General features: G+C 44.9%; 2 protein-coding genes, 1 long non-coding RNA gene and 1 other non-coding gene across 5 annotated transcripts; 1 reads left to right on the top strand and 3 right to left on the bottom strand.

The window, feature by feature from the left end:
• Positions 1–2,820: 2,820 nt before the first annotated feature.
• Positions 2,821–12,488, bottom strand: LOC125413811 (uncharacterized). The gene is made up of 3 exons (XR_015739053.1): positions 11,496–12,488; positions 7,975–8,134; positions 2,821–7,128 (listed from the first exon to the last, which is right to left on the bottom strand). It is a non-coding gene; the product is annotated as an uncharacterized LOC125413811 (long non-coding RNA).
• Positions 12,489–42,162: 29,674 nt separating this feature from the next.
• On the bottom strand, positions 42,163–58,814 carry Snx5 (sorting nexin 5). Its single transcript, XM_085696815.2, has 14 exons — positions 58,702–58,814; positions 58,383–58,465; positions 51,598–51,702; positions 50,896–51,006; positions 49,342–49,463; positions 48,678–48,801; positions 47,952–48,047; positions 46,346–46,451; positions 46,189–46,264; positions 45,375–45,414; positions 45,196–45,282; positions 44,267–44,426; positions 43,631–43,716; positions 42,163–42,859 (listed from the first exon to the last, which is right to left on the bottom strand). Exons 2-14 carry the CDS (start codon positions 58,431–58,433, stop codon positions 42,809–42,811), a joined length of 1,215 nt encoding a protein of 404 aa, XP_085552941.1. The 5' UTR covers positions 58,434–58,465; positions 58,702–58,814; the 3' UTR covers positions 42,163–42,808.
• LOC125413906 (small nucleolar RNA SNORD17) lies at positions 54,513–54,752 on the bottom strand. Its single transcript, XR_007236085.3, has one exon. It is a non-coding gene; the product is annotated as a small nucleolar RNA SNORD17 (small nucleolar RNA).
• A 43-nt stretch (positions 58,815–58,857) lies between the features above and the next one.
• On the top strand, positions 58,858–69,278 carry Mgme1 (mitochondrial genome maintenance exonuclease 1). 2 transcript variants are annotated; one of them, XM_048455487.3, is made up of 5 exons: positions 58,858–59,070; positions 59,970–60,524; positions 65,693–65,909; positions 67,940–68,072; positions 68,416–69,278. In XM_048455487.3, exons 2-5 carry the CDS (start codon positions 60,020–60,022, stop codon positions 68,575–68,577), a joined length of 1,017 nt encoding a protein of 338 aa, XP_048311444.3. In that variant the 5' UTR covers positions 58,858–59,070; positions 59,970–60,019; the 3' UTR covers positions 68,578–69,278. The 2 variants fall into 2 exon arrangements, with proteins under 2 accessions (XP_048311444.3, XP_048311445.3); XM_048455488.3 differs by having other exon boundaries at positions 59,965–60,524.
• Positions 69,279–70,997: the final 1,719 nt, after the last annotated feature.

The following is a 70,997-nucleotide window of genomic DNA, read 5'->3' as shown; positions in this document are numbered from 1 at the left end:
TCTCTGACTCTTCAAGAAATAAAAAAATTCAAAAATGACAACAGCAGGGCATGAAGCCCAGCGGGGAGCACCTCTGAGCATGGCGCCCTGTGTGACTCCGCAGACAATGGGCCTGGCAGCTGGTCCCTGCCTACCAAGACCTGACTGAATCAAGTATAGAGGATTTCCACCAGAAACATAGCTAGGAGTGGAGCCAGGAAAATCAGTCAAGGAGGGGTGAATCCTGGCCTTGGGAGGCCGGGTCCTGAGTGAGGTGCAGCCCCGTCCTGCTCCCAGGAATCTCACCAGAGAAGATACAGTAAGTATTCGTGGTTTTGCATTGGAAACCTTGGCTCTAGAGATGTTTAAAGCCCAGAAGACTCTGAGGGTCATGGTTGCTCCACAGCTTTAGTTAGCAAAAGTGCAAATCAGAAGAGACTCACTCAAGCCGGGCCAGTGGATCTGAAGCTGGTGTCTATTTGCTGCATGGAATATCCCGGCTAGTGGAAAGGGATCTTTCCCCAGACATACATACATACATACATACATACATACATACATACATACATACGTGCGTGCACGCGCATGCGCATACGTGCGCACGTTCACACACGCACACACCCGCATGTGCATTGCCCCACCCACATCTCGGCTGGGACCATCGTAACACCTCCAGCACGCCACCCAGAAGCTGGCTGGTCCACAGGAACCTGCCCCTAGGCCTCCCGCCCCCATGCCTCCTGGATGCTGGGCGCCACAAAGAGTGTCTGTGTTATTGTCCAGCAGACGCTGAGCCTGCAGACAGCCTACCCCTCCTGGAGGCCACAGGGCACAAAGGCTGCTCTGTGTGGCCGGCCTGATGAGCCCACTGCCTCCCTTCCTCCACCAGGCACAAGGATAAAGTCATCGGAGTTTCCCAGGAGGCTACCCAGGCAGCTGAGGAGACAGGGAGAGGCCTAGCTTAAGGGTCCAAAAATGGTCCTACAGGACTCCAGTGGGCTAGCGAGCTGTGGCCTTCCCACAGTGGCTGAGCAGTTTGCCGGTCTCTCTGGAGTCTCTTGGTCCTGTCGAGTAGTTCCATCACACTCTCCCCTAATAATCAATCTTCCCACACTCGGTACGGGTACCACGATCTGCAGAAATAGCCCACAGTGCCCCTTAAGTCCATTTTCCCGCCTCTCCTAGATACCTGCAGCTCGGTTCCATTGGTCTTTATTTCCCAGCACTAGAACCGAACCTTGAACCCACAGCTTTACAAATACTGAGCTGGCACCCTACCACGGGGCGATATCCCCAGCTCTCTTTTTAGTTTTTATTTTGAGGTAGAGTCTCTCTCTGAGTTGCCCTGGCAGGACTTGAACCTTCTATTCTCCTGCCTCAACCTCTTTCGTGGTTGGGATGACTCCATCTGCTTTTGAACTCTGGAGAGACTGGGACCCACTTGAGTCAGAGCTCCCCACCCCTCCTCACCCTTGCATTGCCCTCCATCTCCCCAACCCCTCTGCTGCCAGGAATGTTCCTTCGACACATTTTACTGCATGCCTTCTGTGTGCTAGGCACAGTTTTGTCAATGCAGTTCTACAATGCTTGGCATCCATGTTAAACAGTACCCAAGGGCATCTGTCTCCATAGCAATGGCTCCTGGGTTGGGTCATGAGTTGATGCAAGTTGCATGGCCTTATGAGCACAGTGGGTGCCCAATGTGCGGCTCTCAGTTGGGAAGACGGTTTCTCCATTAGGTACCCGGGTGCAGCTATTGCTAGCCCTCCCCAGCCCTGGGCTCTCTGCTGAGCTCAGCTGTGCTTTGGTGGACAGGCAACAAAGGAGCTCAGCTCCCATGTGCACGCGATCGGCTTTGCGCCACAAGACCCCTCAGTCCACACTCGGAACCACCCAAAGTGACCAGAATTCAAGGGAGACTGGAGAAAACCTCTCTGATGAAGGTCTGGATCCAAGAGGTAAATACTGTAGACTCCCCTTCCCTCTTTCCTCAGCTGGACTGTTCCGAGGTATCCACCCTGGCTCCTTGGGTGATCCCAGCAGTGTGAAGGAGTCCCATTGTCCACACCGGTAGCCAGCATTGATGTACTCACCACTGACTTCTCTTGCTCCTTCCATTCCCTTCCTTGCATGTGGGAGTCAAGAAAGTGCTAGCCCCAGGGTCTGCTTTGGACCAGAACATTATTCCATATCCCCTGCCTGGCCCAGCTCTCTTCCCTGAGTTCCTTCAGCAGGGTGTCATGTGCCTGGTAAATGCTGGCCCCAGTGACTTGGGCACTGGAACCTTTTCGAGTTAGCCCTGTCAGTTTTTCTCTCTAGATGTTCTCACCTTGTAGGGAAAGAGAAGGAAGCGGAATCTGTACAAGGCAAAGAGTGAGAAACAGGCCAGGGAAGAGGAAGGCATGGCTGATAGATACTATGTCATCAATTCCAAAAGATGGAGCCAAAGAGTGCTCCTTCCGGTCAGCTCTAAGGTTTGACTCTGGACACTTGCTGGCTTTTCCAGAAAGCTCCCACCCACCCACCCCATTCCCACCATCTTGGACCCAAGTGGGGATTTGATGTGGGATTCCCCTCTGTATGCTGTGAATATCATTGGTTAATAAAGGAACTGTTTTGGGCCTATAGCAGAGCTATAAGGGAGCAAAGCTAGTGGGGGGTTGGGGGAGACACGACTAAACAGAATGCTGGGAGAAAGGAGGCAGAGTAAAGGGGAAGCCATGCAGCCCTGCCAGAGACAGATGAAACTTTAGTGGGTAAGCCACAGCCACATAACCATACACAGATTAACAGAAATTGGTTAAATTAATATGTAAGAGTTAGCCAATAAGAAGCTAGAGCTAATGGGCCAAGCAGTGATTTAATTAATACAGTTTCTGTGTGATTATTTTGGGGTTAAGCGGCCAGGAACCAACAAGCAGCCCCCTCCTTACAACAGGGATTTGCAATTAACTTAGATTCAATCTATAGGAGACAATGGTAAAAGACGAGGTGAAGACACACACACCATTTCTCCCTCCCTCACCACAGGTCTGGTGAAGGCTCCATGCAGTGATCTCTGTGGGATGCCTTTCTGACCAGACCCTGGCAACTCATCCTGCAGCCCTTCAGGAAGAGGGCCTCAACCCACTCAGGGGAGAGCAGCCCCTCCATGAAGACAGGCTTTGCAGTGATGCAAGCTGAGTTCTCACTTGCCTCCTGACATGGTCCACACTGATGGCAGCCTGATAGATCCCCAGAAAGGACCCTTGCGCATCACCTCACGCCAGCCAAATCAATATTTGGCCCAGATGACCTCATCTCAGCTCAGTTTTCACATCTGGAAAATGAGGGTGATGGCAGGTTGGGCTGAGCATCCTGCGACCTTCTTCACACCAACCCAGAAGAGAGAGGGGTTGTCAACAGGCTCCGGACAAGAACAAGGGCTAGAGGGGTGACATTGCTGGTTCTTTCGCCCCACGTCTGCCCCCCCATCCACTCTCCACTACACCTCTCTCACAGCCTTAGCTTGGCTCACCCCAGTTGATGAGTTTCTATATACTAAGATAGAGATCATTCGCTTGCCACAAAATTCGGCTTCTGTTTACCCTGCAGCCAGCTTTTGTTGTCTTCTGTCCCTATAAGAGAACACCTGAGCCTGGGTAATTTATTCCCAACAGACATTTAACTCATGATTCCAAAGGGTAGGTAGCCCAAGCATGTGATGTCTAGCAAGAATCTTTAAAACTTCTGCATCAACCCATGGCAGAGGGTGAGAAGGGAAATGATGTGGGAGGCCCCTCTGTGCACTGTGATTACCATTAATGAATGAAGAAACTGCCTTGGCCTGTTGATAGGACAGAACTTAGGTAGGCGGGGAGGACTAGACTGAATGCTGGGAGAAAGAAGGACAGAGTCAGAGAGACCCCCATGGATCTGCCACCAGAGATAGACGTGCTGAAACTCTGCTGGTAGGCCATGACCTCGTGGCGATATACAGATTAATGGAAATGGGTTAAGTTAAGATGTAAGAGTTAGCCAATAAGAAGCTAGAGCTAAGGGGCTAAGCAGTAATTTAAAGAATACAGTTGCTGTGTGTTTATTTTGGGGCTATGCTGCCGGGAACTTACTAGAGGCCTCTCCTTCAACAGGGAAAGAAAGGTCAAAAACAAATCGGGGTTGAAGCCAGTTTTACTGTCAATGCAAAATACCTACCCCCAGGACAACTAGTTAAGCCCTGAGGGCAGAGATCTTGACTTGCTACACAGATACTTTGAAACTTAAGTTCCAAATGTGGGAATTTAGCAGACACTTTCAAGCTCTCCTCATCTCTATGAGCAGGTGATGTCCTTCTATTCTGGGCAACCCAGTATCCCACTGGATGCCCTACCTGTATTGGTTTTGTTGACTTGTCCCTAACTCAGGACGTCTCCTCAGTAACTTTCACTGGAATCTGAAGCATAAGTTATCTCCCTGGCGCCTTCTCCCAGGCTCCCTTAGGAAGCAGGAACATTGCAGTCCTACACATTTGACCTAGTATTTTATTGGTGGTGGTTGGTGGTGGTGGTGTTGTTTGAGACATGGTCTCACTGTGTAACCTTGGCCAACCTGGACTCACTATGTACATCAGGCTGACCTCAAACTCACAGCAATGCTCCTGCCTCTGAGATGTGCACCAACACACCTGCCAATCTGGCAATCTGAAGTTCACAGCAGTACATAAAATAACAGATTGTTTATCTCCCTCCCCATACTCCTCACCTTCCTCTTCCCTTCCCCCTCTCAGAATAAGTCTGAGTTTATTCTGAGCAGTCTGCGATATTCCCCTTGGGGGATGAAGCCATCCTCAGTTAGTTGGTTCTTGCACTGAAGGAAGGCACAAAGCCAGTCTGCCCCCAGCCTCAAAGGCCAGCTCTGGGCTTTCAAGGTCAAACAGCACCAATTCCAGTGTAGCTTCAAGTTTTCCTTGCGCCTTCAAAAGAAGAAAAGAACACTACAGAGTGAAAAGACGCTGTGCAAATAAGACTTTAGATGTTGACTGGACCCGTGACCCTAGAAAGGCAAACAGCACACTCGCCTGGGCAGTCTGAGAAGAGTTTAACAAAGACTATATGCAAAGATGCAGATCAGTTTAGGAGACAGACAGTCCAGGGTGCCACTCACCCCAGGGCCAGCAACATCAGGGGGCCACTCCCATCGGTGAAGTGGCAACTGCTGGTACTCAAAGAAGGTGGCAGCACAGAAAGGGCCCCAGCCAGAAATTGTGGCCTTAGGCAAGAGATGGACCCAACAAACAGGGACTCAGAAAGGAAGGGATTAGGGAGAAGGAGACATTCTGACTCTCTCCCTGTCCCCTAAGTACTATCAAAAAGGACCAGCTAGAACAACATCTTAGGGACCCACTGGTACAGACTTTAGAATCCCTCATCCCAAGACACTAAACTGAGTAGACGGGGAACCAGGCAAAGCCCAGAGGGGAGTAAATGGGACGTCTCTGACAGATGCTCTGAGAGTCTAGATTCCAATTAGAAATTGCCGGGTTAATGGAACTGGGGAGTAGCAGTTTGCCCAAGTATATGATTGCTATTCTTTTACAAATATTGTCAACTATTTTCCTTTCAAAGTCAAAGTTCTCCCTGCAACTGAAATTTGATTTTAATTATGGGATTTTTCCACATACTCATTGCTGTTCCTGACCTCAGACATTCAAGTAAATAAAGGCATGGAGCAAACTGAGGTTCGGTATCCCCATCCCGAAACCTACAATGTCCTTGCTGATTCTACGAAGGACAGAAGAAGGCAGGCAGCTCCCCAAAATGATTGCTGGGAGAGGAAACACCCACAGAAATGCCAGCCAGCCCTTGCACAAAGCCCTCACCCAAAGACTACCTTACAAAGGTCACACCCGACGTAAGTGGCTAAGCTCAGTCAGAATAGCTGCCTGTGCCTAGCTGGACAGCTGTCATCACAAACAGTCCAGGTGGCCTCGCAGGGGAAACTAGTCCTATAGTTCCAGATCAACAGAGGTCTCCCCACAAAGGCCCTTTCTCCACATTCCCACCAGGAATTCCCAAATCTACAGAACAGTAAAGGAGAAGAACTGGGCTGGCGTCTTCTGGCTAAGGTCCTAAGAAAGGGACTTCTTGCCCTGTGTTCTGGTTCTTAGACACAGCCGGCATTGCAGAATCATATCTTAACATATGAGAACAATAAAGCCAGTCCCTGGGGCTGGGGGCTCAGCTCAAGCCCAAGAACAAAATCAGTCCCCATCCTCCCAGCTGACAAATGTCTGCATTCACACAAAGTGCTTGAGATATGATGTCACCCAGTACTCTGCTGGACTTGAGGTGTCGAGGCAGGAGCTGTGGAAATAGACAAAGCCGTCACAAGCCACGCTTAAACCTTTCCCTAACATTTCCCGCCACTGCCAGCACCTAGGTGGGGGCCTTTCTCTTGGAAGGCAGATCGGGAAAGGACAAACTGAATGAAGGTCAGAAGCCAGATTTTTAACAACTGACCTTTTCAGACAGATCCTAGAGACATTCCTCTCTTGGCACAGTGTTGGAAACCTCAGAGAGGGAGGGAATGCCAGGATGGTAGTGAGCATCTTTGTCTCCTCTGAGCACCTCCTGGGCCCTCTTGAAACACCTATTGTGTTTCTGCACACTGGTGACTGCAGACTGGTTCCTTTACGTCATAATTCCTCAATGGAGGCCATTGTCTCCTGCCACAGGCTCCACAGTTCTTGTCTTGCTCTGTGACAGTGTAACAGGATCCAGCCGTGCCCAGAGGAGGCCTTGGCTCCCTGGCAGCCTAGGCAGAGGCTGATGGGCAGGATGAAGGAAAGGCTCTCCACCCTGGAACCGGAGCCAGAACCTGAGTGACCCGACTGAAGCAGATCTCACCTCTGCAGCCAGCCTGTTCATCCTGGTCTTCCAGTCACATGACACCCCTTTCCACTGCTCTGAGACGGCTAGCCTTTACCAGAACACCCCATCTCCTGGTAGCTGGACCCCCAGAAGTCCCCTCCCATGTTGAGCACTCATCTGCATAATCTGTTGTGAGATGGTAGCATGTGACCTGGCCATAAAAGACACAGCGGCTCCTGCCTCACTCTCTTGGGCCATTCCCTTGAGAGAGCTGGCAACCATTCTGTCGAGAGGTCTGGGACTAAAAATGGAGAGGGTGAGATCAATGTACTGGGACCAAGATCAGTGTGTCCAACCGAGGCCCCAGCGGAGACTCTCTGCCTCTGCTAACAACTGCTGGCATTCCCTGCCTTGGGGCCACCTCTCTCCAAGGGTGGTGCCTTCAAATCTCTGCTTCATGGGCACGTCATTTTCTCCTGTGTGAGGTGTGTTTCAGGTTTCCGAGATTCTCTCCCACAAGGACACATAATTGGCATCTGAGGCCTATCTTGGAAGTCTAGAATAATCAATCCTTTTGACTCACAATCCTCACAACACATCTCCAGAGACTTTTTTTATTTCAGTACCAGAGATTGAGCCTAGGGTCCCACACATGGTAGGCAAGGACTCCATCGCTGAGCTATTCGCACACCATTCCTTTTCTTTTCCTTTTGAGACAGGGTCTTACTAAGTTGCCCGGGCTAGCCTTAACAACACACATGTAGAAGTCAGGAGACAATGTCAGGGAGACAGTTCTCTCCGGCAACCATGTGGCTTCCAATGATCAAACTGAGGCCAACAGTGTTGGCAAAGGCAAGCACTGCCAGGCCACCTTGCCAAGCCCACCAGAGTTGTCGCTAATTATCCCAAACACGCTAAAGTAGGGCTGCTCTGAGCTTCCCAAGTCCCTGTCAAGACTGCTGACGCTATACTTTGGGATCACTTGAGACCTATCAGTCTGAACTTAAAGATGGGATCTGGATAAATCAGTCTTCCTCAAGGTTTGCATTACTTTCAGTTCACGGGTCTTCTAGAAATGACCAGACTTCCTTGTCTTCAGTAGAGGCAAAATAGAGTTTACAATGAGGAGTTCTCAAAGCATACTGACTAGGTTTGTGTCCTGGCTCTGAGGTCCACAAAGATATCCTGCCCATATGTTCTGCAGTGTGGTATCTGGGTATACTGTGGTATCTGTATCTTCAGTACAGGGCCAGCTTGCTCCATCGCTGTGGACCGGCGGTGAGGCAGAGTTCCACGGAGTCAAGAGCCTGCTCAGAGAGGCCAATCAAACAGCACAGAGAGACAGAGGGGGTAAAGGGTAAGATACACACCTAAGGACCCGGCCCCACTGGCCTATTCCTCCAACTAGGCCCCACATCTTGATGTTTTTTTTTCTACCACTGTCTGTGAACAAGAGCTTGTGGGGGCATCTCATATTCAAACTGTAGCATGATTCATTTCTCCCCCTCTCCTGTATCGAGAGAGCCTGAAAGTACTTTTTACCAGCGTGGGATAGAGGTGACCCCATGCCATTTCAGAAAAATCTTTTAGCATACTCCTGGCCTGCCTGTTGCCCTTGAGCTCCTGGTTGTTCTGGACATCAGCACAGCGGAGCCTGCAGGCGCCTCTGTAAGATGCCATCCAGCCAAACCCAGTCAACCTACAGAGTAATAAAGCCACCTGTAGCCGCCAGACTGTGGCAATTCATTATACAGCGACAGATCCCAGAAGAGCCACCTAGGAGTTCCAGAACCTGAAGCAAGCAGCAAGCCTTAACGAGTTCCCAGCAGAAAAGACCACGATGAAGACTTGATACTAAATTTGGGTGAATTTGGGTCGTGAGCCCGGAAGTAAACAGGAAGGGGTGGAGTTGTGAGAGACAAGAGAAGGCACCAATGGGAAAAAAGGCTTCATGTTTAGGATACCACTAGGGACCCTGGGGAACGTTCAGGACACATCTCAATACTGTCTCAGTAAAATCTGGTAGTCACTCTGGAAAATGATAATAGAAATTGCTGAAAATTTTTGAAGATAATACTATATATAATCAACAATCACACTTCTATGTTGCCATGGTTTGAATACATCTCCTTCAAATTTGAGGTCAGGCCAATGTGATAGATAGGTGGCTAGAGGAGGTGAGGGACCTGAAGCCTTCCCGGTGGGTGGGATTGAGGAACTCCTAAACCACTCAAGCGGCAACATTTAGCTAGCTTGGCCTTCTGCCTGCCTCAGTATGAGGACACAGCATCCTTCCTCCCAGAGGACACTGAGAAAGCCCTTGCCAGGCACCAAATTGTGAGTCTTAATCTCGGATTTCCCAGCTGCCAGATTATGGGGAAAAAAATTCTATTATTTAATATTACCCAGTCCAGGAGCTGGGGAGATAGCTCAACGGTTAAGCGCACTTGCTGCTCTTGCAGAGGACCCAGGTTCAGTTCCCAGCACCCACATGACAATTCATAAATGCCTGTAACTCTAGGTCCAGGGAATCCAGTGTCCTCTGGAGACCTCCACAAGTACCGAGCACTCATTTGTTACACATTCATACGTGCAGAAAAAGCACCCATGGGGGCTGGAGAGATGGCTCAGAGGTTAAGAGCATTGCCTGTTCTTCCAGAGGTCCTGAGTTCAATTCCCAGCAACCACATGGTGGCTCACAACCATCTCATAATGGGGTCTGGTGCCCTCTTCTGGCCTGCAGGCATACACACAGACAGAATATTGTATACGTAATAAATAAATATTTTAAAAAAAAAGAAAAAGCACCCATATACATAAATAAAGATATAAAGAAATTTGAGGGCTGGAGAGATGGCTCAGCGGTTAAAAGCACTGATTGCTCTTCCAGAGGACCCGGGTTCAATTCCCAGCACCCACATGGCAGCTCACAACTGTCTGAAAATCCAGTTCCAGGGGATCTGACACCTTCATACCAATGCACATTAAATAAAGCTAAATAAATAAATAATAATAATAATAATGAAAAAAGAAATTTGGGGGATTTTTGTCTTTGGTTTTTTTATTTTTTTATTTGTTTGTTTTTGACAGGGTCTCACTGTGTACCTCTGGCTAGCCTGGAACTTGCTCTGTAGACTAGACTGGCCTTGAACTCACAGAGATCTGCCTGCCGCTGTCTCCTGAGTGCTGGGATTAAAGGTATGCACCACCTCATCAGATATAATTTTTTAATTAAAAAAAAAACTTTAAAAAAATTCCCTAGTCCAAAGTTTTATGTTGTAGCTGCCCAAAGAAACTAAGAAACAGGACCAGACTGCAAATAACTCTTGAAAAAAGACTTGCACGTTCATGTTTACTACAGCCTTAGCCCCAGCAGCCGACAGGTAAGAAGAAGCCAAATATCCACCCACAGATGAACAGTAAAGGTGGTCAATATGAAAGCACTGGAAGATTTTTTAGCCGTGAACAGAGTGAAATTCAAGCAGGCACAGCAGCACACACCTACAGTCCCAGCACACGGGGCGGGGGGGGGGGGGGGCGGGGGAGCCTGAGTTCAAAGCCAGGCTCAGTGACACAGTGAGTTCCGAGCCAGACTGGGTTACATAGTAAAAGCCTCCCTGGAAACAAAAAGAAGAAAAGGGAAATCCAGATATATTCTATAACGGGGAGGGGACTTCAGGACATTATGCTAAATGTCAGTCGCAGAAGAACAAAACTGCCTGACGCCATTTATACAAAGTTTCTAGAACCGTCAAATTCATAAAGACAGAAAATAGGATGTGGTCACCAGGGCTTGGGCGAGAAGGAAACGAGGACTTGTTCCACAGGGTGCAGAGTTTCAGTTTTGCAAGGTGACACGTTCTAGAAATCTATCACTCACATGTGGTACCTACAGTTAACAGTGGCACGTACACTCAGCAGCGTAAAGGCCATAAACTCACTGTTTTCTGCCTTTGTTTGTCTGGTGTTGGGGTTCGAACTCAGGTCCTCACGTGTGCTAGCCAAGCGCTCTGCCACTAAGCTGCATCCTCAGCCTTGAAGTTCTATGTTTTGCCACAGTTAAAAAATAAAATAGTTGGGGCTAGAGAGATGGTTCAGTGGTTATGACCACTGATTGCTCTTCCAGAGGTCCTGGGTTCAATTCCCAGCATCCACATGGCAGCTCACAACCGTCTGTAACTCCAGTTCCAGGAGCTCTGACACCTTCACACCAATGCGCATAAAATAAATTTAAATAAAATTTAAAAATAATAAATAAATGAAATGAAATGTCTTGGCCAGGCATGGTAGTGCACACAGGCAGGAGGATTTCTGTGAGTTGGAAGGCAGCCTTCTCTACATAGTTCCAGAACAGTCAGAGATAGATAGTGAGACCTTGTTGAAAAAGCCAAAATAATAATTACTACTACTACTAATAATAGTCTTATTAAGTAGCATACATATGCATCGTCTTCCATCCCTCACTGTCTTAGAGGCCCACACTATAAAGACCCAGTGAACACACACACACACATACAAACATATACAAAAGCGTGTGTTCACGAACACACGCACGCATGCCCCACAGAGATACAAAAAGCCATGGGTACATAGAGACGGAGTCAGATGTCACTTCTGGGTGGCTGAGGACACGGGCAAGGCACACACTATATCTGCCATCTCTTTTACCTTGTATTCTGTTTCCTCATCGGTCTGCCAGAGATGAGGCTAATCCTCTATTGGAAGATTTGCCGGGGCAGTTTTGAAGACACCTTGCAGGTGTGTTCAGTTAAATCTGCTGTGAGGATGCTGGAAGGAGGCGCCATTTCCCACCCTATCAGGCCCTGTTCCACAGAACTGTCTCCCAGTGCCCTACCCTAGGGTGAACTGGACCCCACAAGCCTCGCAGACCTGCTCTGGGTACCCTGGGTACCCTCTCATAGTTGCGACAGTTGCCGTACTCAGCCCTCCAGGCCCAAGGATGTCCCCAGGCCTGTCCCTAGGGCTGCACAGACTTTCAGGACAGCAACTGGACAAGACCTGCTCCCGGGCCCCTCCTGTACGCTCCAGCTTTGCCTTCAAGGAGGGTTCTTCTTAGCCTGCCTGCATGCCACTCCCATGGAACCAGAAGGACGCGCTGGGTCTGCAGTTCTCTCTCCTCTCCTTTGTATCTTTAAAAATCAGTAAACTCCTCTCTCGGCTCCAAACATACAGGAGCAGCCTGAGAGTTCCACAGATAGGGCAAGAGAAGCTCTGAGTTCTCCGAGGTGTCCAGCCACTTGTCCCTCCCAGCTTACAGACGCGGTCCTGCGGGAAGCACAAGCTTCCCTCAGGGCCGGCCTCCGCTGGCCTGACGTCACTGCTCTCCAGAGAAGACGTGGCTTTTCCTCATTGTTCCCCACATCAAGAGCAGTTTGGAAAGGCTTTTCTGGACGCTGGGAAGGCACGAGCCTGCAAGATTAACAGGCCTCCAGCTGCTATTTTTTTCTTTATTCCTTTTCTATTTTCCACAGTGCGTACCTTTTGTTTTTTGTTTGTTTTTTTTTTTTTTTAAGCGTCAGAGAAACAAATGAGAGGTTTTTCAAATAAGCAATTTAAAAGCTTGCTTTGTTGCCTTCAGCACTTTCCCGGCCTCTGCTCATCCTGGGCTCAAGCATTTGCTGTTATTCTCTCGGCAGCTCTCTCTAATCCTTCCCTTCAGCCTCCTCCCCTGTCCCTGAAAACTCTGAGCTAATTGCAGTGGTTAATGGGAACTAAACCATTAGTTTAGCTCCTTAGAAGCTTCTAGATTTTTTCATCGTACCTGGAATATTTATCATCAGATTTTATTCTCCCAGGCCAAGAAACTGATATCCTGCTGACAGGAGAAGGGGACATTATTTTCCAAGAATTGTCAAAAGGCATACAACCTGAGGCCAATCACAAAGAGATGTCAGTCAGACCCTACCTAAGGGACGTGATGCAAGATCGCTGCCTGCGTTTGTCGTTAATGTCGATGGCGTGGAAGGAGGGCTAGAAACAGAACAACGGATGTAGTAGAGAACTGGGGTGTTGTTTTTGCTGTAGAGGATATCACTGGAACGGTTGGTGACATTTAATCACAATTAGATAATTCTGTCAACTCCCGTCAATTGCCTGACCCAGGAAACGGCCCTGTGGCTATGGCTAGAACGACATTTTCTCTTTAGGAATCACACTGACCCTCTGGGGTGGGGTTCAAGGGCATCATCTTGTCTGTAATTTAGAAAAAGTATAGGCCAGGTGGTGGTGGCACATGCCTTTCATCCCAGTACAGAGAGGCAGAGGCAGACAGATCTCTATGAGTTCAAAGCCAACCTGGTCTATTGGGTGAGTTCCAGGACAGCCAGGGCTACACAGAGAAACCCTGTCTCGAAATACCAAAAAAGAAAGAAAGAAAGAAAGAAAGAAAGAAAGAAAGAAAGAAAGAAAGAAAAAGAGAAAAGGAAAGAAAGAATATACATACACAAACAGATACACACGAGTAGAAATAAAACAACAAGATAAATATGGTAAAAACAAAATCTTACAATCTGGGAACTCTGGGACAATTTCTGTTCTCTTCCTGTGTTTTTCTGTCTCTTTGATTTTGAACCTTGTGTTAATGAAGATAACACAAAGACTGAATCCTAATTGGCCCCTGACTAACCTGTTTGCTTTCTTCACCCTGAACAGGCAAGCTGAGTGATACTTAGCTCTTCAAAATAAGCTGTTATTTTGTTTGAGGCAGGGTCTTACTATGTAGCCCAGGCTGGCCTCACACTAGCTATTCTCCTGAGTCAGCTCTCCCAATGCTGAGAGCATCGATTGTGTTACCATGTCAGACTATTCCCAGTTTACAAATGAGGGAACTGAGGTTTGCTTTTTAAGGTCACAGCCGTTATCCCGTGGCCCCCAAATCATCACTGTCCCACAGTGACTCACTCTGACATGGGTGAGGAGACTTTCTGTCTGCTGCTGTTTTAAGCTTCTTCTGGTTATCCTTCGCTGAAATGATGGACGGAAGGAGGAGATCGAGGCTAGGCTCCCTGATACAGCAAGCATTGGCTGCACACACATAGATGCTCAAATTACACACACTCGAAATGTAAACCTCAGTCCCCAGTAGCACTAGACACATTTCAGCTCAACAGCCTTGTGTAGTCAAAATCTGCTGGTTTTGAAGATAACTGAGCATTTCTGCCATTGCCAAATGTCATGCTGTACCTGCTGTTCTGAGAATCTTTCAGCAGTTTACTGCCCACACCAGCTTTCTCTTTACACTTCCAACGTCTACCAGGCTGGCCTCGAACTCACAGAGATCCTCCTGACTCTGCCCGAGTGCTGGGATAAAAGGCCTGCAGCACATCCACACCCAACTTCCTGGGTAACTTGGAGTTCACAACAGTGTCTCTGTCAAGCACAAATTCATTTTTTCTGGAGTCAAAGGGAGACACCTACAGGGAGTATTTGGAACTGTAACCATAGACACCGACCTTTGGACCTCATTCTGGAAATCCACGCCAGGAAAAGATGAAGATGAAGTACCAGGAAGATAAAGTTGGACAAAAAAGTGCATCCACCCCAAGCCTGAACACTCCAGTGGCGTAGCCCACAGGGTTAGCACAAGGAGGGCCACCTGGGAAATCCATTGCAAACACCAACTATATCCATGAAGAAATGTCTAGTGTAAGCAACTGACTCATTTGCAGGAAGATTCCAGAACCCTATGCCGGGCATTTTCATGTCCTAACTTTGGCTTTTAACTGGATGTATCATCCACTGAGACCATCAGTGTTTGAACTCTATGGGGTCATCCAGAGACATGTCATCCAGAGACATGGAGACTTCTAAGAAAAGCACTAGAGATGTTCCCATTTTCTCTCTCGGCACAAGGATGCAGGAGTGAGTGGTGACTTGCTTGATTGAGAGATGGAGCCATCTAAATTGTTTATTGACCCACTCAGTCCACAAACACTCGTCAGGTCTCACAGCATCCAGGGAGCAGTGGGGTGGAAAAGTTACTCCGAGTCCTGAACACAAGGTTTGCCTTGGCTTGGTCCCGGTCTTAGATTTTTTTATATCACTGGACAAAATATCAGATAAAACAACTTAAAAGGAGAGAAAACTTGGGAAGGTGCCATGACTCAGTGCCTAAGAGCACTGCTTGTTCTTTCAGAGGCCCTGTGTTCAATTCCCAGCCCCCACATGGTGGTTCACAATCATCTGTAACTCCAGTCCCAAAGAATCGGATGCCCTCTTCTGGTCACCACAGACACCACGTGCACATGGTGCACATGCAGGCAAATACTCATATTCATACAATAAAAGTCATTAAAGTCCCCCCCAAAAAAAAAACTTTTTAAAGGAGAAAGGATTTGGTTCATGGCTCTGTCTGTGGTCAGCTGGCTCTATGATTTGGGCCTAAGGTGAAACTGAACATCATGGCCAAAGAGGTTGTTTACCTCATCATAGAGAAGACACAGAGAGATGAGAGACAACCTTCCAGGCAGACCCATTGAAGACAGGTCACCCCCACCCCCGTGATCTATTTCCTCTAACTCCTAAGTTGTCCTTCACTTCCCAAAATAGGGTCATCCACAGAGGACAAGGAACTCAATACATGAGCCTGCAAAGGGTGCTTGGAAGCCAGACCATAGGAAAATTGGTTAAAGAATGAAGTCCAGTTTTGTTTGGGGTTTGCTTTAGTTTATTTGTTTATTTAACACAGGGTTCACTATGTAGCCCAAACTAGCCTCAAACTGGTAATCCTTCTGCCTCTGTCTCCAAAGTGCTGAGATTACAGGTATACACCACACCTGGCCTAAATGAATTCTTGACTTTGCAAGAGGGATGGAGTCAGAGTTGGACCCTGGGAGCAGACACATTATATTTCCCATAACAAAGAGAAGAAAAGATGCCAACAAAGACCATTGACACCATCCTAGGGCAGTAAGTGTTCTGAAGAGGGATGGGCTGGGGAAGTAAACTGTGGTCTCTGGGAACTCTTCAGAATCTAGGGGGTCCAGGTGCGGGCGATCCCAGGTTCTGGATGTAAATCTCCAATTTGAAGACAACGGAGTGCAGATTGTGATGTAATCCCTGAGGACTGGGGAGGACCCCATTACTGGTGTAAAGATGAGGTTTGGTAAGTGCTATAGTTGAAAAACGTGACAAATAGAAGTCACGCTATACAACAAGGCTCTTCATTGGAAGTGGAGAGAGAAGGAGCGGGGGCGGGGCTGGGGGCAGAGACCGGTCCCTGGGGACAAGAGTGGCAGAAGAGAGCGAGAAAAAGAGGGAGAGGGAGAGAGAGACGGGAGGTGGGCAGCCCACCTTTCGAAAGGGACCGTAGTGAACATACATAGAAGATGCTCTCAGTGACTGCAGCTGAGCACCTATCCTGTCAGGACCCCAAGGGCAGGGCAGTACAGATGCCTGAATACTAGCTGTAAGCACCTGCTGGGCAGTGGGAAGTGGGTCTGATTAGGGAAGGGCCTGAGACCAGAGCAAAGGGCAGGGTTCTGTACCCTGATCCAGCAAGTTACTGTCTCTGGAGAGGGGAACCTACTGCTGTTCTGCTCAATAGACATGCTGTCAATCAGCCTTCTAAAAATGTGTGTTTATACCACAGATCCATAGATCAGCACTGCTCTCAACCTTGGCCAGGCAGCTGTTAATACAGAGACTCATAACTGGTCAAGTGCTGAGAATAAGTGACTGTCCAGGGCTCAGTCATGGGACGTCTGGATCAGATCCTTCCTCCTAGGGCTCGGAAACGTGGAGGAAGAGGGACAGAAGCAATGTATAGCTGGAGGGCTGGGAGGAGTGCTGTGAAATCCTGTCTTCGTACACAACAGGGCCATGCACTCATGAACTACCTCTGCACAAGACCTATGCAGGAGCAAGCCAACAAGATGGGCAACAGTCCAGCAGGCAGCACTAATAAGACTCGGTGACTTTGTGGGTAGGGAGAGACAGGACATGAAGGTTGGAGGAAAATGTATAGGAGGCATCTAAGGGAGGGGGAGAAGAGCATCTGGGGGTGAGTGTGATGAAGATAAACCGTATATACACACAAAATCCCCCCCCAAAAAAAACTAAATAAAAGGGTTTGGTTTTTCTTGAGAGAGAGCAAGAATCAAGAATAAGCAAGTCTTGGGAGCTGGAGAAATGGCTCAGCGGTTAAGAGCACTGACTGCTCTTCCAGAGGACCCGGGTTCAATTCCCAGCACCCACATGGCAGCTCACAACTGTCTGAAAATCCAGTTCCAGGGGACCTGACACCTTCACACCAATACACATAAAATAAAAGATAAATAAATCATAAAATTTAAAAAAAAAAAGAATAAGCAAGTCTTGAGATAAGCATGTCTCAGCAGCCCAATGTTGCATGCTGTGGCCTGTGAGTTCAATCATCTGGGAATTTAGCATCCTTTTGTCACAGCTTCACACTCAGGTCCCCAAGGCTCTCGACAGTAGCTTCGATGCTCTTTGTGAGTCTGGCCCACAGAGGTCTTAGTGCTACACTCCCCTGAGGGGTCTTCTTCAAGGCTCTGACAGAGCCTGCGGATCAACAGGTAAGCTGCCTTCTGTGCCCCACAATCTGGGAGGTCATGCTTCTCTGATGCTTGGGGAGAGCTTGACCGCCCTTAGAATAAACAGAGGAGCCCCAAGTACACCTGCCACACTGGGTTGACTTGTAGCCAGAGGCTAGACAGAGGGAGCAGCTGCGAGGAAGACTTTGTGTTATAAGACGTCTTTCCACTCAAGGCAGGAGGTTGGGAATACAGACTTGCTTGCTGTGCAGCCTAGGCTGGCTTCACACTTGTCATTCTCCTGCCTCAGCCTCCTGTATGCAAGAATTACAGTTGGCTATCACCATACGTACCTTGGGAAGACTTTTTTTGATACACCGTTCTTTGGTCATTTTTTTTAATTTTAGAAAGATATGAATTCAATACTGTTTAAAAACACTAGCTGCTCAGTGTGTCCTAGTCAAATTAAGGAGTGTTTCCCCTGTTTAAGGAAAGGCTCTTTTTGCCTCATTAGCAAGCTCAATGGGTTTCCATCCCCAGGGAGATGCAGAGGGTTTTTATAAAATCTCACTGCAGCAGTTGCTACCTGAGAAGGTAATGACGCAGGCCCTGCCCACATGGCTTGAGGTGTATGGGTGCCAGCTGTCAGCCTTAGACTCTTGTCTCAGCGTTTCTCTCCAGCCTCCGGGGAAAGAGAGGACACAGTGAGAGTGCTGGCTGGGTGGGTGGGGTGGCCAAGCTCAAGGTGAACCACCAGACACTGTCTGGCTTCAAGGAGAGATTGGGGTTAGGATTAGGACTTTGCCTATGGTGAGACCCTCTGACAAATGCCTGTGTCTTGTCCTAAAAGTCCCAGTTCTTGCCCACAAAATAATTCAAGTGGCTGGGATGTAGTTCAGCGTTAGAGCACTTGCCTGGTGTGCTTAAGGTTTTATCCTCAGAACCAAATAATAATAATAATAATAATAATAATAATAAAATTTAAAAAGTATTCTCTAGACCAGAGAGGAAACTCCTCTGACTAGAACAGTCAGGTAGAGAAATTCGAGGTTCACTGAAGGTTCTCAGATGGAGCTGGTGAGCAGGCCTCAGGGGTCTTGGAACTCGAGGATGCGCACCAGAGAAACAAGGAACTCTGGTTTCGGGGGCACATCACTTTGGGGAGACGCACCGTTCTTTCCTGTTGGTGCATGCAAACTAGGTTTTGACTCTGCTTGGAATCCAGTGCTCTCAGTCTCCCTGTGGTGGCAACCCCCCCATCTTGATCCCAACTAAAATCCACTTCTTCAGGGAAGCCACGTAGCATCTGCATCCCCATGTGATCGCTAACAATGCTGTTGCTGCTGTTGCTGACAATAATGATGACGATGATAGTGATGATGATGATGATGATGATGATTTTTGGTTTTTCAGGACAGGGTTTCTCTGCATAGCCCTGGCTAATCTAGAACTCATTCTGCACACCAGGCTGGCCTCAAACTCAGAGATCCAACTGCCCGCCCCCACCTCCCAAGTGCTGGGGTTAAAGACATGTGTCACCACCAGGGTACTAATATGCTTCTTGCTTCATTTAGCCTTTCCACAACCCTTATTACTTACGGATGTTTGCTTGTTCATTTGTTTCAGAAAAGGTCTTTATGTAGTCTTGACTGTCCTGAAACTTACTCTGTAGACCAAACTGACCACAAACTCACAGAGATCTGCCTGCCTCTGCCTCCCAAGTGCTAGGATTCAAAGCATGTGCCACTACACTCTACTCCATTTTTTTTAAAACAGTGCTGAGAATGCAACTCTGCTTGGTCACCTCTCAGAACTGGGATGTGCTCCCATGTCACACCCAAAGCTTCGCTGTCTTTTTTCCTTGTAGTGCCATGACAACCATTCTCAACCTGTGGGTCACGACCCCCTTGACAAACCTTTATCTCCAGAAGATATTTACATTACAATTCATAACAGTAGCCAAACAACAGTTCTGAAGTAGCAGTGGAAATAATTTTATGGTTAGGGGTCACCACAACATGAGGAACTGCATTAAAGGGTCACAGCATAGGGAAGACTGAGAACTGCTGCTGTACAACATTTACCAAGTCCATCATGGGTGTTCAGTCAATCTTCGCTCAGTTAGCCAGGCGTGGTGGTACCCGCCCTGGTCCCAGCACTTGGGAGGCATATCTATGAGCAGAGGGTTACTGACCGCTCTCGGGCAGTCAAGTGCAGGAACGAGCCAAGCTGAAGGCACACAGTTGGTCATCACGAGAACAAATTCAGTCTTTAAATCCACAGAAACTGATTAAAGCTCCTAAGGGGGATGAGGTACAGAAATAAAGAATGAAGGAGCAGAAGTCTTCAATGCCCAGCACTTGGGAGGCAGAGGCAGGCAGAGCTCTGTGAGTTCAGAACCAATCTGGTCTATATAATGAGTTGCAGGACAGCCAGGCTGGTTTGAAGTGCACAATTCTGCTGCTTTGATCTCCTAAGGACTAGGACAAAAGGCAGGCACCACCACACCTGGATTTTAAAATTTTTATTATTCATTTGTGTGTGTCTGTCTGTCTGTCTGTATATATGTGTGTGTGTGTGTGTGTGTCTGTCTGTCTGTCTGTCTGTATATGTGTGTGTGTGTCTGTATATATATATGTGTGTGTGCGTGTGTGTGTGTGTCTGTCTGTCTGTATATGTGTGCGTGTGTGTGTCTGTCTGTCTGTCTGTATATATGTGTGTGTGTCTGTCTGTCTGTCTGTATATATGTGTGTGTGTGTGTCTGTCTGTCTGTCTGTATATGTGTGTGTGTGTATGTGTGTGTGTGTGTCTGTATATGTGTGTGTGTGTCTGTATATGTGTGTGTGTCTGTATATGTGTGTGTGTGTATATGTGTGTGTGTGTGTCTGTATATGTGTGTGTGTGTGTCTGTCTGTCTGTCTGTCTGTATATGTGTGTGTGTGTGTGTGTGTGTGTGTGTCTTTCCACTCTGTGGGTCCCTGAGATCAAACTCAAGTTGTCAGGCTTGGCAGCAAGCACCTTTAGTCACCAAGCCGCCTCACCAGCCCCAGGAGTTAGGATCTCAACCAGGGCAGTCTGGAGGTATTGTCAGGACCAGGACAAAGACAGAATGAACAGCTAATAATGGGTCCTTAGAAAACCACTTTGGACCAGGTGGTGGTGGTGGCACTCACCTTTAATCCCAGCACTCAGGAAGCAGAGACAAGCAGATCTCTGTGAGTTCCAGGCTAGCCTGGTCCACTGAGCCAGTTCCAGGACAACCAGGGCTTCACAAAGAGACCCTGTCTTGAAAAACAGAAAGGAAGGAAGGAAGGAAGGAAGAAAGGAAGGAAGGAAGGAAGGAAGGAAGGAAGGAAGGAAGGAAGGAAGGAAGGAAGAAAAGCACACACTTTGGTTAAACTCATGGACCTCACACCTGAGCCCAAATGCTGAAGGCTGGAAGCTAAGAGAGTCTTTGTCAGGGTGTAATCGCCTGGATTCCAGGAACAGGTGAGGCTTCTGAAGGGGCAGCCCCCTCTGGGGAGGACAATCATCTGTACAGGCTCCGCTACAGTCAGGAGTGGGAGGAGACAGTGCAGGGCAGGAACATGCCTGGACCAGGATGCTTTAATTACAGACCTTTTGTCCCCTGCCCAAACTTAAAGCTCCAGTCAGTACCCTGAAGACAAAACAAACCCTTTATTTCTTCCCCTTTTCAATCCATTCATTAAATCTTCTGCTGCCAGGTGACGGTAGTTACTCTGGTCAGCCCTAGAATCCAAAATCTTCCTGAGGCATTGTCTGACAAGACCTTGTCTGACAAGAAGGGGCAGAATTGACACTGCCATTCTGATCCAAGGTCTCAGGAGTTTGCAGTATTCTGCTGTATTGCTGAGCCCTGCCCAGACCTCCAGGGAACAGGTGAGCTGCCTATTAATGGAAGAGACCGCCCAAGGGACAGCCAGGTCCTACTGGCTGAGGTCATAACAGGCCAGTCCCCTAGCTGATCACCAACACAAGAAAGACCTCAGGGAGTCACCAGAACCCAAGCAACAGCAGCAGAGACCATACTGGCTGGCTAGGAGTCTTGGTATTGGAGAGAAAGCGAGAAAGAGAGCAAGAGAGACCAAGAAAGAGAGAGAGAGAGAGAGAGAGAGAGAGAGAGAGAGAGAGAGAGAGAGAGAGAGAATGTGTGTGCGCATGCGCCTGTGTGCTCACTCAAGCTTGGACGATGGAACACAGGGCTTCAGAGATATGAGGCAAGTGCTTTGCCACTGAACCACTTCCTCCCCACAGCTGTTGCTAAGCAGCACGTCTGTGCCAACAGGCAACCAATAACTTAAAACGGGACAAGGAACTAACGGTTTCCAGCCCAGCACCTGAGGAGTCTGAACGCCATCGCTCCGTCTTCCTAAGATCAAACAGAGTGAGCACAAATAATTCTTTTTAGGTCTGTGACAGAACTGAGGTTATAAGGCAAACTGTACACACAGGACAGACCAGGCTAGGAACAAAGCTCAGAGGAGCAATGCTTGCCTAACGTGAGCAAGGCCCTGGCTTTACTCCCCAGCACCGCTAAAGAAAACACCAAACAAAAATCAAAACAAACAAAACTGAAGGCAGACCAAAGTGCTCGATACATAGACTCTCAGTGTGACCCGCTGCTGTGAGGGCCACAAACGGAAGCTTTTGCCGCAGCCAGCACGAGGGTAGGACAACCTGAATGTGGTTGACAATGTGCTGTGGGCACAGTGCGAACAGGTCTGAGGGACAGCTCCAGGGGACAGGCCTAGGAGGGGCACACCCACGCTCCTGTGAGTTCACCGCCCTAGCTACCCAGGTCTCACGTTAACAACCTGAGGAAAGTGTTCTTGAGCCTGGACGTGGGTGGAGGTGTAGGATGGGAAGCTCGGTCACTTTGCTATATACCAGAGCATTCTGTCCTTTTGAACCAAGTCTACCTCCAAGAAAAACTATTTTCCCACAGCCTAATCTACGGAAGTCCAATCAGAATCCAGGTTGAACTGACCCAGCGAAAGGAAAAAGCCCAACCCCAGCCTCCCGCAGACATCCTGTTTCACTAAATTAGAGGAGAAAGCTGAAACTCGCTCGTAAATTCACAGCCTGGGGCACAGGTAACTAAGGGCCAGAGACCAACCATGGGAATTCAGAATGCCACCCTCCGGAGCACTTAAGCTGGGCTGTTAGCGGTCTTCTGCCACAGTTCCTTTTACCTGGTGCATCGGCCCAGCTTCCAAAAAACCTTGCAAGGCTGAAGGCTGAAAGGTTTGAGGAGACAGGGAATCTGATATGGCAGGAACGATGCAATGACCAGACCAGGGCTTTGAAAAAATTGTGAGCTGCTCATGGTGGTGCACGCACATCTGTGATCTCAGCACTCAGGAAGCTGAGGGAACAGAGAGCTGGAGACAGCCTAGGCCACACCGAGAGGCCTTGTCTCAAAAAATGAACACACACACACACACACACGACTACTATATTTCACATATATGATTAATGTGATAAGAACTTTAGTGGAAAGGTAGACAGATGCTAGGTAGATGCTCTAAGCAGACATGGATATTAAGGAAGGTAATAAACCAGAAATGCTAGACACTTAAAAAAAAATGCTGTATCAGAGGCTGGAGTGATGTCTCAGTGGTTTAAGAACACATTAGAGAAGACCCAGGTTCAGTTCCCAGCACCCACATCAGACCTGAAGCCTCTGCTTTGCACTGGCACCTGTACCTGTTGGACTCTAGTGTCCAAACCGAGAAGGAGTCGCCCCCAGAGACCACCTCATATACCACAGTCGATGCAAACGCATGAGGATTTTATTAATTCTGTCATGACAGGGTCCCTCAGCATTCGGGAAGCCAAGAGACCCCGACTAGCTGGTACAGTCTACTTTTAAAGGAGAAGGCCTCATAGAAACAAGAGGGTTTGTTCCTTGACCATTATGATTGGCTTATTCGAAAAGGGTTAATACCAATAATTGGCTGGAGAACTATTGTCAGATCAGATGAGGTAAGAGGTCATTTTGACCCCATTTCCCAGGGGACTGAATCAAAACATACGTATGTGGGTAATTGTTCAGGAACTGAGTACGTGCATGTGTAGCTGTTAGGTCCTTGGTTCCCAGGGGAGGAGGGGAAGCACTAAGGCATGAAGGCTGAGAGGGTTCAGAAATGGCTTCAGAATTGTCTTAAAGTCTTACATACTCACATGCCTGTAGTGTGCACATGTGCATTATGCACTTGCAGACACACACACAAACATATACACAATTAAAGCATAATAAAAACAAATCTTTAAAAAAAACACTGTAACAGGAATGAAGAATGACTTTGATGTCACGTTGGAAGACTGGACATGGCTGAGAAAAGAACCTCTGAGGCAGCCAGGCATGGTGGTGCCTGCCTACAGTCCCACAGGAGGAGGTTGGAGGACCATGAGTTCATCTTCGTTACACACTGAGTTCAAGACTAGCCTGATGGGCAGTGGTGGCGCACGCCTTTAATCCCAGCACTGGGAAGGCAGAGGCAGGCGGATCTCTGTGAGTTCAAGGCCAGCCTGATCTACAAAAGCTAGTTCCAGGACACGCTCCAAAGCTACAGAGAAACCCTGTCTTGAAAAACAAAAGAGAGAGAGAGAGAGAGAGAGAGAGAGAGAGAGAGAGAGAGAGACATTTGGAGATTTGGAGACAATAGAAACTTCCAAAACTTGAAAGAGGGAAATAATAAGACTAGGGGTGACAAGGGCCCAAATGAAACAAAGTATAAAACTTTGGGTCAAGCAAACAAGCTGTGATGTGTGTGCAGGGCTATAGAAGCAGAAGAAAGAACAAACTATCTTAAATGGTATCAATAGCAAGAATTTCTGCACTCACTGAAAGACACAGATCCAGGAAGCTCAGAGAAGGAACAAAAAATGTTAAAAAAAAAAAATAGGAGAGCCTAGAGAAATGGCTCAGGGACCACAAGCACTTGCTGAGGAAGAGAATCTTCAGTCTGAGGCTAATCTGGTCTACACAGCAAAATCCTGACTTAAAAAAAAAAAAAAGAAAAGAAAAACATAACTGACAACAAGGAATTTCTCAAAGCTATCAAGAACACACAAGTTATTTGCCAGGAGAAAGTATTTGCAAAAGATCAACTTGAATTTGATAAACAATGTATCCAAAATACACAAAGAACTCTTAAAACTAAACAACAGTAGCCAAGAGTGATGGCACTTGCCTTTAATCCCAGCACTCAGGAGGTGGATCTCTGAGTTCAAAGCCAACCTGGTCTACATAGTAAGTACCAGGACAGCCTCGCTATGTAGAGAGACCCTGTCTCAAAAAACTAAAGAAATTAAAATTATAAACCTCAACAATAATAACAGGAACAATTGAATTTTAAAAAAAAAAAAAAGAGCCTAACGTCTTCACAGAATCTTCACCAACTAAGATAGACTGTGAATAAGCAAGTGTACCACTGTGCACAGACCGGAAGAGCCGGTCACAGCAAGAAGTGTCAGTTAGGTCAGATGGCAAAAGTGTGCTTAGCTTTGTGAGAAACTGCCATCTTGTCTTCCCAAGTGACTGTGACCCTTCCCAGCATGCTGCTGTGAGTATCCTCATAGCATTTCAAACTATAGACGCTGCAAACAGCAACATCAGGATTAACACATGAAAGAAGCAGTTGACAGAAAGAGATTACAAAGCCTATGCCACCTGGGCTTCCTATTATAAACAGAGTATGCACAAGAGAAGCATCCCCCCCAAACACACACACACACACACACACACACACACACACACACACGCGCACTCACCAAGGCAGACACTATGTAGACAACCTATAAAGGGACATGGAGTTCATCCCTTTTTGGACTCTTCAGTTCACTGGCCCACTTCTATTCTTGGGGGTGTTGACCCTCCCTTTTCTTCCTGTCTGTTTCTTCCTTTTGCAGATTTATTGTTATTCTTTTTCATTCTGTGTGTGTCTGTGTGTCTGTGAGTGGGTCTGTAATGTGTGAGTGCAGGTGCCCACAGAGGTGAGAGGTGTTGAAACACCCAGAACAGAGTTACAGTAAACTGTGAAATGCCCCATGTGGATGCTGGGAATCAAATGCTAACCCTCTGCACTCTTTTTTTTTTTTTATTTATCATGTATACAATATTCTGTCTGTGTGTCTGCCTGCAGGCCAGAAGAGGGCATCAGATCTTATTTCAGATGGTTGTGAGCCACCATGTGGTTGCTGGGAATTGAACTCAGGACCTTTGGAAGAGCAGGCAGTGCTCTTAACCGCTGAGCCATCTCTCCAGCCCAACCCTCTGCACTCTTAACCACTAAGCTATCTCTACAGCTCTTTTCTTTCTTTTTTTAATAATAACAATAATTTATTTTAAATAATAATTTATTAAATATAATAAATATAATAAAATCGTTCATTTTAAATAATTTATTAATAATAAAAATAATACTTGTTTTTAGCAGGTCGATGGTGGTACATGCCTTTAATCCCAGCATTTGGGAGGCAGAGGCAGGTGAATCTCTAAGTTCAAGGCCAGTCTCATCTACAGAGCAAGTTTCAGAACAGCCGGGGCTACACAGAGAAATCCTGTCTTGAAAAACAAAAACAAAACAACAACAAATATTTTTTATTATTTTTCAGTTGTGTATGTATTTGTCTCTGGGATTATCTTGTACTTTGCTGATGGGAACATGTCATTATGCATTGCTCAAATTCAGAGAATGCACACCAGTGTGATGGCCAGTCTTCGTTGTCAACTTGATCACATGTGGAATTAACTAAAATCCAGAAATGGAGAGCACACCTGTGAGGAATAGTTTGCTTAATTTGAAGTTGGTAGAGCCACTTCTAATCCAGACCTTTGAGGTGGGGAAGACACACACCTTTAATCCAGTTCTTGAGGCGGGAAGACACACCTGCAATCTGGCTACACCTTCTGCTGGAAACCCTTATGAGAACACGGAGGGAGGAAGCTTTTGTGCCTTGCCTGCTTGCCCTCACCTCGCTAGCAAGTCCATTCCTTCACTGGCATTGCAGCCTACTTCTCTGGGATTCCAGCGTCTACTGGAGACCAACGGAGACATTCAGCCTTGTGAACTCGGCAACTAACGGATTCTTGGACTTGTACAGCTCAGTCACTCTAACAAATCCCTTTTTTATATACGGTCAGATTCCTTCTCTAAGCTGTTCCTCCAGAGAATCCTGGCTAATACAGCAGGAAGAATGCTAATACAGACAACAGACTGAAGATATATACCACTCCACTGCAGGGGTTTGACAGTGTACAAATATATGGGGTAGCGGGGAGGAATCCAGCAACTCTGTATTTTCCTCTCAGTTTTGCTACAATTACCCTGAATATTTAAAGTCTATTTAAACAAGGTGTGAAAAATACTATGAGAGAAACAAAGCACTCTAAGGGGAAAGAAATTTCCCTAACACACTCTGGTGGTTTGAATGAGAACAGCTACTACTGGCTCATCTATTTGAGTGTTTGGTTCCCAATTAGTAGAACTGCTTGGGAAGAGTTAGGAGGCGTGGCCCTGTTGAAGTGGGTGTGTCACTGAGGACAGGCTTTAAGGTTTCAAAAATCCACACCAGGCCCAGACTCTCTCTTTGCCTGCAACCTGCGTTCAGATTTAAGCTCTCAGCTATTCCTCCAGTGCCCCAATGCCAGCCTGCCTGCTGCCGGGCTTCCTGCCACAATGACTATGGACTCTGACCCTCTGAGTCTGTGTAAGCGATTCCCCAGTTAAGTGCTTTCTTCTCTAAGTTACCTTGGTAATGGTGTTTCTTCACAGTAATGGAGCAGTAGCTAAGACACACTCTAACTGTAGACTCAGCAACAGGAAGAAGGGAGGGTGCACTGTATCCTGGGACAAGAGCAGGGCTCCAGGAAACAGACAGGTAGAAAGCGGGAGCCAGGTAAGAAGACACACACCTGTCAGCCCAGCACGGTGGAGGCAGAGGCAGAAAGATGGCAAGTTAGGTCAACCTGGACTACATAACAAGAGCCTGTCAAAAATGAGAACAAAAAAGAAGAAAAACATAGTGTTTGTTAAAATCACAAATATAAGCCCAGATTCTAAAGTTCAGTTAACTAGAAGTCGGCTTCTGTTGGAGGCATGTGAGCTAAGCAAGTTTCTTCCTCTTCCTCCGCCCAGTGCAGCTAAGAACCCTGAACATAGCACATAAAATACGCATAAGGAGACTGGAAGGAAGAAAGAGTCTCACAAAAACATTTGATAAATAAAGTATACAAATCACCCAATATAGAAAAGAAAGAAAGTAGACTTTAAAAAAAAAAAAAAAGGAAAAGGACCAAGATAAAAGTCTCAAGGTCCCACGGGACTATGATCAAAGAGCTGAAGTCCATGCCACTGGAGTCCTGGGAAAGGGAGAGCAGTTGAAACTGAAAAGCAGCTGAAAAAAATATGGCTTATTTTTTTCCCAGTTTGGTTAAAAAAAAAAAAAAAAGCTAAAAGCATACCATTTACAGCTATGTGTGCTGGAGAGATGGCTCAGCAGTTAAGAGGATATAACTGCTCTTGAGGAAGACTGAGTTAACCTCCTAGCATCCACGGAGGGCTGTACCAATTGCCTGTAACTCCGGCTCCAGGAGGGGATCCAACACCCCTAACCTCACAGTGCACCAGAACTCTCAAGCAACACCACACACACATACACACACACTTAAATTCTTTTTTTTCCCCACACTTAAATTCTTAAAAAAAAAAAAAAAAAAAAAAAAAAGATACTCCGGAAATCCCAGTACTAATAATAGTGATAATCGTAAGGTTGAAAGCAGCAAAGCAAGGATGCATTGCCCTCAAACCGATGGCACATTTCTTATCAGGAACTCGGGATGACAGAAGGAAGTAGCATATTTGTCAAGCGTTTAAAAGAACTACCAACCTAGAGACCCACGTTCGTGAAAATGTCCTTCAGAACTGAAGTCAGGGCTTTCTCAGATGCAGGAAACATAGCAATTTGTGATCGGCAGACCTGGGCTGGAAGAACCGTTATAGGAAAGTTGCTAAAGGAACGAAATTGATCAAAGAAGGCTCCTTGGAATGTCGGGAAGAGATAAAAACAGCGCAAGCAGAACACATTTGGGGAAACACAATGGACCCTATTTCCTCTCCTAAATTATGTCTGACACTTGAGGAGACGTTGTTCAGAATTTCCTGCTAAAAGAGTACACTTCTCTCACAGATGCCAGAAGTCGTTTCCGCCCTGAATCCTGTCTTCGGTAGGCATTTTGGGCAACCACACACGTGAGAGACAAAAGTGCCCCTTCGCAGTGAATAAACATGGTGCCGCCTAAGGTCAGCCAACGCCTCTTTCCACCTTCGGTCTACAGCTTTCTCTATAGCGGCTTGGAAATCATCTAACCCGCGTAACCCCGGCTCTTGTGTGTGAAGGGTGATCGAGTAAGGTGTGCGAAGGTGCAGAACAGACAGGGCTGAAATGCTGCTCCGAGGGTGTTAAGAGAAAGGTTACTTCACGTTGCCAAGGCTATCTCTCCGAGGAAAAGCAGAGAGAAGCAGAACAGCGAAAAGTCTTGAGGGTTATAAAGAGAACGGGTATCTGGGAGGAGGGCAGATTGGCGGGAACAGCCTGGCCACTAGCGTGGGGCTCTGATCTGTTGGAGGCTTGTTGGAGTTGACTGAGAGCTAAATGCCCTCTCCGGAGGTTGGGGGCTGCAGGAGCAAATAAGAAAGTAATGGCTTTTCCTGACAAACAGAAGCCCACTTTACAAGGTTTCTGAAGGATGATGAGTGTTTATGGGGGCAGAGTCTAGCCTGAGCGGAGCCCGCATTGCCATTTGCGGGTGGAAGACCTGACATAAGTATTTAATACAACCATGTTACAGAGAAAGGGTAAGAGAACTAACTAGCCTTTAATAACTTATATCTGATGCAACTAGAGGAACCATGGGGAAAGGCATGCAAAGAGATTCATTCAAAACCAGAAACCAGGTCTCTTTAAACAAACAAAAAATACCACGGAAATATTACATGACTGTATAGGTATAAATCTGATCATTTCAATGAGATGTGTGGCATGTTATTCAGCCTTTCATCCCTGTACCAATTTCTCAGATGCTTTTTCTCAGTGTTTCAGAGGTTCCAGTCATGGTCAGCTGGATTGATTGCTTTGAGCCTGAGGCTAAACTGAAGACCACAGCAACAGGCTTAAACGGCAGCAGAAAAAAAAAACAAAACAAAAAAAAAAAAACCATCAACCATCACGGCAGCCAGGAAACAGAATGTTCTGTGCTCAATGGCTTCCTCCTTTCATTCCACCAACACTTTTGGATTATTGGCCGTGCTGCCTACATTCAGGGTGGTTGACTCAGGAAATGACCTCAAGGACACCTCATTTCCTAGGTTTCTCTCCACCCTCAAAGCGACTAGCAAGATCGGCCATCACAGAGGGGAGGATGGTGGCTCCCACCTGCAGAGCCAGCATTTTGGGGTTGGCAGTGAGAGAAATGGGAGTTCAAAGCTAGTCTGACCTACATAGTGAAATCCAGTCTCAAAATAAAATAAAATGTAATAAAAAGAACTGTAGTCGGGGGTGGTGGCGGCACATGCCTTTAATCCCGGCACTCTTCAGGCAGAGGCAGGGGGAGCTCTGTGCACTGAGGCCAGCCTGGTCTACAAAGCCAACCAGGGCTGCAAAGTGAGAGCCCATTAAAAATGTTTTTCTTTTGAGACAGAGTCCCATGAGTAGCTCATGAGTAATTAGACTTGAACTCATGACCCTCTTGCCTCAACCTTAGGAATGCTGAGATTTACGGTTGCAAAACAACAAGCCTGGCTTTTAAATTGAAATTAAGAAGAACAGCCATCATAGATGGACTCCTCAAAAACAAAAAAATTCCACATTCCATTTGTGACGATTAATCTTCATAGTTAGACAAATGGACTTAGAGTTACCACAGAGGCCCGGAGCGTTGCTGTGAAATCATAAAGACCAGGTTGGATCCCAGTACTCACACAGCAAGCTGGGTGCCATGCTTGTACCTGTAACCCCAGCTCCAAGGGGTTTGGAGACAGGAGAATTGCTGCACTTGCAAGCTTACAGCCTGAGAATACTCCAGCCCCAGGTTCATGGAGAGATCCTGCCTTGAAGGAAAAGTTGAAAAGCAATAGAGGCGGACACCTAACATCCTTTCTGGTTACAGCACATACATAGGCATGCATACCACCCCACACACAAATAAATAAGTCTTCTTTAAACATTATGTTAAACAACTTCCTACTGAATGCCCCCCCAATAACATTATGAGACAAGCAGAACTCCATACTCATATTCAGCTCCGTGCTAGAAGCTTTAGCTAGTGAAATAAGGCAAAAACAAAAGAAAGAGACACGAGAGACAAAAGATAAACAGAATGTGGTGGCGCACGCCTATAATCCCAGCACTTGGAAGACAGAGGCAAGCAGATCTCTCCTGGGTTTGAGACCAGCCTGGTCTACACAGTGAGTTCCAGGACAGCCACGGGGCTATGTAGAGAGACCCTGCCTCAAAAAAATAAAAAAAAAGAGAAAAGGAAAAGAAAGTAAAGGAGAAATAGTATCGCCCTGGCTGTGGGTATAGCTCTGGGATAGAGAGCTTGTGAATTAATATCTATAATATCCTGGATTCCATTCCCAGTGAGTGAGAGAGAAATAGGTTCCTACCTGCAGATGATATAACTGCCTGTGTAGAAAACCCCAAGGAGGCTAGAAAAAAAAAATAAAATGAATACTATAATTAGTAAGTAAAGACCTGAGTTTGACTTCTGGGACCCACATGATACAAAAAGGAACCAACTCTACAGGTTGTCCTCTGACCTCCACATGTGTGCTGTAGTACACATGTGTGCATCACACATACATAACAGGAAGTAGGGAGGCAGAACATGGTCATGAGGAAGGCAGCCCCACTCGTGGTCAGTTCTTTACAAACGGACTGCCAGATTAAAACTATTACTATCAGAATTCCAGTCAGGATTTTATTGATATGAACAAGATTATCTTAAATTTTATTCATAATGACAAAGGAACCAAAATAAATAATTCCAAGAAAGACAAGGTTGGAGGAACTGACACAACTGAGTAGTCTGACAATCTACAACAGTATTGGAGAGGGGACAGACAGACAGATACAGTGGAGGACAGAAGAGAACCAGAAGCTCGTGATCCAGCCAGCTGCCTATGCAGAGTGGTACAGAAGCCCCTGAAGTGATAATGGAATAAACGGGCACCCACAGGCCAAGACGATACAAAACTCAAAAGGGACTATAGAGCCAGAGCGGCAGAACACAGCAGTAATCACACTTGGGAGGCTTTGAAGGAGGACTCTGAAGTTCAAGGCTAGCCTGGCCTACGTAGTGAGACCCTGTGTAAGAAATCAATTAAAGGCTGGGTGGTGGTGGCACATGCCTTTAAACCCAGCACTTGGGAGGCAGAGGCAGGTGGATCTTTGTGAGTTCAAGGCCAGCTTGGTCTACAGAGCGAGTTCCGGGACAACCAGAGCTACATAGAGAAACCCTAAGATGAAAAGCCAAAATGAAATAAATAAAATAAAATAAAAATGGGTTACTGACTTATGTGTAAAATGTAAAGCATAACCCTTCAGAGAAGGCACAGAACAGCTCTGGGATTCAGCACTTGAACTTTATATGAAGGTCACTACCCACAGTGGTCAAACTAGACCTCGCTGAAACTAACAAGATCTTGTTAAAGTGATGGGAAGCCAGGCCACAAGGTGTGAGATAATGTTTCGAACCACTTAGCCAACAAAGAACATCATTCACAAAGCTCTACAGAAATGAAAACAAGCAGTTCAATTAGAAAAACAGATTTAAAAAAAGAAAAACCAGACATTTCTCTGAAGAGGATATCCAGGCAGAAAACAGGTCCGTCAAAACATGTTCTGCACTATCAGCCACCAGGGAAATGCAAATTGAAACCACGGAGACACCAGCAAGTGCTGCTCCTCTGTGTGGCTGTAAAATGAACAGCCGCCCTGGAGAACAGGTGACGATCTCTAAAGAATTCCCACTCGACAAGAGGGAAATCATCCCTAGTACTGCAAACCTAGCCAACTCCCCAGGACTAAGAAAGGCAGGAGTCTTGGGGGAGAACCTGAAACTGCCACTTTACAAAGCCAGCCTAGTCCCTAACTACATTCTAAATATTTGCCCTTGTACCCACAGTGGGTGCAGTCCTCACCCCTCACCAAGGAAGAAAACTTTTCTTTGCAACAGACAGAGACCATTACAGAAAACCACAACCAATCAAAATGCAGTTACGGAGCTCAGTCCCAGTGGATAAAACTACAAAACACTGTCCCTCCTAAGGCTCAGGAAACATTGCAGAAGTGGGGGGGGGCACAGAAAGACTGTAAGAGCCAGAGGAGCAGAGAGTTTGTGGTGAGATTGTCTTTCCTAGAAATGTCAGAAGCTACACCCACGGAGCCTCACCAACATGGCTGTCTGCCCATGACCTGAACAAGTTGGTAGAGACCATCTGTCCTATTTTTCATGCTGGGAGAAGCCCTTTAGCTTCTCAGAACTTCTGTTTCTTGGTTTGTAAAATAGGAGTCTATCTGTAGTAGAACTGTCAGGGCCTCCCCAGTACGCTGCAGACCCTTCCCAGCCAGTGCACAGCTTTGCCTTCATGCTCACAGGAAGGGAAGACTCAGCACGCCCCAGAGAGGCACCAACCAGGGACCAAGAGGAGCTGTAAAACACACTCCCGGACTCCCAAGGGCAGGCCAGTCAGAAAAGCCGTCTGCATGTCTCCCAGAGATCAACACTGAGTCTGAACTCCGTGGCTGATGATGACGATTTGTTGGATCACACATTCTCATCAGCTGCCCTCTGTCCTGTTTCAATTCCCTGTGAACCCCTACCCATCCCATATAAGGTGGTTGCACCTGAATTCTTGTCACAGGGTCAACTTCTGGGACATTCCAAGACAAGAGACTTCCCTATGTTCTCACAGTTTGGGTGAAATCTTGGCACTGTTCCGTATGCAGGCAGGAGCCATGAGCCACAGTTCTTTTTGAGTGGGTATTCGGGAGCTTCCCCATCCATGATGCTGTGTAGACTTTAAGAGGGACCTATGCAATAAAACATGGAGACGGGGCATGTAACTCAGAGGTGGAGCCCTGGCTCCTGCCTAGTTTAATAGCTCCCTACAGACCCATAACTTCGGTCTCTGACTTTCAAGGACCCAGCCCAATACACCAAGTAGCTAACAGATGTGCTGAGCAGCTTTGAGGCAGAACATCACATTCGCTGTCGAGTGATATGATCTGGAGCCTGAAAAGAATTATCTAAAAGTGAACTAAGCAACATTTGTAGCCAACTCTGGGGCATCGCATGGAATCAGGGAAGGATGAAGTTTGTTGAAAAGATGCAGAAGCTCCAGGGGAAGCTTTCCAATGGCTGGGACGGAAGGAATATGAACAAGAAACTAAATGACAGCAATCACATATCCATGTGTTCACATTCATATCCACGAGACACACATTGCTAGAGAAGCGACAGCTCTTCTTTGGGATGGAAATTCACTCTGTAGACCAGGCTGGCCTCAAACTCAGAGATCCACCTGCCTCTGCCTCTGCCTCTGCCTCCTAAGTGCTGGGATTAAAGACGTGTGCCACCACACCCGACTATTTTCTATTTAAAAAGAGTTTGGTTATTTCTGTGCATGTGTACAATTTGTGCTCAAGTGGCATGGAGGCCAGAAGGCATCCATGTAGCTAGAGCTACAGGCAGTTGTGAACCATGGTGTGGGTGCTGGAAATAGACCCGTTTCCTGCACTCCCAACCTCTGAACCATCCCTCCAGTCCCAAATTCTTGCAACTTTTCACTTGTTTTGTTTTCTGTGTACCAGGGAGAGAACCTAGGGTACTGTGCCCATCAGGCAAGTGTTCTACAACTGAGCTACATCCCCAGCCTTCCTGTTAGCTTCTTTTATTACTATTTTCCCCCAAAGTTCAAATTTAATAGAAATGAGGGAGAAAACCGAGCAGCGGTGGCCCAGTTTTCCAGCGGTGTCTCACTGTTTGTGTTGAACGGTGCCTGACACCAGGGCAACAGAGCTCAAAATATTTTGAATGTGGGAGAGAAGAGGTCAGGGCTCAAGCATTTTCTCTTTAAAATCACTCCCCGAGCTTTGGAAGAGGCAAACTCACCAAATCCCAGCTGAATAGATGGGGCAGAAGATGGTTTGGTTGGGGCCTGTCACTCATTTGTCAACAGCATCCGTGACTCCACATTCTGGGTCAGGCCCACGTCCAGGCTGACTCGCCAGAAGATGGTGTGCACATCTGCTGTAAATGTCCCTGGCTGCAGCCTCTGTAGTTTGTTCGAATTTGGACCCAGAGCCTGTGCTGCAGCCAGTAGTGTCTCTGGGGCTGTTAGGAATATTCTGAGAACTTCTACAAGTTAATAAAATAGGTATAAGTGGGGGAGGGAGGTGGCTCAGAGACTAAGAGGGGTATTGTTTCAAGTTTAGTTACCAGCACCCTCATCAGGTTATGTGGGATGTCTTTCTGTATATGTATTGGTTTTATTGGCCTATGGCAGGGCAGAATATAGCCAGGCTGGAAGAGATATACAGAGAGTAGGCGGAGTCAGGGAGATACCATCTAGCTGCCGAAAGAGGACATGCTGGAACCTAACTAGTAGGCCACAGCCTTGTGGTGACACGGATTAACAGAAATGGGTTAATTCAAGATGTAAGAGCTAGCTAAAAATATGCCTAAGTTATTGGCCAGTGTTGTAATTAATATAGTTTCTGTGTGATTATTCAGGTTTGGGTGGCCAGGAATAAAAGAGCTGTCTTCAGTCTACAAACAGGTGCCTCACAACCACCAGTAACTCCAGCTCCAGAGGACCTGACGCCCACTTTTGGCCTCCACGGACACCGCACTTACATACACAAATTCACGAATGCACACATACACATAAAATCAAAAGGATAAAAATCTTTAAAATGGGTGTACAAATAAACATTTGCTGATAGTAAATCATAAACAAATTTATTTTAAGCCGGGCATGGTAGTGCACCTTTAATATCAGCTCTGAGCAGACAAGGGCAAGCGAATCTGGGAGTTCGAAGTTAGCATGGCTTAAGGAGTCTCAAAATAAAAAAAAAGGTAAGGGTCACTATGGGGCTGGAGAGCTGGCTCAGCACTTAAGAGGTTTTTTTGTAGCCGGGTGGTGATACATGCCTTTAATCCCAGCACTTGGAAGGTAGAGGCAGATGATCTCTGTGAATTCAAGGCTGGTCTACAAGAGCTAGTTCCAGGACAGGCACCAAAGCTATACAGAGAAGTCTTTTCTCGAAAAGCCAAAATAAAAATTTTGAAAGAACTTTAACTTAAAATTTTTATTTTAGGGGCTGGAGATATGGCTCAGCAGTTAAGAGCATTGGCTGCCTTTCCAGAGGTCCTGAGTTCATTTCCCAGCAACCACATGGTGGCTCACAACCATCTATAATGATATCTGGTGTCCTCTTCTGGCATGCAGATATACATGCAGGCAAAATACTGTATAAATAATAAATCTTTAGAAAAATAAATAAAATAAAATTTTTACTTTAAATAACAATCCAATAGTATGTAGAGCTCAAGTTTGAGGCTAGCCTTGTTCCAGCCAAGGAGACATGGTGAGACTCTCGATTAAAAAACAAACAAAAACCTCTCCCAAGGCATCCAGCCTTAGTGACAGGCTAGGAAAGACAGACTTGCTTGAAGCCTCCCTGTGGATAGTATATAGCTCCTGCTCCACCCCAAAATACCCAGCAGGAAGCAGGTGCTAGGCAAGACGGAAGGGCAGCCATGTCTGCCCCTACCCTTTACACAAACATCAAGCTGTTGAGGCCAGAAGAGAAATAAATATTGACAAAATGAAAAATAGCCTGCCAGAAGGGAATGGACCCTGTGAAGGAAGTCCCAGGAGAGCCCAGAAGAAAAACTTGAGGCCCGAGCTGCCCTCCTCAGGGACCTCTCTCTTACTGAGTGAAGCCTTCAGTGCCTTGGGGTGACACTATAGTTCCTGAGGATTTGGAGTCGGGCCTCCAGGTGCTCCTCTACTGCTGGGCAAGGGTGTGAGATCCAAAATCTCAAGGTGTGTGTGGAGGAGGGGGTGTTCCATGGTAAGGCCAGCAGTGAGGGTGCCCCTCCATCCACACACCCTGCTTCTTGAGAATGCCTAGGCTCAGGGTTCTCATCAGAGGCTCCAGGTTAGAAGGGACATTCTTGAGTCCCCACCCAATCTCCATGTTCAATGCGCACCCCAGCTGTTTCCCAAACACCTTTTTGAATAGGAAGTTTTTAGGTGCAATTAGCAGAGGGCCTAGAAGAGGCCAGAATGCAGAGGGGATAGAACTTTCCGTACTTCCCCAAGCTGTGCGAGGCTCAGGACTGGAGTCTCAACTTCTATGTTGCCTCACATAGCCAGGACAGCAGGAAGAACACCCTGGCCCCTGCAGCACCCACCACACTGACTGACCCTATTCTCTGCAGCTCTGACATATCCCTCCCATGGCCACAGACTGCCAATTCATGAGGTGATCGGTGACATGCCTTTCTATGGGCCAGGCCAAGTGCTTTGACCATACCTGTGTGCAGAGGGTGAAGTCAAGACCACCAAAGGGCAGGGACTGGGAACAGAGGAGAGATAACCTGTGGGAGAATGGGGCGGCGGGGGGGGGGGGATCCCTCAAACAGGACAACACCTGAGTCAGCTAACACAGCCTAGGCCCACTTCAGACCTCAGATGTGCGGTCACCCTGGAAACCATTGCTTCCACTGTCGTCTAGAATTTGAAGGCAGCCTTGTACAGCAAAAGTAGTAGGACCACCTACCTCTGGGGATATGCAGAAGTCTAACAAGGGAGATTTTGACCTCAAAGGCCCCAACTCCAATCCCAAAGACCTCTCTAACCCCTTATTTTCTGAAGGCATGCCCTATGTAGTCATGAAGTCTGTCTTACACACACACACATGCAGTCACTACGGCTGTTTCCTTGCCTTCAGTCACTTTTGCCTGCTTCAGACCGTACTTTCTGTGTGTCACTGGAGGCTGAACCTCAGCCCCAAGCATGCTAAGCAAGCACTCTACCACCCCTGCATCCTCCACCCTCTAACTTTATAATCATGTATAGATTAATTAGACAAAATACTGAATTTCAATTTATTAGATGATTTTGATACATTAAAAAAACCAAACTCTCTCCTCACCTTTCCTTGGGAGAAAACGTATTTGTCTGAGTCTGGTTTATTTTCTTCAAAACAAATGATCTCCATCCAATTCTTGGCTTATTTACATGGGTTCTGGGGACTGAACTCAGGTCCTCATGTTTACAACTGAAGTATCTTCCTAGTTCCCCATCTCAACCTTTGAAAATTATGCTCCATGATCTTCTCATAGTTGTCAGCTTGTTTTACTATCCATCCTTCTGAAATTATGCCCTTAAATTGAGCAAGCTCATAAACGAATCCAACTTCACATGACTATATACAGGCTCCCAGAATAAAATCCCCACTTTCTCTGCTGGAGGGTACAACACTGGACTAATCCTGTAGACAGATTTCCCCACTTTCACATCTTGGCTGTGCATGTTCTGGCTGTGCGCTCACCAAGACGCAGTGCAGTGCATTCAACGACAGTATAATACTAACATCTTCATCATTAAGCATTGCTGGGGTGGCAGCCACAGCCTTTTTATTTGCGTACTAGTGTTTTGCCTGCATGTATGTTTGTGTGTCATGAAGGCTTGGTGCCTGGTATCCAGAGGCCAGAAAAATATTGGGTTCTCTGGCTCTGTAGGTGCTGAATCCAAATCCAGGTCCTCTGGAAGAACAGGCAGTGCGCATAAGGACTGAGCTATCTCTTCAACCCTTGCTTGAGCTTTCAATGAATTACTTCCCTTTGAGTTCACAGCTTGATATAGGTATTTGAGAGATACCTATACTCTCACCTGAGATAGGAACAATGTTCCAAGTGCCTCTCAGCAAGTAGGGATCAGACCCTTCACACACTGACACTCTCTTTGTACTTAGAATATGAAAAGGGACAGGTTCCACATGAGTCACTGGTGTCAGGGAGAGGTGTGACAGGACCACTGGAATTCTAGAGGGCATGAACACTAAGTATATCAAGGAATCCTAATCTGTAAAGAAATAAATGCTAAACCACAACTTGAAGGCAGCAAAACCTAGGGTCAGCAAATTCACCCAACTGAGGTCATTTACTGCTGCTCCCTTCTAGAAATGCCCTGCCGCCCACTCCCTTTGTAACTCTGTAGTTCAAGAAGCATCTAAAAAGATGTACTTCAAATGGCTGGGTAGGGGCTCAGTGGTAGAGTACGTGCCTAGCACATATGAGGGCTTGGGTTTCAGGCCCAACTCGGGGTGGAGGTGCAGAACAGCATCTCAGTTGTCTCCTGCTCTTACCATTCCCACTCTTGGGCTTTACAAATGAGCCCCTCCATTGGGCAGTCAGCAGCAGGAAAGCTGACCCTTCCTCAAGCCAGAGAGCAGCTTCCTGGGGGAAAGAGGCAGCTGAGGAGGCAATGAAACTAGAGACCAGTACTGTGAGCAAATTATAGAAGTGAAGTTGCAGGCCAGGGAGACCTAGTTAAAGGGAAGAAAGCCAAGGAAAAGATTGTTATACACCTGGGATAGAGGGGACGTGACTGGAAGTCACGAGCCTCGGGGCTCGTAACTGTCTGGTCAGATCTTGTCCCTTCACTTTTAGGACCCCAAAGGAGTCCCAGATGAATTTGGGATCTTGGGCATCTGGCCTAGTCTCCTCCACACCTTCTTTCTCAGCTGTAAAGGGGGGTTGGCAAATACCAACCCAGCAGACATTAAACAAGCCAACTGGTCCCAGCCCTGGCCTTGGCTCATAAGAACGCGCATGCCAATCCACCAGACACACTGCCCATCTGTAACCCCAGCACTGGGAAGTCAAAGCCTGCGTGGGCTATGAAGTGGAAACTGTCTCAAACAGACCAATTTCCAAACAACACCTAGGCTGTCTCCTCTATCACTGACACCTAGATCTTTTAAGGGTGGGAAGGATTACAGCGGAGGCCCTGATGCATGAGAGATCTTAGGAACCTGAGACTGTCAAAAAAGGAGTGTGGGTGGAACAATGAGAAAGGAGAGGACTGAGGACTTCCAATTACACTTGCTAAGAAGCCGCTGAGCACCAGGTGCAGGGAAACTGGCACTGTTTCATTATGACAAGACCATCTGGATGGAAGCCAGGCAGGCCTGAGAGGAATGGTTTGTCCGTGCCACTCAATAAGCATAAGGTTCTGGGTTTCCAATCCCTAGTACACACGAACATGTGAATGCATGTTCATGAATGTGGTGAATATGCACACACGTGCAGTGTACATGTGGCCCCAAATTAAAATGTAAATAAATGAAAGGTGAAGTTTAAACTTTTGCTCCTCAATTGCATTAGCTACCTTTCAGGTCCTCAGTATGGAATAGCCAGAGTCAAACAAAAAATACACACTTCCCAGTAAAAACTTAAAATCTCAGATCAAAAACCAATGCCAAATACTATACGGGACATGATTCAGGCTAAGCTGAAATACGACTCCAGTCCAGTTGGTACGATCCACTTCCCAACAAAGACCCTTCTCTAAGTATCCTCAGACCTTTCACTCCTCCTGCTGTGACTTCTGGAATCCACTGCAAGCCAGGAGTCTTCTCCAGCATTCAAAGAAGCCAAAATCTGCACTCTCATTGGCCCTTCCCTGTCTCTATGGGAACTTTTCAGACATCCTTTCTGTTCTCTCCAGATTTTCTGCCCACCATCCCAGTTGGGATCCTGATGCTACCAACAGATCCAAGGAGCCTAGAGTCCTGTGGTAGCTACAGCTGGACTTGTAAAAGCTGGCTCTAGCCTGGTGTTCCCTCTCCAGTTAAGCAGTGAACTCACAGTACGGGAGGATGTGAAGTACGACTCATAAGAACTATGCCAAAAAATACCATGAGTTTTGGGCCTGGGTCACTGACAACCAGCCTGACCAGCCAGAAGTTTGCATTCGCAGTTTTGAGGTTATCTTTCAGGATTACAAATTGTTTTCTTATATGGTTTAAACAGCAACCACAGCCCTAGGTCATTTCTAATCCCACCCAAATCATAGGAAAGACCTGAGACAAGTTGCAGTCAACAGCCCTAATAAGCAGCTACCTGTCTACATTATCTTCAAGGCATGTGAGGTGGAAGCCCTAACTCTCCACCCCCCATACTGCAAACCCCCCAAAACAGTGCTGTTTCATTCACCAGATGAATTTTCGGCAAATGGGCAAAAACTGAAAAAAACATCATCAGGACTACCAGAGACCTTTTCTCAAAAACTAAATACCCAAAGAACAAACAAGCTTTTTCTAGGTAGATGAGGCTAGTCCTGAACTCAAGAGATCCACCAGGTGTATGCTGGCACTACTCAGCAAACAAACTTTAAAGGAGCACTGAGAGTGGGTGGAATGCAAGCCTGGCGACTTCCCTTCAGTCTCCCAAACCCACAACTGGAAGGACATGCTGAGAGCTGTCATTTGACCTGTGCCCAGGCCCACACAATAAAATTCTGTTTCCCAGGCCTCTAGAGACATTCTGGAGATTACTCCAAGAGGAAAAGCAGCTGGGGCGGATCTAGTTTGTACAACACCCTGTGTTTAATCCCCACCCTTCTCCCCAAAATGTCCTTTATTACATCCTGATAGAACAGTTGGAAACATCCAAAACTACGCTAGTATCATGGACCATTTCCATCCAAGATGTGTGTGTGTATGGAGAGAAAAGAAACCTGGAAATGTTTGCAGTGAAACAGGTCTCTGCTTTTATTTCACTCATTCTTATACTGCTCCAATCAAATATGCACTTTCATGGTTGACCAATGGCAAAGGTTAAGCAAATCTGTGGCAAACGCACTGCAAAACCAACCCACAGATCCCACACATGCAGAGGTACACTGGACAGAGATGAGAATGTCCCTGGAACTCATTTCCAGCTGTGCTTCTTCCAGACAGGTCACATGGACTGGCTTTAAAGCCCTATTACTTCACAGCTACTTGATGAGTTCCAGAACACAAGGGCCTCAGTCAGGAAGGCTCCCGACTAGGAACCTCAGGCTCACTAGTCTGGCACTCTGTACTAGTGGAGAGGTCAGGTGATTGGACATTTCTCTTTCTATTATGATTGACGTTTTAGTCATGTGACACAAAAAAACCTGCAGGTTAAGGCCAGAACTAGACTTTGCCTGCCGCCTATCGGCAGAAAATTGAGCAAACAAGACACTTGATTCTTCCTATGCTCAAAATACCATCCAATAGATATCAACCTTTACAGGTAACTCAAAATGAACCTCCAATATACAGCAATATGAAAGACTAAGGTGTAACTCATACTCACTGAGTGGAGCAAGGAAACTCACCCTTTTAAATTTGTGTGTGAAGCTTCCTAACGTAAACATGTAGTTGCCATAGAAGACCAGGAGTCTAATCTAGAACTAGAATACAGTCTGAATTATGACATCCTCTCAGAATAATAATAAAAACCCTCACATGTCCACAAGGGAGCAGCTCTCAAGGTGTAGTCCAAGCCCATCTCCCTGAATTCTTGGCTTGAATCCTGAATTCAAGGCCAAATCTTGTGTAAAAAAAAAAAAAGGACAGGTAAAGATTACAAGACTGAGCAGATAATGAAGCTTTTCTACCTGTGGAGATGCCAATAACATTCTTGAGACGCATTCTAATCTTGTTTTCTGCAAGAACACTCCATATGGTAACATGGATTATTTTATTATATACTTTCTATAAAAACATCCAAAGCACAAACACACATGACCCACCATCGGGGAGCATCAGAACCCCAGATTCTCCTTTTCCCTCAAGAATTTATATCCCCAGTCACAAAAGTGGAGCTGAAAAGATATATAAAGACAAATGAGATCTTGCTTGTTACTGTACAAGCATCTAAAGTGATCTTGACGAGAGGAGCAAAATCTACCCAATTAAGCAAGCGCCTGCCACCTGCCCACAAGCATTTACTATTTGCTGTAATTGGCACCTGACATGTCTGTAGGGGCACAGGAAATGTTGAGACAGACACAGGCCAAGCTATTGCTTCTCATTTCCAGAAGGCACACATCTCTATACCATTTATTAGTAATTCCTGACAATCTATAGGAGAATCTGTTAGATTCTACCTACTTTGAGGTATTAAATGCATAAGAAAAAAAAGATTAGTTATGTCCAAGTAACATGCAATGAAAATATTTTTAAACCAACATGGTTAAATGTTAAGATTTTTAGAAATCAAAATATTTATTCACATGATTTTTAAACTAGTCAAAGCTATTTCTTTTGCAGTAATGATTTAAGTGCAAATGATGTTGGCTTTCACACTGGTGTCTTCAGAGTAAAAACAGGTCAGTTGTTCTTGAATAAGTCAATGCAGCTCTGCAAGAGGGAGACATTGTTCTAGGAAAAAAAAAAAGGTATGTTCATGGAAGTGAATGAAATAAACCCAGTTTTCCTCATGAATTCTGAGTGGGCTGGCACTTTCCTCCAGTCCACGGAGCTAGTGGCCACTTAACCTGTACTAGCACCTTGTTCTGTTAAGGCCAAAAATCAGAAAGATTAAAAGAAGAGACTTGATAAAACCCCAGTAAGGATCGCTGCTGTTAACAGGGACCAAATCTGTTGCTAGGGCAGTGATCTACGGAGTCCACCCAAACCCGATTGTGATTTAAATATAGGATCAAAATTCTTTAACCCATGGTTCAAGTGCAGGATTAAGCAAATGCCATTTAGTTTCTCTGCCAAGCTACCACTAAGTACATACCACAGAACAATAAATTTTTAGTTTTTACTTTTGGTCCCAACACTTCAGAGGCAGGGAGATATATCTCTGTGAGTTCACATAGCTATAGAGTTCAGCTGCCTCAAAAACAAACTCAAATACTAACATGCCCCTTTTTGGTATGTGTAACTGAATGGCAGCATCTCACTAGTCCAAGTTGCACTCAAACTTGAAATCCTCTTGCTGATAGCAGCCTCTTAAGACTTATACCACCACACGAGGTTCTGAAGAGCTTTATTAACAAAAATCACAAGATCTTGAGAAAGTGGCCTGTCAGGTCTGAGAGGGAGGCAAGAAAGACTACTCTAAACCTCAAGTCAATCTATCTCCACAATAGTGGGACAATCACCTGGCAAGTCCCTAAAATGCAGGGTTAATAAAGAACTCACCCTGGCATGCTTTATTTCCAGTTCAGACATTTCGATGAGGTTTTTTCTAAATGCCGCCACTCTTTTCCGTTTGAAGTTTACCAGTTCTGTAGGAAGAGTTAAAATTACCAAACTATGAGGAAGATCAATTTTTCCACTCATAACCCCTTTCAAATGACCTCCAGCACTTTCTTATAGCACACATTGCTGGTATATGGGCTAATTCTTTCCTCCACCTTGGTAAGATTCCAGACATGGACCACCACACTTCCCTTCCTTATGAAAATTTGAAGAATAAGGATGACTCAAGTTCATTGTCCTATCATAAGAGATACTCTAGCATTTTACATTGAGGCTTTGTTTCCCATGCCCATCAAGATACAGAGAGCTTCTGGTACTCTGTAAGAGCAGCAAGCAGTCTTAACTACTGAGCCAACTCTCCAGCCCCTTCCCAACCTAACAGGAACAGTTAAATTTTCTTTAGTACTAAAATTGACCTTTCTTGTATTACTGGGGACAAGTCCATAGCCTCACAAATGCTAGGGAGATAGTCCACCAGAACTGCATTCCAGCCCTATAGGGAGGAGTTACTTCTGGATAATTTGTTTCCAAATATTTGTTTCCAAATAAGAATTGAGTACAGAAGAAATGCTCCACCTTCTTTTGCAGATTCAGAAAGCTGTTCAAACTTCTGGCAGCATTCCTGCTGGTGAGTCTCAGCCAACTTGACATCTTTGCTTTTTAACCGGGCTTTGTCCAAAGCTTTGTTTGAATTCTCATAGTCAATTAGGGCTTTTGTGCGTCTGTATAGCAGATCCTGGAAAGAAAATTAATAGCTATGACATAATCTCCAGCAAACAAAAGAAAAATATTATGTACTCGAAAATGAAATTGAAATGTCTAGACACATACAAAGGTAGACTAACAAAAGCCGAGTCAGTAGCCCATTTCTCCAGCATTAAGATTTTATTTTTTGCAGTTTGTGCATTTGCACACAAGTCTGGAGGTACACCTGACATGGGCGCAGGATATTAAACTCTTAACTGAGCCACATCTCTCTAGCCCCTTTATCCAACATGATCTCAAAATGTCACAAGGTATTGAAGATATAGTTTATTGGTATAGTACATGCCTAGAATACTCTAGGATTGATCCTTAGCATCAGAAAAGCGCTAAGGTGCTCCACCTCTAAAATGAGCGTGCCCAATTCCCAACATTTTTTGATCAAGTTCATAATCCTCATACAGAAAAGAGTCAACCACCCAGAGAGGAACATCCTGTCCCTCAAATCCCATTTCTGGAAATCAGCAGCACCAGGAGCCACCTCATTTGAAATAAAACCATGTGTCTAATATCCTTGAAACCTACTGTATAAGTTCTAGGTCAGTAAGAGGCTCTGCTTAAGAGGGTAAAATGCATGACAGAGGAAAAAACCCATAAAATTATTCTTGGGACTAAACACACACGCGCACACATCTCAAACACTCGTACCCCAAGATAACATTCCTTTGAGCCCAAAGGAACTATTTTAAGCCTTAAATTTCAATTAGGCAAGATACTAGCACTGCTAATGGGCTAAAGCTTACCTTTGCAGCCTCTATGTTGAGCATGTAGTATCGGAGGAGTTCTGTCAGTTTTAAATCTTCATCTGATGAGACTCGACCTTCCACTTTCTAGTTTAAACAAAGGTCACCAGTTACCACCCAGGCAGAAATCAAATCTAGGGGCCTTAACTAAATATTACCAAAATCAACTCACAACTTACCCTCAGTTTTTCAAATAGCTCTGCAACCTTCAATAGGTACCTGAAAGCATACAGAAGGTCACAGTTCTCTATGATATATAGAAAGCTATCATCTCTTAAACTGACAATACTTATAAGGTTAGCTGTGTTACATGCCTTTAGTACCAGCATTTGGTAAGCAGAGGAAGGCAGATTTCTGTGAATTCAAGGCTAGCCTGGTCTACAGAGTGAGTTCTAGGAATGGCTCCCACCCCCAAAGCACTCATCTCTTCTGTTATTCAGATGTCTCAAACTTCTAAGTCAGAAGGAAGTGTGTAAGGAAAAACCTGAGAATCCCAGGACTGAAAAGTCTAAGATATGACCAAGGTCAAAACTCTCATAATCAGGTCTCCCTGAAAAAGTTAAGGGCAACACCCAGCAAAAAGAACCAAGCACCAAAAGGCCAGAGAGTGATCATTCAAAGGTAACCATACCCTATAAGTAAAGTACATTTAAGACTTGGATACTAAAAATTACATTTGATTAGATTATGTTTCAGAAGAGAACTGAAACCAGTATTAATACTTGGGTTTTTATGTGTCAAAAGATGGCGCTTTACTCATATAGCTCAGACTTGTCTCAATATCACTATACTAAGGGTCTCTGAATATCTGATCCTCCTGCCTCCTAAGTGGTAGAAGTACAGGGCTTTGTAAAGGCTAGGCCAGACCTGTCCCCTTTTCATTGTGCCTCACTGTAGAGAAGATCAGGGAAGAGTAAGTAAAGGTCTATGGGTTGAACTAAGTAAGAGCCTTGCATAAGCTAGGGAAGCACTCTGCCTGAACTACAAACTTACTTTTTGATGACTGTGGGTTCTTCTAAGGCCAAGCTATGCAAGCAGGCTGCAGTGTGGATGTAGTCATCTGCAACACCTGGAGAAACAAGCACAGATCTTGTTATCTGAGAAAAACACACACAGAGCTGTAAGTGGCCAAGTGGGTAAAGGTACTGACTTTTATGCGATCTGGTCATTCTGTCAGCTTTAGCACAGGAATCCTTGATCCTGTTGTAATAGTTAATAAGGAAGTTCTTCTCTTGTTCAAAGAAGTCATCCACCTCCTAAAAAGGAAGGAGGAACGTAAGCAGAAATATCAATAGAGAAAACATGAGCAATCCAACACACTTGTGACTGAGGCATAATGACTGAAATGAGTCTAGATTGAGACCCTGTCTCCAATCTAAACAAAGTGGTTATTAACAATCCTAAATTTAACCTGTACACACTAGCACACTAGATTACGATGACTTTCCTACTTACAATTCCCAAGACTGACAACAAATCAAGTACTAATAGGCTGCACTAGCAGAGCATTGTGCGAATGGCTCTGAATTCTTGTGTAGCACCTAGCCTTGCATACCATTTGTATTTGTGTAACTTTGTGTCCATGCTTTTGGCTTGTTTTTTGATTGATTTCAGACTGACAATTTGAGGGTACCTAGCAGGCCCTTGGCAGGAGGGCAGCAGACCCACAACACATACACACAAACCTCACACCATATTGCCTAAGGAACTCCATTTCCAATCTTTCTTTTCTCTTAGCACCTGTGCCCAAAGCTCCTTTATCAATCCCTGGAGGCAAAGCCAGATACCAGAAAATAGCTGTCAAAAATCACTGTTTATAAAGAATAGGAAGGCACTCAGTGTGAAGAAATAAGGCATTCCTGAACAAGAATGGAACTTTTTTTTCATTATCTTCTAGGAGCTCTATCCATTCTACAAACAAAAGCCAAATGTTAACCTTAATCTTGACAACATCCAAAAACAGGGATTTCAGCACATAGCAACATCAGTAAACACGTCCTCTTGTACTAAGTACATAATATCTAGTATATGCAAGATTTAAAATTTAGTTCCCACAAGGCCTGGTAGCAAGCACCTTTAATCTCAGCATTTGTGAGGAAAAGGCAGGAGGACCATGACCATTCAAGATTACCAAGTTGAGTTCCTGTCTCAAGAGAAAGAGTGAACCAACTCCTTATGTGTCCAGCTAAGCTGGCACCAACATAACTCTGTGGTTCTGAGGACCAAACACTGGCTTCCACACACTAGGAAGTACTGCAGAACCAGAGCTACATACCTAATACTTGTTTTTCTTTTTTTCAGACAGGGTCATGCTATGTCAGTTTGGCTCCTACCTAATACCAGGTTCATAGATAGCCCTGTGACACCTTGTTCTGCTATAGCTTATTTTTTTTCAATAAACTAACCTACATCTTTCCAAAAGGATCCAAGGATGAAAAAGTTCATGTTGAAGAAAGAGTATTTTGAGAAAGTAAATGAAAATTAAGTTGCCAGGTATGGCGATACATGCCTTTAATCCCAGCACTTAGGAGGCAGAGACTAGCAGATAAGAGCCTGCATTTGAGACCAGGCTGGTACAGCACAGCCACAGTTACAGAGAAACCCTGTCTTGAGAAATTCAAAACGGCGTGGGTGGGGGACAACGACATGGAACCCCACTGCCTAAAATGCCTGTCTTATAAACACTCCCCTTCTCCAAAGAAAACCATCTATTCCCGTGAAACCAAGAATTTCCTGGAACAGCCCAAGCTTCTTACCTTCACTCCAGAAAAAAGGACTTCATCAGCACTCTTCACCACACTTTTAAAAAAGCCACCAAACATCTCTTTGGTATTTTTCCGCCTAACACTTAGCTAAAGGAAGAAAATTCCAGAAGAAGTTTGATACAGCATCTGTTTGTGCTAGCATCTCTTAGTAATCACACAAGAAACACGTTTCCCTAGCAGAGGTACTTTAGTTCTTCCTCAAACCATTAAATCTAGAGCATTAAGTGGCTAATAATGAACGCAGACTATCATTTTCTAAAAGGCAAACCTAACATTTCTGAATCATGGAGGTATCAAGTCCTATTTGATCCAATTGGTATCAGGTCAAGAATTTAAAGATGTTTTCCCCTTTGAGACAGTATCTCACTATGCAGCCCCAGCTCTCCTAGAACTTACTATACAGAGAGACTCACTGAACCTCCAACTCACAGAAATTTACTGGAATTAAAGGCTGCATAAATCAGGGCTTGCTTAATATACATGAAAAAACAGACTTAAAAATTAACTACAAAATAAAGGTACATGAATTTCAATTCTTCCATTAAACAGAAGGAAGGAAACTAATTTAAAGGAGGGGTGTTCTTGCAGTGGTTTTTTCAAAGTGAGCTATATATGGATAAAGCATTGCTTCTCCACCTTTTTCTGTACAGATAAATTTAAACTCAAGAAGTTCATTATTTTAGAATTCCAACTATGGAAATGGAAAAATTGCCTTACATCCTGATCATATTCCAGGAAAACATGAAAGTTGCGGTCTTTACTGAGAACAGGGTGAGAAGAAAGTCGCTGAAGAAAAACTTCATGGGAAGACACAGTCTTCTTAAAGACAGCAAGATACTCACTGAAAAAAACATGTGCATAAAGAATTCAATTGGCATTGCTCAATTCCTGCCCAATACACCTCACTCCTTAACTCCATTCTTTCTGTTCATGATCACTAAAGAAAACACTGCAACTAGACTTGACCTAAACACTATAACTCAACTCAGTAGCTAGTTAACATGGTAGCTGCCATTTTGGATGTAGTAGAATAAACCAATGAAGGTAAAGTGCTGCGAATGGTAACTGAATTTGCTGCTGCAGAGTCTGCGACCCCAAGCTTACATGCAATTTGCGGTCTCATAACTAGCTGGTTTGTGTGCAAACTTAAGATGTTAATAATCTGTGGCCCTGGCCTACACTTTGAAGACATCCATGTGGTCATTCAAAACTCTGCGACAGCATAGCTACTATCTACAGTGAAGTTCCAGAAGCACGCCACCTAACAAGCCTAACTCTACAAAATGTGGTCTCAGAAATAGTTCTATTTTTAACATTAAGTCTTTTGTCACTCGGTTCCTGTGTGCTTCTGACAGGACAGAGAGCAAGAAAATTCACTCACGCTTCCAGTTCTTGCTTCATCTTGGCAAATTCTTCTTTTGTCATAGATCCTTCTCCTTCTCCCAGTTTCTGCATCTTCTCTCGAGGGCCATCAAAGTCTGGCTTTGTAGGAGCAGGAGGGATCTATAGCAGAGACGAGTAATTTTATCCCAGTGGCTATATATATGGTAGCTGTGATCTCGTCAATACTGCCAATAAAGATGGCCACTCCAATGGAGGGGGAGGGAAATCAGCAAACCTAATTCTTTCTGACCCTTTAAAAAGGAATTATCCTAGTTGGGCATGGTGGCAGACCTTAATCCCAGCATTCTTGAAGCAGAGGCACAGGGATCTCTGTGTTGAGGTCAACCCGGTCAACAGAGATAGTTCTAGGACAGTCAAGGCTACACAGAAAAAAACTATCTCAAAAAACAAAACCTCCTCACAGTAGAGCATTGAGTGTTATCTTTTCGGTTTTAGACAAGTGGCAGAGCACCACAGTACACACAACACTTCTTCACTGTCAGCTTAGAACAGGTACAATCAATGCTAACGATGACTAATCACTAAGCACAATGCTTCCATACACCCCAAAGATTTCCCATTTCTGAAGCTTCTCATTTTGGTGCTGGAGATCTAACTCAGGTAGAATGTTTGATCCTCCACATCATAAAAACCAAGTTTAACTTTTTAATTACATTCCTGAACAAAAATCAAGTAAGTATCAATGATTCAATGTAAGAAATTACAGACAGCTATGGTGTACAGCACCCAGGAACAGAGAGACAGGACTCAAGAGTTCCAGGTCATCTTGGGCTGAGATCCCTTAACAAAAAAAAAGAGAGAAATCACTACTGGGCAGATTCTTCCTTCTGCCCAGCTGAACAGGATGTACATTTTAAATCATTGAAAATCTAGCTACGACCTCTGCCAACTGTCTATCACTCTAAGTACCACTGAGGAATTTTACCATATACTTGTACTCAAGACATCCTGTAAATTAATTCTACTGGTGCCTGGGGTGGCTGTGAAGGGGACACCAAAGGGCTGGAGAGATGGTTCAGTGGTTAAGTTCAATTCATAGTGGTTGCAAGCACCACTATGTAAAATAATCCAGTTCTAGGGGATAAGACACTTCTCTGATCTGTGGGCATCCACATTCACAGACACAAATACACAGATTTTAAAATAAATTGTTCAAAAAGACAGAAGAAGCCAGGCAGTGGTGGCTCATGCCTTTAATTCTCGCAGAGACAAGCGGATCTCCGTAAGTTCGAGGCCAGCCTGATCTATAAGCGTTAGTTTCAGGAGAGGCTCCAAAGCTACAGAGTAACCTTGTCTCAAAATAAGTAAGACAGAAGAGAAAAACCAAAAATAAAGTTAAGACTCTGCACAGACCTGTAGGCTCATCGCTCCTGTACTAGTCACAGATTTTAAATGTTGTCAACAACAGTTAAGGGACAAAAATAGTCAGAGGAAATAACATTTTTACAAATGACTGCAAAATACATAGTCTCTTTAAATAAAAAGCAAGGCACAAGTTAAATAATCTGATTTTTCACTAAAATGAACTTACAATAAGCCCGGCATAATCTGTTGTTTCAGTAAGAGTGTCATGCAGCCACACGAAGTCTTCATGCTGCCTTGTAACAGAAAACTCTGGGCTCTGAAATGTGGGCAGTGTGGTCTGTAAAGAGAAAAAGTGGTAACCCACCATTAAAGATTCATTCCCTAGGCTTCACTATACGAGCATCACAATCAATATCACAAACCTAGGTAGCTTAACAATCTTATCTCTAGGAAATACTCTGCACAAGACCTTTTGAAGTTTGCTGTGTATAAAACAGCAAAGATTAAATAAGTTAAGTCCTAGGAAGTTAACAACTTTACACTGAACCCTACCCCAGTCGCACACAGAACATCAACACATCATTGTCTCTATCACAGTTTACTAAGGTTCTGAAAATTGGCCTTGGCTTCCTTTTCAGGTCAGTGATTTACCTCATATGCAAATGAAAACCAAAAGGAAGAGAGTTAAAGCTGTGGAAGTGGTTATGCTAACATCTGCTTGTTAAGGGCTCCACCCGAGCTTAAAGGAACAGAAGCACAACACATGGAGCGGAACCCTCAACAGGCAAGACAGAAGCTCAAGTTCTCAGAAGTTTGCTAACTACCCCTATTTACAATAATCATTTCAGCTCAAGAAATCTTTCCATATTCATCTGAAAAGGCAACCTATAATAGTAGTAGTTACTACAAAAGTTATTCTATCACTTACCTTGGTGTGCACTGTAAATTTGACCTTATCTCTCTCACTGAGAGCATCAGGTATGTCAATCTGAAGCGAAGGGTCAACATTCAGGTCCACAGACACAGATCTGAGCTGAAATAATTACCAGTCACATGTTTAGTTCAGAGAGTTATTTCCTACTGTTCCCATCCCTTTATTACCAAGTAAAAAAGGGTCTACACTAGTTCAGACTGGCACAACCTGAGATGTCACTCTCAGGCAAGAGGATCCTGGGTAGAAAGGTCTCAATATAAATCCGGGAACTGAAACTCTAGCACCACCAAAACAAATGACCCCCCAAAAAGCAAACCCTTTCAAGAAATGGATTCACTAAACCTAGCTGTTTTTCTTCTTCATATCCCTGAAGCTGAGTTTGGCATGTCCCACTCCTAAGATCAAACTAGGCAACACAAACTGGACTTGATTCGAGAAGAGGAAAAAAAAATCTCAAAGTTGGATACGGGAAGGTGGTTATAGAAAATATACCATATGAAATAAGTTTTAGAAAGCATTTTTCAAAAATAAAAAAACACACAAAACCAGACATTCAGAAATACACTTAACTACCTAGCAGTGGTAGCACATGCTTTTAATCCCAGTACTCAGAAGGCAGAGGCAGGTGGACCTCTGTTGAGTTCAAGGCCAGTATGCTCTAAAGGTTGAGTTCCAGGCCAGGGATACAGAGAAACCCGGTCTTGAAAAAAAAAAATTTATACAAATACTACCATACCAAAAATATCTGACACCTTAGTATAAGCACGTTTACCCAAATGCACTCTGCTCAGTTTCCTACATGCCCATGAGATCCCTGCAGAGTCCACAGCTAAAAAAATGCATTCTTACAACAGAATACAGAATAAGCTGACTTATAGAACATGAGTTTTCTTCTATAATCAGAGTATATGTCAAGAGGCTGAACACACTTGAAAGCCTGAAGTTCAAGAGAATATTAAAATCACAACTTTATTTAATTCTGATATTTCTAATAAGCAACCTTTCTTCTCTATGTTATTAAGTAGACACAGCCTCCAAAAATTATCAACACATAAACTGCAAAGGCAAGCTGTCATTTCATCTTTCATGACTGTTATGATTAGGTGGGCTCTTAGAATAGAAATAAAACCAAAAGCCAGGTTTCAGAAGTTGCAGTACTAGTAGATACACAAGGCAGCCTATCTTTGGAACACTTCTCTAGAGTGCATTTTCTTGAACTCAGCAACAATGCCCATACTTCTGAATAATCACTTCCTTATTCTTTTTTTTCCTTTGAGACAGTTTCTCTGTAGGGCCCTGGCTGCCCAGTTGAGTAACTATGTAGATCTGTCTGGCCTTGAACTCAAGAGATTGGCTGGCCAGTCTCTGCTTCCCAGGAGCTGGGATTAAAGGCATGAGCCACAACTGCCTGGCTCATTCCCTTATTTTTAAAGTCACATATCCAGGTTACTAGAGTTAATATGCTACTCAGTGGTTTTCAACCTTTCTAATGCTAACTAATTTCTCATGTTGGTTAACCCACAACATAAAATTATTTTGTTTGGGTCACACTTCATAGGCACAATGGAATAGGTAGGCAGGAATGTTGATTGTTTCTCTCTTTTGGAAACTTGCAGAGCACTCTTGGTACCATGAAAACTCAAAAATCTTTCCTATTAGGTCATTCCCAACTCTGGATTTCTGGGCCCTGTGTCTTCAGCAGTAGTAGGGACTTACCTTCTACCCTTGAAACAACCAAGGGCAATACCAATAACCTTATTTTGGGGGAATGTCTTAGACGACTAAGATTTACCTCTCAAAAATGGTAAGCATGCTTTAGAAACCAGGTTTTTCATGCCTGGTGCTGTAGGTTTTGTTAGATTGCCATGGACTCTTGAGGAGTATCCTCAGCCTGGACCCTATGAATCTTCCTTCGAAAGAAAAATTTGTGTATTTGTGCCTATTGGTCTGTCCTCCTGTTGCTAAGGCCAGTCTGATCCCAGGGAGCTAGTGTCACAGGCATGAGCTGTTGACATGGATGGTGGGAACTCAACTCCTAGAATCTGAAAGCAAGCCCTATTCGAGGGTGACTCTGCCCCTTTCCCTGGATCTCGAAGCTTGAAGGTACTGCCTATTACTTCACAGTATCGGCCAACTATGTGCCTAATTTGGGATAAATGCCTTGGGGATAGAGGGGAAAATTCATTTAAATCAGAAGAAGGAAGGTAACCATGATGGTAACATGCTTCAAAACCAAATCCAACCTTGGGCAAGCCCGATTTTTATTCTAGTTACCTCTTGCTGAGATCCTTTAAAATATTTGTAGAGCAAATTTAAAACAATATCCACTCTCACACAAACTTAGTATTTCCCTACCACATCTATCCCTTAGCAAGTATATTTACCCACTTCACCAGAGTAAAGAAGCATTGTTAAATATCTTTTTGAGGAAGGCCTGGTACTTGCTATGTAGACCTTGAACTCAAGAGACCTACCGGCCTCTAGGAATTAAAACACTGCTGGTAAAGCTTTAAAACTGTAGTCTCAGCACTTACAAGGCTGTGGCAGAAGGCCAGCTGGTTCCAAGTAGCTAGAATGTTTAAAAGACGTGACTTCAAAACCTCAGAACACAGGAGAAACAAAAATGAGATATGGTAATTAACTGCTTACGTTGTCAGAGTACTTGTAAGCTCTCCTTTAGACCAGTGCCATACAATCAAAATGCTTTGTCAATCTAGCCCAGCTTTTGTAAAGTGTTAAGTCATACAGCACCAGGCAGTGCATGTGGATGATAGAGGCCAGCCTGGTCTGAGCAAGTTCCAGGAGAGCCAGGGCTACACAAAGCAACCTTGGGGGAGGGAAGGGAGCCTAGTCATATGCAACAAATGTAAAAAATAACTTATGAACATGAACTAGAAGGGCTGCAGGAAGTGATCAGATTTGCACCACTCATCTTGGTGAGATGGAATCCAGAGAGACCCATCCCTGCTGACACTAGCCATTCTTACCAGTAGTAGTCTACCAACACACAAGCAATCCACAGTAGAACACTGCAGACAGCAGGGCATTTGGAGCCTACTCAGCCCCAAGTTCCCAGAACAGGAACTGAGACTGGGAAGAAGGTCAGTGCAGCGTACTCAGCGAATGGATAAACATAATCATCATTTCACAAGGCTGCAAGCCCAGGTGCTAGTCAGAATATTATGGCAAATTGCTACCTTAGGTCACATCAAGAGATCTTAGCTATCTGGACAATTATCAAATAATTGCAAAAGATTCCCCTTCCCTCCTTTTAGATCCCTAAAAGAAGGATCTTCAATGGCTTACTAGAAAATAAGTGCTGGAGCCAGCAAGAAGGCACCTGTGGCCAACCTGAACATATAGGTCCCTAAGATGGGGTTTGTGTGTGTGTGTGTGTGTACAAACTCCCAAGTGTCCTGACTTCCACATATGTCCACACAAACTAAAAAAATTAAAAAACAGGAGGGTATGCGTTGGCAGTGAAGTCACTATTGGAAAGTTAGATCATACAGAAAAATTTCTAAATTATGTATTACTGAAGTAAGTTTAACACAAGGTATCTGCCCTGTAGTTAGTTCTCTTCTGATTACAAAAAATTGATATCCCAGCACTCTGAAAACAGGCAGGCAGATCTGAGTCTGAAGTCAGCCTAGTCTCAAAGCAGTTTCAGGACAGCCATGGCTGTTATACAGCCCTGGAGAAACCCTCTTTCAAAAAAACAAAATTAAGGTACCAACAAGATTGTAATCACACTACATTTTTGAACACTTGACTAACTTAAGACATTCTTCTCATTCAACTGCTCAAACAGGTTTGTAACACAACATAATGTCCAAACAGAATAATTTTTTTAAAAGTATGTGTGCGTGCTACTAGTCTACGAGGCAGCCTGTGCTGACCTATATCCTGATCATGCAGGTTAAACTTTCTGAAACGTGTGTTAGGATTGCGGGTACTGTCTTTCAGGGACAAAGTTTTGTGAGCGCAGTAGCAAGGGAACCTCGGCACTGGCAACACAGCTGTACTACTGTAATGGTGAATTAAATGCAAACTTGAAGAAGCTCCCCCTTTATTTATCACCTTTGATAAAGTTCCTGATAACATCTGGAAAAGACTTCAAGTTTTCACCAATTCAAGTTGAATGTAGCATGCTATTTCCTTTCACAATCCATCAACCACAGATCTAAACCTTTGCAAACTTCACCCCACCCATGACACCATTTTAGAAAGCTGATTGAACCTCATGATTTTCAACTAAGGGTAAATCTGCTCAGTGCCAAAGAACATCTGATAAGAGAGGTGGCCACTGTCATCTCCAGTGAAACGGTCAGCTATGTGTACTATAAAAAAGAAAGCAGGAGTAAAATTAAGGTTCTAGATCAGATGCCAGTCACTTACAAAATCTCGTCAAATAAGCACTTAGATCATACCTAAGCCAAACCCAGAAAACCACCTAAAAGCTGGCAGGCCACTTTATACAGCCAAAACTTGAATGCATCATAACCGGTTGAAGTACCAAATGGAACACTAAGATACCATGTACAAGTTGCTGATCCAGAACTAAGGCGTAGGCAGCTTTGAGAAGACACACTTCCTTAGTCCTATGACTGCAAAGCAAAACTTCACCGCACAAAACTGATAAATTTAGACTAGTTACAGTACTGATCAAAGTTCAAGGCTGTCTATGCTAACCACCACAGTTAACACAAGTGTCTATAGACAAACAGCAGCAGAAGGTCGGAGCACAGGTGTCCTTTCATTAAGTCCACATAACCAATCCTCTAAGACAAAGTTTCAGTCAAATTATAGGCACTAAGGATTGGATTAAGACAGACAAGTTACACTAGCACATTCCTAGCCCTCTAACAAGGAGAAAGTTTTCTTGTTCTTGAGACAGTCTCACTATAACCCAACTATCTACCAGGCTGGTCTCCAGAGATCCTCTGGCCTCTGCCTCCTAAACGCTGGAATTAAAGGGATATGCCCTTTCAGGGTTGGTTTTTTTTTTTTGAGATGTGTCACTAGCTAGTCCAGGCTGGCCATGAAGAGAGCCTTCTACCCCAGTAGGCTGGAATTTCAAAGAAGGAACACCACTTCCTCTAGTCAAAAAAATCTCAAGCTTTTCAAAATCGAATAACTATCCAGGTACAAACAGAACACCCCAACACAAACAATGCTGTTGCACCTATCCACCCTAAATTAGATGGACCTCACCAAGACAATGAATCTGGTATGATGTCAAGTACGACTTTCAGTAATTGGAAGCCTGACAAAAAAGGTTCACGGCACTTAGGCATAGATGCTGAGTCCCAGTGTTCATTTCCCACCACCATCCCCGCAATTCTAATTATTAGTTTAACTTCAGTCATTAAATCAACTTCAAGAATTACACCTTCATGGAAATGACAAACTAAATTAGAGCATTTAAATAAAATTGTAAAATATATTAGTTAACAAATTCGCCCAACTTGGACTCCAGTACCATTTTGACACTTGTCAAATTTCCTTCAGGTAAATTCTACCATTCAGACCAGATCCGCCAGCCTAGTACAGATCAGATAACAAAAACGAAACCACGTGCTATATAAGCAGTAATTTCCCTCTATTTCTCTAACTCAAACGGGAAAGCAAAAGCTATGCCAATTTTCTCCACTGTAGGTATGTATCTGCACGCATTAAACCCTTAATCTTCTCCAATTTTGCTGGATCAGGGTGACAGCGAACTCATTTTTAAAACCTATTAGTAATGCGAACAAGTCTTCTTACATAGCTCATTCTACTCCAAGTTACAAGGACACAGGCATCAGAAAACGAGAAAAAAAATGCCATCAAAATCCCACCTATTACCTATTATAAAGGCTAGGGGAGAGAAAAGTTGCTAATTATTCCAGAGTAAAGCAAATAAAACATCACGTACAAAGTTCTATTTCAATACAGTCCCTTGTTCCAACAGCACCGTTGTTGGAACAATCCAACTAGTGTTCCGGACAGGTATTTATTTACTATATGCAAGTATAGTCCATTCAAAAGCTTTTTACAAATCTAATACAGGTATTCTTAAAATGTTAAGAGCTCCTAATAGTTCTTTAGGTTCCTTTTAAACTCATGTGCTGGAAAAGCTATACTGACGACTCTGCACACAAAATTGTGACTCATAACCTACTTGTGCAGAATTCAAATTTAAAGGACCAATAAAAGTGGGATCTTTAATTGTCTACATAGTAACCCCCGTTTATTTGCACCAGACCTCAAGATATTTGCAGCCCGGGGCTCAGATTAACACACAAGATTTACTAAAAATTACAACTCCCACAAGGACACAAATAGCTTTTTTTTTAAGTTGCAAGAAACACGCTACAAATTCTTGATGGAATTTTCCCACTTGCTTAAACGAAAGGCCGTTTTCTTAAAAGGGAGAGGGAATCGCCAGCGAACCTCCGATTCGCTTTCCAATTACCAAGGAGTTGAGTTTCAGGAATCTTGAAACAGACTAAGGTAAGGTCTCCAGGTTATCAGCCGCACTCAAACGACTGGCAGAGCGTCTGTCGGCTCCGCACCACGAACTCAAGAATCGGGGTCCCACCTGGCCAGAGAATGAGGGTGCACTAAGACCCCCACATGAAAACATTTACAAAAGGAAATAGGGGTAGAGGGGAGCTCCGAGTCTTGAAGCGCTTCCCTTGCGAGGACCGCCCGAACCCCCAAGAAGGAACAGGCAGCCCAGGAAGGCCGGCGGGAGCTCCGGCCCTAGGGAGGTAGCGAAGCAGCAAGGACCTCACCTTGCTGCGGTCCTCATCCTGCTGCTCCAGCAACTCGGGAACCGCGGCCATGGCGACGCGGGCCTCGAGCAGGGGCTGTCTGGCTGTGCGAGGAAAGAAGAGGCTGGGCCGCCGCCGGGGCGCCTTTCAGGGGCGGCCGCGGCCCCGCCTCCGCCGGCCTCCTTGCCGGACGGCGGCTGGAGGCCGCTGGACTCCGCCACCATCCCAGCAGCCCCGGGCGCGGGCCAGAGGCACGCCACGTGCTTCCCCCAGAGCGGCCTCCCCCGTCCCCGCCGCCGTCCATCTTGGAGCCGGGCAAAGAAGCAACGCGGGGGCCTACCCTCGCTCCGTGCCACGCGGACACCGGCGCCGCAAGGCCGGGACGGGGACGCAAGATCCGAGCCCTCTCCCGGAGAGGCGCGCCTCGAGAAGGAGCGCGCGCGGCGGCACGGGGAATTTATTGCTCAGCCAGGGTCCAAGATGGCAGCAGACGGTGACGTACGCAAGATCTCGTGAGGGCGAAAACGCGAGGCTTGGAGGCGCCCGCGCTTCGGCTTCGCGAGAGGAGGAACGCCTCTCCCGGGGGGAGGCCTGAGCGCCGCAGTGCATGCTGGGGCCGCCTCTCTCTCGGGAAAGCGCGGGACCGATGAAAGTACGGATCCCGAGAGGCTGACCGCGCTCTGGGCTCAGAAACGTGGTGGTGTCTCAGGTACAACGGAACCCTACAGTAGGCTGATCGTCTGTCTAAAGAGTCTCTTCCCTGTGCCCGGAGGGGCCGCACTTGGCCTTTCCCCGCCATGGGAGACACCTGCACAGGTCACTTTCTGGAATAACGTTGTTGGGCCCTACCTGAGACGAGTGACCTGCTGGCGCTCCTGTGCAGAGTCTGTGCCATGGGGTCATGATAGCACCTACGTTAAAGGGTGTGCAACTGAGTACCTGAGAAATGCCCACACGGAGTGTTTAGTAAAAAGTTTGGTGTATAGGCGTCGGTGTTTAACTGTTAAAGATTTGTGAATTTGGTTTTGGGGTGTGTATGTGTGCTCGCGCGTGTGTGCATCTGTGTGTGTGTGTGTGTGTGTGTGTGTGTGTTGTTTTCAGAGACAAAGCCAAGCTAACCCCAAACTCAACCATCCTGTATCATCCTCATAAGTGATAAGTATCCTGGCCTGTGCCACTAGGCCTTGTCACATTACTTCACATTAAAGATTTAGGGTGTTGGGGTTGAAGAGATGGTTAAGAGCAATGGCTGCTCTTCAGAAGTCCTGAGTTTAATTCCCAGCAACCACATGATGGCTCACAACCATCTCTAGTGAGATCTGTATATCAGTATACCCTCTTCTGGCATGCAGCAGAACACTGTATATAAATAATAAATAAATCTTAAAAAAAAAAAAAAAGATTTAGGGCATCTTGTCCCAGACGGCTGACACAGTGACATTTACCGAATGCAGGACCTATAATTTTGATGACTCTTTCTTGGGAATGATTTTTCTTCAAATGTCAGAAGTTCAGTGTTTGTTCTTGTGTGATTTTTCACCTTGATGGTTTAATATATAAAACATGTTAAATCTAACACCACTTTTGTTTTGTCTTTTGAAAGTACAGCAAGCTTTTAAACATGGCAGACTAGAGAAAGTGAAGGGGAAAGTCTAAACATGAAGCCGCTTCTGACCATCTGCAGGCTGCTTAGACATTTAAACAGATTTTCTGTAAAACCAAGCCCTCTTGTGAGTTTCTCCACTTCCTCTTATTTGTGCCGCCAGAAGAAAAAGAACCCGTATGAAACAGTAGACCAAGGAAAGTACTCTCGTTTAGTGCGGTCTGTCTTGTCCAAAGGCCCGGCCCAGACCCCAGAGTCATTGTTCAAGGAAGACGATGTTCTCTTCGGTCCTGTGTGTAAGCACAGGGCTCCAGAGAAGAACGAGCCGGCAAGAGTTCCAGAGAACTGGTTTCCTATCTTCAATGAACAGAGAAGTGGGAAACCACATCCCAGGGCTTCTTCGGGTCCCTTGAAGATCCCTTTGCAAAGACATGAGACACCCAGTGTGACTCGCATCCTTCAGCAGACCATGACACCCGAACAGAGCTTCTTTCTGGAGAGGTGGAAACAACGGATGATTCTAGAGCTGGGCGAAGACGGATTCGCAGAATATACTTCAAGTAATTCTCTTATTTCTGGTTTTGTGTGGTCGCTGGTTTCTAGGATATAGAACATTCCTGTCCAAAAAATGAGGCTTAAAAACCAACTTACTGAAGCACTCCTTTCAGACAGCATTAAATAGCATTTCCTGGCTCAGAATCCCCAAGGCCACTGTTCTCAGCACAAAAGTGATTGATTTGCCCCGTGGCAGGAAATAAGAGATAAACACAGAAGATGGGGGTGGGGGGCGGTGGCTGGGACAGGACAAGGAAAAGGGAGCAGGGATATTTATCCAGAAGGGACAAAGGACTGCCTCTGGATAGAGAGGAGACAGATGTGGCACATAGGAAAACGCCTGTTTATAAAAGTACAAGGGGAAACCGTGTGTTAGGATAAGGTGTTTAATTTTTATTGGACATGTTAATTAGGCAAGCCAAAGGGGGCTTCTGATTGCTGGACTTCAATACTTTAATAGCTGAACCTTGGTTCAGCCACAAGAGGAGGAAGTGGGCCAAATAAGGGAATAGACCCTGGTGGCTAGCTTTAGGAATGTAATCTAACGGTTTTTAGCAAGGCAGAGGGAATGGGGAAGAAGGACAAGGCCTGCCAGAGCTATGCCCACTATGCTTGAGCTATCCAGAGTCCCTTCAGTGTCTACTAACTTACTTAGTCCTCCTGTTAGATGCTACTGTTTTTTCAGAAAAGAATAAAAAGACAGATCTGACAAACTGCATAAAGTGCATTTGAGTTGTAAACTATCAGTTATTTTCCATCTCTTGACAAAAGTCTCGGTTTTTTTCTTGGCTCAGAATCTAATTATTACCCGTGTTTCTACTTATTATTGTCAGTTGACCAGTAAGTTTAAAGGCTGGCCACAGTTCAGAACACATGATCCCCACGTACATTTTGACTAATTGAACTGATCAAATGTTCTTGACTAGAAACTAGTTAAATAAACGTTAGCCTTCAACTTTTTTATTTTTAAACATTTTACTAGTTCTTTGAGACTTTTGTGCAATGTGTTTCGAGCAGCCTTAGACACTTGACTTCTAAGACAAGTGAGGGTAGCTCCCTTAAAGCAGGTCCTTTTTCAGCCAGGCATAGAGGCACACACCATTAATCCCAGCACTAGGGTGGTAGAGGCAGGCAGATATAGATCTCTGTCTGGTCTACAGAGTGAGTTCCAGAGCTACATAGTAAGACCCTGTCTCGAAATAAACAAACAAAACATTCTTTTTAAAAATAGACCTTTGAGCCAGACACAGTGGTGCATGCCAGTCCAGAGGCTGAGGGAAGATTACGTGTTCAGGCCAGTCTAGATTACATAAGGAGACCGTGGTGGTGGTGGTGGTGGTGGTGGTGGTGGTGGTGGTGGTGGTAGTGGAGGAGGAGGAGGAGGAGGAGGAGCTGGGAGTTGGAAGCAAATCATCGGCATGGGAGAATGAGCTCGTTTCATAAGGATTATGTAGATGTTTTGGTTAAAACTGGGGCTTACATAGACATTCCTTAGCCTCTGCTTCCCCAAGAATATATGTACCCCTAGTGACATTAGCACTTTTAAGATTATTGTCCTTATTTTTAGGTATCTTAGGAAGAAGATACCAGAATAGTGTACGCATATAATTATGTAGGTGGTACTGGATGTGGCAAAAGTGACTGAGGCTCTTTTATAACAATCTCCAGCTGTGGAGGGCAAGGATTATATGCTGGGAGTGCTTTTTAATGCCTGTGGTAACCACTAAACTGTAAGCAAACAATGAAAATACCGTAATAACATCCTAAGTGTTTTATTTGTACCACTAGAATTTAGAGTTGATAGTTTCCTCATGATAAATTATTTCGATTTTCCTTAAACTAAGAATGTTTTAATTGTCAGGAACCCTAAAATTAATGATAACAAAGGTGGCATAAGCAAGAAGGCTCCGCAGGTGACAAGGCTCCGCAGGTGACAGGGCTCCGCAGGTGACAAGGCTCCTACCGCCACACCTGAGGGCTGGAACTGCATCCCCAGAGTTCTCATCATAGAGAACCATTTCCAGCAGGTTGTCTTCTGACTCCACACAGGAGTGCGCGCACACACCACTAAATGAGTATTTTTAAAAAATGAAGAAAGCTGCCAGATCATATAGGCAGGCCGTGACATAGAGTAAAGAAATGCACTGGTGTGAGTGAGGGAACCCAGACCCAGAAAGACAATTAGCACATGTACTCACTCATAAGTGGTTTTTTAAACATAAAGCAAAGAAAACCAGCCCACAAATCACAATCCCAGAGAACCTAGACAACAATGAGGACCCTAAGAGAGACATACCTAGATCTAATCTACATGGGAAGTAGTAAGACAAGATCTCCTGAGTAAATTGGGAGCCTGGGGACCATGGGAGAGAATTGAAGGGGAGGGGAGCAGAGAAAATGTATAGCTCAATAAAAAAGAAAAGACCGACTGAACAGGGCTCATCTCTGTAGGTACAGAGTGGCCTGTATTGGGAGGAACACATGGTGTTTGGTAGACATGATGTAAGAACTAGTCTGTGGAGGAATAAAAAATGTTGTGGCCAAATTAAAAAAAAAAAAGAAAGAAAGAAATGGTAAAGGAGAAGGCTTCTGTTTGGAGCTGAATGAACTCACTGTCCTAACGGACAATTTCCTAGTCAGCTTTAGACTAAGGCTCTGTGTGTTTCTCCGTTAATACAGACTTTAAGCAATGATCAAATTTACTTTTAAGTAGGATAATCATATGTGGATTCATGCAATAGTAGAAGAAAGGAAGCTGACCGTATTCTTGGGATCCTCCTGCCTCCTTCCAAGTGCAGGGATCACTGGCACACACCATGCCCAGACAATCTATTTTTGAATGTTTTTTTTATTTATTCATTTATTTATAAAAATTTCCACTTCCTCCCCTCCTTTTTGAATGTTTTTAAATCTTATAAATTGAATCACGTTTTCTGAGCCTAAAATTCATGGGCACCTGAGATCTAGATGTTCATGGTTACATATTTGTGAAGAATCTAGCCAGGATAGGTCTGCAGCTGGGAGTTAGTTGCCTGTTTGCATGGCAATGAATGAAGTGATTTATTATTATTTGATAGTGCTGGTGGTTAAATCATGACCTCCTGTAGGCAAGTGCTCTGCTACTTAACAACCCCTCCTGTTTTTAACAAGGTTGTCTTCTGACTCCTTAAGTGGTGTGTAAACTAACACTGCATCTCTTTAAATGTTAATTCCATCAGGATTAAATTCCTTGTAGGCCTTTCACATGCAGACCATTTCAGCAGGGCAGAAATGTGTGTAGTAGTTTTACCTCCTAAGCTGAATTCCTCCTAACTCTCCAAGTCCTTTCCCAGAAGCAGTTTCAGTTTTTGCTTATGTTGAACTGGCCATTTAAAGTCTTTGTGAACTTGACATAGTATGGCTTACTGTGTGTGATCCCATGTAGATGAGATTGTTTTCCTCTTTCTGTGGGTCTGTCTGCAAGCTTGTGCCTCTGTGTGCATCTAAATCATGCCTGCTAGGCTGGAGAGATAGCTCAGTGGTTAAGAGCACTGGCTGCTCTTCCAGAGGTCCTGAGTTCAATTCCCAGCAACCATATGATGACTCACAACCATCTGTAATAAGATCTGGTGCCCTCTTCTGGCCTGCAGTCAGACATACAGACAGAACACTGTATACATAATAAATAAATCTTTAAAAATAAATAAATTGTGCTCCCTGGACTTAGCTCCAGGGTACTCTTGCTCTGGGTAAACTAACAGGATAGTCTAGGTTAGTTGAGGAGCCACATTCATTATCTTGCTCAGTTACATAAAAATTAAGTAATGTTTGAAAGCACCACCCACTACCTAGCCTAAGAGTGCACCTACCCTCTTTCTCCTTTACCAACAATCAAGTGACAGTATAGCATTCTTGTGTTTATTAAATATGTTTGTGTTTTCTTTTCTTAACTTAAAAGAATATAAGAAAGGCTGTGGCTTAGCTGTGCCTGCTAGGCAAACATGGTTACTGTAGTCTTGATCAGGGCTCTGTTAAGACCTACTAAGTGAAAGCTATTTCCTTCTGCTCAGAAGTATGCAATCTCCCTCCAACCTGGGTGGAGACCTAAGATTACAGAAGAATTTATCCAATTGGACGGGTCAATCAGCCTAAGGGACCACTCTTTAGGAAGGTATATTTGCCCAACACTATGCTAAGAGATGGGAGAGATAATTATCCCCTTAAGGAAATAATGTACTTTTCCTTCCTAGCCACTGAGCTACAAGTAGCTCTGTTAGATCTGCTACCTTTATAACCCTGGCTCAAAATTAGAAATTTTGCTTTTTTTTTTTTCCGTGTGTGTGTGTGTGTCTGTCTGTCTGTCTGTCTGTCTGTTTTTTGGACTAACCAGAACCTGTGTACGCTTTTTCTGGTACGTTTGGCTTTTTCACTCCTTCCACATGGCTGCTTGCAGACCTCCGTGGCTATCTCAGAAAGGAATGGCTGTCCCTTTTCCTCTTCATCTCCGTCCTCTGGGCAGCTCGGGTGCTGGAGAGATGCTCAGTGTTTGAGAGGACTTGCTTTTCTCCCAGAGAACCCAGGGTGGATTCTCAACACCCATGTGTTGACTCACAACCACCTGGAACTCTGGTCCCAGGAGTCCCAATGCCCCCTTTTCTGGCTTCCATGGCACCAGGCACATACATGTAGAACATAGACATGCATTTAGATAAAATACTCTTACACATTAAAAAGAAAGAAATTTACAGCTTGTCAACCCTGTGGTTTTTCTTTTAAACACTTTAAAAAAATTTTTAAAATAAGTCAAACATGGTGGCACATGCCATTAATTCCAGCACTTGGGAGGCAGTGTCAGGCAGATGGATCTCTGTGGAGTCAAAAACAGCCTGGTCTACATAGTGAGACCCTGTCTCAGGCATGGGAGGGTGGAGTAAAGGTGCATTCTTGAGTTTTACGGGAAGTTGAATTTTGCTGAGCATAGCTGTATATACCACATGTGACACTTACGTAAGAAGCCCGCACACTGAAGGCCAGCCTGTAGTACCAACAAGACCCTTCCTACGAAAACAAAGGATGAAACTTTGTGTCTAAGGGGTTGCCATTTAAAGATAACTTGTTTATAATGTATATAGTTTAAATCTTGCTTTGGTTTCGATTGGTTCAGTTTTGATTTTTCCTTGATTTTTCTCTTTAGATACCTTTTTACACGGCAAACAGTTCCATGAAGCCTTGGAAAGCATACTTTCACCCCAGGAGGACTTAGAAAGGAGAGAAGAACACCTCCAGTCTGGCTATATCAAAAGTGTTCAGCATATTTTGAAAGAAATCAGTGGTGTGCAAGCCCTGGAAAGCGCTGTTCAGCACGAGGCCCTGAAGTATGTAGGGATGCTGGACTGTGTGGCTGAGTACCAGTAAGTACAAGAGTGTTTCCATCACACTGGGCAGTGCGGTGATGTCCACGGGCAGGCGTCTCTTAACCCACTTCTAGATGTGCCTGAGGAATTGTGACCTCCACCTTTTTAAAGTGAAATAGGGCAGGAGGTGGGAGAAATAGAGCAGGGAAAATTCTATGATGCCAATATAAAAATCAAAGTGGTGGGGAAAGTGTGTTTTTCAATAGCCCAGCATGGCCTGTCTTCCAGCCTGTCCCTTCTCCCTTCTCTCCAAGAAATATGCCAGCAGCAAGACTCCTCTGATTCCTGCATGCTCTTTTCTGTTTTCCTCTTTAATCAGTGTTGTTTTCTTCTGGTTTCCTCTCCACCCCTACCCCCACCCCCTTTTTTTTCCTGTTTTCCCAAAAATTGTACGGTGATCTGTTGGCCCAAAACATCAGCTCTCTTCCTGACTTCCAGACAGTGGCTGATATGATAAGGATTCTGAACCCACTATGGTTTCTAAGTCGTGGCTGTTATTGTTTTTCCCCAGAAATCCCGATTCCAAGGTTGGCTATTTTCTACAGATATCCCATTCCAAATAAGCATGTGAGCAATAACAGGATGTGGGAGAAGAGTGTAGAATCTGTGTGTGTGACATTTGAACCTCTGAATAACTCTGGCTGTCCTGGAACTTGCTTTGTAGGCCAGGCTGGCCTCGAACTCACAAGTGCTGGGATTAAAAGCATGAGCCACCATGCCCAGCTTCTAAATTTAACTTTTTAGATGCCCCATGTAACTGACATCATTTCTGTCCCTGACTTATTTCATTTAGTATACTGTCCATTATCCATCCATGCTGTCCCAAGTGACAGAATTGCTCTGTTTGTTTCTTGACTGACCTAGAACTTACTATGTAGATCAGGCTGGTCTTGAACTCATGGAGATATGCCAGCCACTGCCTCCTGAATGCTAGGACTAAAGGCTATGCCATCAAGCCTGGCCCTACACTCTAATCTTCTGAATGTCTACAGTTAGTGGGTATTGTATCATATCAGAATGGATGGGGTGAAGAAGTGTCTATCTGCATATAAACCTTTAGGCAAGGATCCAGATCTCCTCTCTTTTATGTCTATAGTTAATAGGTTCCCACAGATTGAACCTCAACTTTTATTTTAAAGTGCCATAATGTGTAATCAGTCCATAATGAGTTCCTTACTACTGATATATTGTGCTTCAAAAAAATTAACCAAGACCATGATGTAGCTGTAATTTTGGTTACTGCCAGCTGTTAAAGTAAAGGAATCCAAGGAAATCACAAGGAATAAAGAATTATTATTTGAACTTAAAAAATATGCTTCCTATTCCTGAGTGCTTTGTGTATAATAGAATTCCCTGTTGTTGAAACTGTCCAGCCCATCCATCATGGTTTTCCCCCTGAAAGCATGAACTCACTCAATAGCCCAGGCTGGCTTTGAACTCTTGACTGTCCTCCTGCCTCCACATCATAGTTGCTAGAATTCTAGGCATGAAGACCATGGCTGTCATGCTCTTCTAATCCCAAGAAATAAAGCCTGGAGGATAGAAGCAACAGTCATTGAGGAACCAAAATTAAAGTACGGAACAGACAAAAGAGAAGAGTTAACTTAGTGGAGTTTTTTCTGCTTCGGGGGATTTTGTTTTGTTTTGTTTTGTTTTGAGATAGGGTTTCTCTGTATCGCTGGCTGTCCTGGAACTCACTTTGTAGACCATGCTGGCCTCAAATTCACAGACATCCACTTGCCTCTTCCTCCTGAGTGCTGGGATTAAAGGCATGCACCTCCACCACCTGGCTTCAGGGGATTTTAAAATTACATTTAATTTATCTATTTGTGTGTGTGTGTATTCATGCGTGCACTCCCACACCATGGTGCACATGTGGGGTTTGGTCTCCTACCATGCTCCTCCGAGGCACTGAACTTGGGTTGTCAGACTTGGCAGCAGGCACCTTACCCCCTGAGCCATCTTGCTGGCCTGAGGTTTTCAATCTGAACTGTTACTTACAAAGATTTCCTCTGGATTCTCCTTAGAGGCAAGCTGTGTCTGATTGATTGGAAGACATCAGAGAAACCAAAGCCTTTTATTCAAAATACATATGACAACCCACTACAAGTTGTGGCCTACATGGGTGCTGTAAACCATGATGCCCACTACAGCTTTCAGGTCAGAACCTTAAGCTCCTGCTTGATAAGCTTGTGTGTGTGAGCGTGTGTGTGTGCGTGTTGGGATTTACTCTTTCTTTATAACACTGCTGACTGTTCCTTAGGGTTCTCTCATCTACAGAGCACTTCCCTTCTCGGGCTGTTTCCCTACCCCTGTTCTTATTAATGAGCACAGTCCATTCTTCAGCTTTCATCTGCCCTCCTTGTGTTCCCTGTGCCCTGGTGCAATCTTTAACCTGCTCATCTTGGAAACCAGTTTGGAGCTGCTACTGTAGATGCTTAGCATTGGATAGTTCGCCCTAGAACAAGAGGAAATACTGGAGCTGTGCTGTGTTTCTTTCTAGGTTCAGTGTGGCTTAATTGTGGTGGCCTATAAAGACGGGTCCCCTGCCCACCCTCATTTCATGGATGAAGAGCTCTGTTCCAGGTATTGGGCCAAGTGGCTTCTTCGACTAGAAGAATATACAGAAAAACAAAAGAATCAGAGTATTCCGAAACCGGACTAGAGACCAGGATATTACTTGGGAACATTCAGCGAATCTGAGAGTTACATTAACACAAACTGAAGATGTAATTTGTTGGGACATATTGCTAGTGAGAAGCCAGAAAGTCCAGAAGTCAGCAGTGAACCAGCTGTATCACCTCTATTACGTACCCAGAAGAGGGCACACAGGATTGACAGTCACCTTGGTGACTTCTGGACTCTCTTGCAGATCTTTTTGTGTCCCTGGCAGGATGCCCAGTCTTTGAATTGAGATCAGAAGGCAGTGAAGCTTCATGTGCCAAGCTTGCCCCTAGGGCTCTCAGGGAGGGGGTGAAGAGGGAGAGCACATCAGCCATCACCACTGTAACAGCCCTAAGAGGTGTTTGTACAGTAGGACTCTCACCAGTAGGGGAAACTTCTTAACATTGAGTTCATTCATACATGATCCTCTGGCCCAGAGAAAGCCTGGCCACACACAGCATGGGCCAAATCCTTTTCCATACCAGATAAGCCCCAGAAGTGGTCACCATTGTTAGGGTGTAGTATCTGTTTCTGGTGTTAGTCAGCAGGCCATATACTAGAAAAACACTGTTGTGGGATTTTTCAGCTAAGAGCAACACTGATATAATTAATCCATTTTTTTTTTTCTGTGTTTGGTAGGTAATCATTGGTTGTCCTTGGAATTGAGAAAGATAAATAAATGCCATTATTTTCTTGGGAGAATGTTTCTATTTTATAAAGTAAATCTCGTAGAGTTTAAGTTAGAGCTACTAACTTAAAATTATAGGTTCTATAATCACATTTAGTTTTCATTAGTTATAAAAAGAAAAGATACTTAGCTGACTCAGCAGTTAAATGCTTCCTGCTCTCAGAGGACCAGCGTTTGGTTCCCAGCACCCATGTCTGGCAGCTCACAGCTCCCTATAATTCCAGGTCCCTTTCTTGAACTCTGATGACACCCTCATATGCACAGACACAAACATACACATAAATAATGAGCTTTTTGTTTCATCTTTTTGTCTTTTGAGACGCAGTTTCTCTGTGTACCTCTGGTTGTCCTGGAACTTACTCTGTAGATCAGGCTAGTCATGAGTAATGAGCTTTTTTAATAGAAAAAAAATAAATAAAAGTGATAAGGTGGTTTTGTTTGGTTTTATTTAAATGCGTATTTGTGGGGTAATTTTATGGGCCTGAAAATTGTTTTAACTTTATTTATTTATATTTTTGTGGTGCTGGGACCAAACTCTTGGTGTGTGCTGGGCATGTGCCCTACTGTAAGCTTTGCACTTTATTTTTCAGCCCACGATTTTACCACTGGGCCCCTAGCTTACTGAGTTCTATATAAATGCATAAAAGAAAATGTCCTGAGTGAGTTCACTAGAGGAAGTGAACCAAGAAAATATAAAAAGAATTACTGGGTTGACGTAAACATAGGGCTGGGTATTCCAACAGTGGTGATCATGCCAGAAGGCAGAGAACACAGTAGCTGCTCACTCTAAAAAGCTGGATGCCTTAGCAGTTCCTGTCAGAGCTGAAAGTCTCAAAGCTCCCTGGAGATTCACTGTGTTGAGCCGCATTTGAAGGCTGACCTGGAAAATGCTAGTATTGGGACAGGTACTGTGATCACAGCTCCAGCCAGGCTTCCTTCCTTACAGACTCCTATGACATCGGTTCAAGTCTCACTCTTATGAAAAGGAAATGCACATTTTAAGATTTTTTTCCTGGTTAAGAGCACTGACTGCTCTTCCGGAGGTCCTGAGTTCAATTCCCAGGAACCACATGGTGGCTCACAACCATCTGTAAGGAGATCTGGTGCCGTCTTCTGGCCTGCAGGCATACATACAGAAAGAATATTGTATACATAATAAATAAATAAATATTTTAAAAAAAAGAAAAGAAATGATGACTTCCCAGGTGGCGATGGCACATGCCTTTAGTACCAGCACTCCAGAGGCAGAAGCAGGCCAATCTCTATGAGTTTGAGGCCAACCTGGTCTTCAAGAGCTAGTTACAGGACAGGCTCTAACACTACGGTGAAACCTTGTCTCAAAAACCAACCAAACAAACAAACAAAAATCACTGTTAAAAGTGTACAATAAGGTTGAACTTGAGTAACAATATTACTCAATTTTTGAATGCCTCCTTTCCCTCTAAATGGTATATATTAAAATCCAGTAAGGTAGGTTTTCTGAGTATAGAATGTTTTGTATATTAAAGCTTTTATTTTATTTTGAAGCGGGATTTGGCCTCACTGCTTAGCCAGCCCGGTCTTGCCTTGAATATTTTATGTTGCTGTACCTAGCTGAGCCGTGGCAATCCTTCTGTGTTAGCTCTGGGGGCTGGGATTACAGGTGTGCACTAACTTTACCCTTTTATAGCGTGCATTGTGTGATGTCTGTGCAGTGCACGCACAGACGTAAAGGACACCTTCGTGGAGCTGGT

This window comes from Myodes glareolus, chromosome 10 (assembly GCF_982192425.1).
Source record: "Myodes glareolus chromosome 10, mMyoGla1.1, whole genome shotgun sequence".
NCBI classification, from domain to species: Eukaryota; Metazoa; Chordata; class Mammalia; order Rodentia; family Cricetidae; genus Myodes; species Myodes glareolus.
Note: the sequence above shows the minus strand (reverse complement) of the source record. Positions and strands in the feature narration are given on the sequence as shown.

Bases quoted from the DNA above. Each gene is read 5' to 3' on its own strand.
- Snx5 (XM_085696815.2), bottom strand. From the start codon at position 58,433: ATGGCCGCGGTTCCCGAGTTGCTGGAGCAGCAGGATGAGGACCGCAGC. The intron at 48,802-49,341 runs GTGAGTGAATTT...TGTTTTTTTCAG, and splicing joins ATGAAGCAAGAACTGGAAGC to TGAGTATCTTGCTGTCTTTA. The intron at 45,283-45,374 runs GTAAGTTGTGAG...TGTTTAAACTAG, and splicing joins AGCTATTTGAAAAACTGAGG to AAAGTGGAAGGTCGAGTCTC.
- Mgme1 (XM_048455487.3), top strand. From the start codon at position 60,020: ATGAAGCCGCTTCTGACCATCTGCAGGCTGCTTAGACATTTAAACAGA. The intron at 60,525-65,692 runs GTAATTCTCTTA...TTTTCTCTTTAG, and splicing joins ATTCGCAGAATATACTTCAA to ATACCTTTTTACACGGCAAA. The intron at 65,910-67,939 runs GTAAGTACAAGA...GATTCTCCTTAG, and splicing joins GACTGTGTGGCTGAGTACCA to AGGCAAGCTGTGTCTGATTG.